This window comes from Euphorbia lathyris, chromosome 8 (genome assembly GCF_963576675.1).
Source record: "Euphorbia lathyris chromosome 8, ddEupLath1.1, whole genome shotgun sequence".
NCBI lineage: Eukaryota > Viridiplantae > Streptophyta > Magnoliopsida > Malpighiales > Euphorbiaceae > Euphorbia > Euphorbia lathyris.
Genome location: NC_088917.1, coordinates 20,887,027 through 20,959,115, shown reverse-complemented (window position 1 = coordinate 20,959,115; position 72,089 = coordinate 20,887,027). Strand labels below are relative to the sequence as shown.

At 36.1% G+C, this 72,089-nt stretch overlaps 13 non-coding genes across 13 annotated transcripts; all 13 read left to right on the top strand.

The window, feature by feature from the left end:
* The first annotated feature begins 28,855 nt into the window (after positions 1-28,855).
* Positions 28,856-28,956, top strand: LOC136204470 (small nucleolar RNA Z43). Its single transcript, XR_010675313.1, has one exon. It is a non-coding gene; the product is annotated as a small nucleolar RNA Z43 (small nucleolar RNA).
* Positions 28,957-29,135: 179 nt separating this feature from the next.
* LOC136204471 (small nucleolar RNA U83) lies at positions 29,136-29,222 on the top strand. Its single transcript, XR_010675314.1, has one exon. It is a non-coding gene; the product is annotated as a small nucleolar RNA U83 (small nucleolar RNA).
* Positions 29,223-29,289: 67 nt separating this feature from the next.
* Positions 29,290-29,380, top strand: LOC136204464 (small nucleolar RNA snR60/Z15/Z230/Z193/J17). Its single transcript, XR_010675307.1, has one exon. It is a non-coding gene; the product is annotated as a small nucleolar RNA snR60/Z15/Z230/Z193/J17 (small nucleolar RNA).
* A 117-nt stretch (positions 29,381-29,497) lies between these two features.
* Positions 29,498-29,594, top strand: LOC136204466 (small nucleolar RNA Z43). The gene has a single exon (XR_010675309.1). It is a non-coding gene; the product is annotated as a small nucleolar RNA Z43 (small nucleolar RNA).
* Positions 29,595-29,674: 80 nt separating this feature from the next.
* On the top strand, positions 29,675-29,766 carry LOC136204462 (small nucleolar RNA Z103). Its single transcript, XR_010675305.1, has one exon. It is a non-coding gene; the product is annotated as a small nucleolar RNA Z103 (small nucleolar RNA).
* Positions 29,767-29,850: 84 nt separating this feature from the next.
* Positions 29,851-29,947, top strand: LOC136204469 (small nucleolar RNA Z43). The gene has a single exon (XR_010675312.1). It is a non-coding gene; the product is annotated as a small nucleolar RNA Z43 (small nucleolar RNA).
* Positions 29,948-30,016: 69 nt separating this feature from the next.
* On the top strand, positions 30,017-30,108 carry LOC136204461 (small nucleolar RNA Z103). Its single transcript, XR_010675304.1, has one exon. It is a non-coding gene; the product is annotated as a small nucleolar RNA Z103 (small nucleolar RNA).
* An 85-nt stretch (positions 30,109-30,193) lies between these two features.
* LOC136204459 (small nucleolar RNA Z103) lies at positions 30,194-30,287 on the top strand. The gene has a single exon (XR_010675303.1). It is a non-coding gene; the product is annotated as a small nucleolar RNA Z103 (small nucleolar RNA).
* A 19,638-nt stretch (positions 30,288-49,925) lies between these two features.
* On the top strand, positions 49,926-50,012 carry LOC136204472 (small nucleolar RNA U83). The gene has a single exon (XR_010675315.1). It is a non-coding gene; the product is annotated as a small nucleolar RNA U83 (small nucleolar RNA).
* Positions 50,013-50,079: 67 nt separating this feature from the next.
* Positions 50,080-50,169, top strand: LOC136204463 (small nucleolar RNA snR60/Z15/Z230/Z193/J17). Its single transcript, XR_010675306.1, has one exon. It is a non-coding gene; the product is annotated as a small nucleolar RNA snR60/Z15/Z230/Z193/J17 (small nucleolar RNA).
* A 130-nt stretch (positions 50,170-50,299) lies between these two features.
* On the top strand, positions 50,300-50,396 carry LOC136204468 (small nucleolar RNA Z43). Its single transcript, XR_010675311.1, has one exon. It is a non-coding gene; the product is annotated as a small nucleolar RNA Z43 (small nucleolar RNA).
* Positions 50,397-50,487: 91 nt separating this feature from the next.
* On the top strand, positions 50,488-50,579 carry LOC136204457 (small nucleolar RNA Z103). The gene has a single exon (XR_010675301.1). It is a non-coding gene; the product is annotated as a small nucleolar RNA Z103 (small nucleolar RNA).
* An 83-nt stretch (positions 50,580-50,662) lies between these two features.
* On the top strand, positions 50,663-50,756 carry LOC136204458 (small nucleolar RNA Z103). The gene has a single exon (XR_010675302.1). It is a non-coding gene; the product is annotated as a small nucleolar RNA Z103 (small nucleolar RNA).
* Positions 50,757-72,089: the final 21,333 nt, after the last annotated feature.

Sequence of the window (72,089 nt, the reverse complement as noted above, 5' to 3'; positions counted from 1 at the left end):
TCATTACTTAACATAATTGTAAATAATTTTTCAAACCTGAATTTTTGTATAAATTTCCCTTTAATTTTTCCCTCGTAACATTTTAAGCCTACTAGTACGTTTTAGTTTAGCCATTGTTGATAACACTCACATACTTATTGTGATCTACGTTTCAGTAATTTTTACTTTAAATGATTGTTATTTAATGTTAAATCTATGAATGAAATTACTTGAGATCCAGGCTTATTAGAATCCTATAAATTCAACCAAAGATATAAATTTAATAAGTCTAGATCTAACAATGAATGACCAAATTCATTTGGTCATTAAAAGTTCAGATAAACACTAGTGTTATATTTAGTCGTGTGATATAAACTTTGTTTGCACCATAATTTAATTTTTTTGGCACTTATATATTTTTAATATATTAATTGGCCTAACTTATTTCTAAATAGATTTTTTAAGAATGAACCTTACGGGAAACCAATTTCCTAAGGTGAACCTTAAAGGAAACATAAGATAAAATAAAAGGGAAATCAGAAGGCCATTTAATATTCTAACGTGTATTTTGTGAACCAATTAGAATGCAGGAAAGTTAGAAAGCGTCATAATTAATTTCATTATGGAAGTCAAAGTGGAGCGATTACTCAATGTGGTGGAGAACGTGGATTAATGGAAAGAAGCAGGAAGTTACCTCCAACGTTTATAAAAGGAAGAAATCACTATGACAACAGCCCAGCTCAACAACTCAACACACCCAAGCAAAACTCTGGCAAATTATCTCTAGACTTCATCATTTAATTTTCTCAGTCATTCCCTTAGTTTCAATTTTCAGATCCAAAGTTCATTTATCTTTTCCAGCACAATTTTATTTTAATTGTTGTTTCATCATTTTTTGTAAGGTCGGTATTGTTTTGATAATCGAATTTTTTAGGAATTTTTGGTCTCTTTAATTCTTACAATCGTTTGTTACGTAGAAGATTAGTTAGGCGCAGTTTCATTTGTTACGTAGAAGTCAGAAACCGCATTCAGTTTCACTCCATAGTTCGAGAATACTATAATTCTTTGGCAAGCCCGCAATTTCCCATGAAAGAGTCAAACAAAAATTGGCATGCCTAGTGGGACCCAATCACAATGCCACCGAATAAAAGTGATAAAAGCAACAAAGATCTTGTAGTTGCAAGTTCTTAAGAAGAGGAAGGTCATGGCAACAGGCAATGTTCCACATATGGTGGAACGAATTGAAATTGAGAAGGTTGTTAGCCTTAGAGGACAATCATGGATCTCTACAAAGGTCCAAAATTCACCATTCTTGGAAAGGCGTTTCAGTTCCATCGAGAAGAATATGGAAGCTCTGAGGAGTGACATGGATTCGAAGATGGATAAAATACTCCAGAAGCTGTCAGAACTAGGAGTAATCAAGAATGGGGAAAACCATGTTCCTTAAGGCTCCCCCGAGTCCAATGAGGGACGTGGGTTGTCCGGCGCTAAGAAGTATCAGATTCCGCCTTTGAGGGATGAAGTCATCTTGCAGAAGGCCGCTAGTTAAACAGGCCGAGAAAATACTGGTAAGTCACCCATTTCTCAATATTTTGGAAACACTATCCTACCTCCCACACAGCTTCTTATCATGAGGAGGCAATATGCCAACATATCACTAGGGATATGGGGGAAACTATAGAGGCAATGGAAGGAACACTGGATTTCCTCATATGCCTTATAGTCACCATCAGAATGGCATGCCTCAACAGGTTCCAACATTTAATATGGAGGTTGTGAGAGAAATTGTCCAAGAGTTGTATGGGCCTGGCCTTCGTCAAGCTGGTCGCCATGAGTTCCACAAGCCTTACCCTCATGCGATTGACATGGAGAATCCTTACCCAAGGGGATACAGAGTACCTAACTTCTCCCTATTTTCTAAGGAAGATGGCTTGTCAACTTTGGAGCATGTAGCAAGGTTCACGATCTAGTGTGGAGAACTTGCCAACTACCCTAACTTCAACCATCTCAAGTTGAGGCTTTTCCCAAATTCTCTGACGGGACCAGCCTTCACTTGGTATGCTACTCTCCCTAGGAACTCCATCCATGGTTGGAAAGATATGGAGAGGCAATTTCACACTTAATTCTTCCGGGTAGAGACAGAAGTATGTGTTGTAAAACTTTCTAGGCTTACTCATAAGGGAGGTGAAAGAGCAGACTAGTTCATTTCTCGTTTCAAGAAGATGAGGAACAAATGCAATGTCTATCTCTGAGAGGTGGAGTACGTGAAGATGGCCCATAGGGGACTTGACATCGAACTGAGGAAGAAGTTCTAAAGAATGGAGTTCAGAGACTTTTATGAGTTAGCTGCCAAGGTGATAGAGTTCGAAGATCTGTTGAGGGAAGGGAGTCACAGAAAGAAGAGTGCCATGGGAACTTATTGCCAAGAAATATACCATGAGGTTGCAGTGGAAGATCTTAAAAGTATAGGGGCTCATGTTTTCCCCTTACTCTAGTCCACCGGAGGACATGATGCAGCAAAGAAATCTTTCAATGATAAACCTCCGCAATTTAGCTTTGATGTGTCCAAAGTGATGCTCTCTTTGACTTTCTCTTAAATAAGAAGTTTATTGCTTTGCCTGTAGGTCATAAATTGCCAACAAAAGAGGAAACTAAAGGGAAGACATATTGCAAGTATCACGATTCCTAGAATCATGCAACCAACAATTGTTTGGGGCTTCAAGAATGCAGTTCAGGAAAGGATCAATAAGGGAATTCTTAAGTTCCCAGAGAAGAAAGAAGCAATGTTGGTTGATGAAGATCCTTTTCCACCGGTGGTGACTATGAATATGGTGGCAGTATATATGCGAGATGTCCTCAATAGGAATAAGGGAGACCTTCATTTGAAACTTAGAGAGTCCAAAAAGTAGAAAGGCAGAAGCTACCATACTTGGATCCCTAAGGAGTATCTCAGAGGTTCTGATGAAATTCAGGCTAACATTAGCGAGCAAGGGGGGCAGAAGTCAAAAATTTGAGTAGAAGTGAAGAGCATCGGAGGGAATCATTATGAAAGAAGAGTTCAGACTGAGAGGGGTCAAAAACCTCTAAGAACTGAATTTCACCGAGAGAAGTATTTCCCAACTGCTAATCAGAGGAGACCTCGTTTTGTGGTGCCTCAAGCAGAAACTTCTGATAAGTGGCGCGTGGTATGCCATAAAAAGTTCCCCCAACCTCTTACTAGAACACAAAAGAGAAGGATGCAGCATAAAAGAGTAGCTTCTGAAAGACACCATGATGAGAAAGATGAAGCGGGGGAACTGGTGGAAAAAGAAGAAGTGAAAGCTGGTGAGCCAAAGGAAATAGTTTAACAAGAGGAGCCAGAGGAAATCATTCAGAATGTGCGAATAGGTGGCATGGTGATACCAATCAGGTGTACAAAAACATCAGTGACATTGCCAACAGATTTCCTAGGAAATTTAAGGGATCATCATGTTGAGGAGGAGAAGAGTTCACCTATTCTTGAGAAGAGAGATTCATTCACCAGTGGGGTCATAATTCAATCGAGTGGCCTAGGAGAACCAAAAAGAGTGGTTTTTGAGAAACTTGCAGATAGCATGACCAAACACATCAGGCCTCTTTACATGAAGGCACACTTAAATGGCAAGCCAATATCAAAAGTGTTGATCGATAATGGCTCTACAGTGAATATCATGCCATTTAGGATGATGAAGATTTTGGGGAATTCAATAGAAGATCTAATTGCCACAGAGGTTATGGTGTCAGCTTTCACATGAGAAACCACCAAAATATTAGGAGTTCTGCCAATAGATATTACAGTGGGAAGCAACACATCTCTGGCAGCATTTTTCGTTGTTGATTCAACAGTAAGCTATCAAATCTTGCTAGGGAGAGATTGGATTCATGCCAATTGGTGTGTGCCGTCCTTACTCCACCAATTCTTGCTTTTTTGGTAAGGAAATGAAGTAGAAGTGGTCTGGGCAGATGGAAACCATTTACAACTCAAGCTGATTCCATGGAGGCAAAGTACTATAATGGAGTTATGGGTCCAATAGAGTTCAAAGGTGAAAGCAAGAGAGGAGGACCCAAAAGTATCACATGGAAGAAGCAATGTCAGAACAAAAGGAAAGCTATCCTCCAACCATCAGCCATCGTTCCATCCAAATCTTGGGGAGCGTTAGGAGAACCAATCATTGAAGAAATCGATGATTAGTAAGCATAATGAGAAAGAAATGGCAGCAGCTGCCACTGCCATACAAAAAGCCCAAGTGCAACAGGTGTTGGAGGAATTGCAGAAGGAAGAAGATCTGGAGGCTTTGTGTGCTGAAGTAATCTATGAAGAAGAGCCTCTAGAGGAAGAAGAAAGTGAAAATGTCATCCAGATAGATGAATTGAAACCAGGCCCTTCACTATTAGAGGATGACAGATCATTAGCTAGAGATCCATTGGAGGAAGTGGACTTGGGAACTTCTGAGAACCCAAGATTTACATACATCAGTAGTCTTTTGGATCCACACATCAAAGAGAGACTCATTGCATTGTTGAAAGAGTACAAAGATTGTTTTGCATGAGAGTATCATGAGATGCATGGACTCAGTAGAAAGTTGGTGGAGCACCATCTGCCAATGAAGCCAGAATTCAAACCTTATAAACAACCTCCCAGAAGAATGTCTAAAGAGGTAGAATTGGAGGTGAAGGAAGAAATTGAAAAGTTACTGAAAGTTGGATTCATAAGACCCATCCGATATACTCAATGGTTATCTAACGTCGTACAGAGGGTAAAGAAAAATGGCAAGCTACGAGTTTGTGTGGACTTCAGAGACTTTAATACAGTAACTCCAAAGGATGTGTATGTAATGCCCATGGCAGACATATTGGTGGATGCAGTAGCTAACAATGAGCTTTTATCTTTTCTACATTATGTGGCAGGATATAATCAAATCGCCATTCCTGAAGAAGATACTTCAAAGACCGCCTTCCGATGTCCATGTGCTATTGGGACATTTGAGTGGCTGGTCATGCCTTTTGGCTTGAAGAATGCAAGTGCTACCTACCAAATCGCCATGAATACCATTTTCCATGATATGATTGGAAAAAATCTTGAGGTTTACATTGATGACATCGTCATAAAGTCCAAAAAATAAATGGAGCATATAGATCACATGAGATGTGGTTTTCAAAGGATGAGGGAGCATCAACTAAAACTCAATCCCTTAAAGTGTGCTTTTGGGGCGAAAGCTGGAAACTTCCTTGGGTTCCTGGTGCACCAAAGAGGCGTGGGGATAGATCAGAATAAAGCCAAGGCGATCATGGAGTCCAAATCCTCTAAAAAAAAGGAGCTTCAGCGATTCTTGGGGCAAGTGAATTATCTCAAGAGGTTCATCTCCAACTTGGCTGGAAAATCTAAGACATTTTCTGATTTGCTGTGATTAAAGAAGGAAGATGAATTCAAATGGGAGGAACACCACCAGAAAGCCTTCCAGAGTATCAAAGAGTATCTATGCAAACCTCATGTACTTATGCCGCCAATGCCATATGTACCTCTAAAACTTTATCTATCTACCGCTCATGATTCCATTGGATGCTTGTTAGCACAAAACAATTCCAAAGGATATGAGCAGGCAATATATTATTTGAGTAGATTCTTGAATGCAACTGAGGTAAAATATTTACCAATTGAGAAACTTTGCTTTACATTATATTTTGCTTGTACCAAATTGTGGCATTATATGATTGGGGCAAGGGTGTTGGTGGTGTCTCGAACTGGCTTGATTAAGTACATGTTGAATAAGCCGCTTATAACTAGGAGGATTGGAAAGTGGTCGCTGGCTTTGGCAGAGTTTACTCTGGTTTACTATCCTCAAAAATTTGTGAAGGGGCAAGCACTTGCAGATTTCTTTACAGATCACCCTTGTCTTGACGTGAATGATGAAATTGATCAAGATCTACCAATCTTCAGCATTGAAAAATCCCGCTGGATTTTGAAATTTGATGGATCTAGCACCGAGACGTCTGCAGGAGCAGGAGTAGTCATCATATCCCCCATGGGAACCAAAACAACAATGTCTTTCAACTTGGATTTCAAATGTACGAACAATCAGGCTGAATATGAAGTTGCGGTCATTGGCCTGGAGATCTTAAAGGAGTTAGGAGCAGATGAGGTCTTGATTCAAAGGGATTCCCAACTCGTGCTGAGGCAACTATCAGGAGAATACAAATGCACTAGTCTCAGGTTGGCTCCATATTATACAGCCGCTGTTCAACTATTGCAGGAATTTAATGACTTCTCCTTTCTTCATGTTCCTAGGGAGATGAACTGAGAGGCTAATGAACTAGCTCAAATAGCCTCTGGTTTAAAAATGTCAGAAGAATTCACCCATAAGTTTATAATGATAAAAAAGCTCAGACATCCTTCCATAATGGAGAGAGGAATTCAAGTGGAGACATTCAATACAGATGTCAATCTAGCTAGGGACTGGAGGAGTCCCATCAAGGATTATCTGTCGAGCCTAGGAAGACGAGTACCTTATTCCCTCAAGATTAGAGCATTGAACTTCTTATTGATGGAAGGTGACTTGTATTGCAAAAATGTAGATGGACTTTTGCTGAAATGCTTAGGATTTCCAGACAGCATGGAAGTTATGAAACAAGTCCACGAAGGAGTATGTGGAGCTCATCAGGCATGCATCAAGATGAAGTGGCTCATAAGAAGACATGGATACTTCTGGCATTTATGCTGAAGTATTGTATGTCTTATGCAAAATGATACCACCAATGCCAAATATATGGGCAGATTCAAAGAGTTCTTGCAGATAAGATGTACACAGTCGTCAAGTCGTGGCCCTTCAGAGGATGGGCAATTGATTTGATAGGTAAAATTTATCATGCATCATCAAAAGGGCACAACTTTATGATCGTGGCAACAGACTACTTCATAAAATGGGTGGAGGCCTTACCAATGAAGAAAGTGGACCAGAGAGATGTTGTGAAGTTCATCAAGGAGAACATCATTCACAGGTATGGGATCCCTCAGTCAATTACTGCAGACCAAGGAACCATGTTCACCGGAGAAGAGATGAAAGACTTTATAAAAGATTATGGAATCAAGTTGTTGCACTTTACCCCTCATTATCCATAAGCTAATGGTCAAACTGAGACCTCCAACAAAGTTCTCATCAACATCCTTGAAAAGATGATCGAAGATAATCCCAGGGAATGGCATGTCTTACTTTCAGAAACTTTATGGGCATATAGAACATCAAAAAGGAGTGCCACAGGCGTCAGTCCTTTCTTGTTAACATATGGACATGATGTCGTGCTTCCTATGGAGGTAGTAGTGTCGTCCGTCAGAGTAGCCAGACAAAATGAACTTACTCCAACAGAATACATAGAAGCTATGATGATGGAACTTGAAGAATATGATGAAGCTAGAATGCAAGCACTTGATCGAATGATTGTCCAGAAAAAAGAAAGTAACCAAAGCATACAATAAGAGAGTGAAGAAAAATACCTTTCAAGAAGGAGACATGGTTTGAAAACTCATCTTAACAGTTGGGAGTAAAGATAGAGCATATGGAAAATGGTCTCCAAATTGGGAAGGACCATTCAAAGTCTTCCAAGTTCTAAAAGGAAACTCTTATTGGTTAGCCAGCTTGTAAGGGGAGCCACATAAGAGGTTCATCAATGGAAAGTACCTCAAGAAATTCTATCCCACCCTGTGGGAACTAAGGGAGCATCATCCATAGGATATATGAAATATGTATTTGATGTAACACAAAGAAATTTTAATTTGAAAATTGTAAAGCTGGCTTATAGCCGCTATTTTGTTTGCAATAAAATAATAGCAGGCTGCAAGGCCGCAATTTATTCATCATTCAATCAAACATGTTTAACAAAGAAATATATCTAGAAGGAAATCAAATCAAACATCCTCTAAGTCTATTGTTTTCAGATCTTCCCAACAAGTTCGAGAAGTAGATCGAAGTTGTTTGAGTTTTTGACGTTCAGTAGCCCATGCTTTAGCTTGATCATAGTTTGATCTTAAAGAGTCTGCCGTGAGTCTCTTTTTCTCCCACCTATCTTTCTGGAGTTGGCGCAACCTTTCACCTTGGACTATCGAGCTCATCAGTTCATCTTTAATTGTCTTTAACAGTTTCCTGACTTCTTCCATCTTTTTATACCTTTGGTCGATCAATTCAATGGAAGACTCAACCTCTTGGCCAATAATAGAATTACTTTCACACAACTTCTAGTAAAGGAGGTGATCGGAGGCACACGAATCTAACTTGTCACCTAAAAGGGTCAACTGAGGTTCCACAACAGAGTAATCAGAATGACATGAGTGAACTTGAGTCTTGAATCTATTCAGGCGTTTCTTAAACTTAGCAGAAGAGGAGCGGTGAATAAGATCATCAATAGTCGAAAAGAGCATCATCAAATGTTGAGTAGAAATTGAGGATATATCAAGATCACGCATCGATCGTATCATACTCTAAGAGGTAGAAGTAGGGTCTTTATCGGGCGCATCACTATAAGGGTCATCCTCAAGAAAGGAGAAGTCGATGTTAGAAGAAGGATCCTCAAGGGGAGAAGCTTTCGCTCCGGCAATTCTATCTAGGAGTGCCTGATCAAAAGTAAAGAAATATGTTTAAAAAAATCCTAAAGGTGGAAGTTAGTTTCATTTACCTCAGATTTAGAAGCAATGGGAGTGTCATTCATTGACAGGAGTTTCCCTACATGGTCTACGATGGCTAGATCAGAAGAAGATGGAGATTGAGGGATATTGACCATGGCTGAAGCAATGATCTCACCTACTGATGGTGAAGTATAATCAACTTGTGCTACAAAGAGTACGCCATCATGCTCTACATGGGTGCCTTCATCACCTAGGTCAATGGTGTCAGTCGGAATATCAAGGGTCTTGCCAATTTTTTTCCTTTTTAAAGGAGGAGAATCATCTTCCAAGAGTCTCTCATCTAAATCTAAATCTAAATCTTCAAAGTTAACTTGGGCAAGGAAAGCAAAATCCGCTTCAGGGAAGTCGTCGAGGTCGGCAGATTCATCGGGAGGAACATCGGCTTCAACAACATCGTTATCTCCATCTCCATTGTCTTCTTCCTCATCAACCACTGTTATCTTGCATTTTCATATAGTTTTTAATATATTTTAATTATATTAATCATACATTTTAAGATAGTTTTTAATATTTTATAATTGTTTTATGTTTAGTTTTGTGTTTTAAGAACTAATGCTTGTTCCATCTGTTTTTAGGAAGTTTGGATCAGTCTGAGTTTGGTGACATTATTGAGCAATGTCGCACATTTTTATCATCTCAAAACGGTTACACTATCCGTTTTATTAGAAGACAAGCAAACGGTTTAGCTCATGCTTTTGCTAGAGCGACCTCTCAATTTGCTAGTCAGTGTTACTTTGATATTATCCCTAGTGGGTTTCCTTTTTCTGTGTTAAACTTTTGCCGGCTTTTGGCTCATTAATGATATTTTACTTCAAAAAAAAAAAAACTAATGCTTGTTCCATATGTTTTTAGGTATTATTTGGGGGCAAAAATGTAATTATGGAATCATTACTCAAGTAAATAAAGTTGCACAGTCAGAACTACCTCTAGTTAGTGACCTCATAGCAGTTGAAGAATGAACTCTTTAAATAAGTCTTTATTGTCATAAATTCCTCAATAACCATCCAATGAATGTTATGACTATTTTAATAATATATTGAAGAGTCTTTTGAATGCTCAAGGGGGAGTTATGCTACTTAATGCTATATTTAATATTAAAGTTAAGAAGTTGTAAAAAAGAATTCAATCATCCATTAATCTTCTCTTTAATGACATTAAAGTTGGAAGTTACAACGAATGTATGAAGGCATGTACAACTATAAATACCTACATTGGGAAGAATTAAAGTAGACCTAGAACACATGTGGAACAGGCCTCACCACACTCTCTTTATCACTCTCTTTTAGACTTTTTATAGTTTTCTTTTTATTCATTCTCTTTCTACATTTGTAACTAATTCTAGTTTCTATTTCAAAGTTTATTCTCTATTCATCTTTTCTTCTCTTTACTTTAATTATGTTTTCTAGTTTGTTTTCTATTAAATTTCTTGTTTTCTTTCCATCTACCATGAACTAACTCCTCCATAGCTAGAGCTATGGTGGATCCTAATCGAATTATATGAATTACTTGCAATCCTATTTCAGGTTCATAATTTATTAATTAGAGAATTAAACTGTGGAGCTTAATTTCCTAGTTAGATATTTGTCCAATATTTAGCTAAACTACAATTAATGATTTTAGTTGACTGACAGTAAGATAATTAATGGAACTACATAGTTTAGACATGTGTCTATGCGGTGCGGTTTTCAGGGTTTAGTTTCACGACATAACTTTGAGGTTATTTCAGAGAACTTAATACTTTCATTATACTTTTATTCTTGACTGGACCCGGGGGCGTATCTAGGATTTTTATATAGTGGGGGCAAACTATATAGGTTCGTTAATAGTGCAAATTTACAAATTCAAAATCCTTAGATTAACTAAGGGATAAAGATCAAATTTGACCTTAACGTTTTTTGTGAAATACATATTTAGCCCTAATATTCGAAATTGTCCAAATTTAATCCTAATGTTTGCAATCAAAATCAATTTTAGTCATACGTTACCGAAAACTTAAGATTCTAAACAAATTTGTCAATAAATCTATGGCTAAAATTGGTCTTCTTTGAAAACGTTAGTGTTCAATTTGGACCATTTCATAAGTTCGGTCTAAATTTGCACTTTACTAAACACATTAGAATCAAATTTGGCAGTTGTCCCATTAACTAATTTAACTCAACTCAAATTTGCACTTTTCATGGACGGAGGATTAGCAGAGTGGTGAGTGATTGTTGACTAGTTTTATATTTTAAATCTGAGGATTTTGGTTGGATGTCACTTTGGAGAATTGGGACTGGGAACTTGGATCAGGATTTGGGAGCAGCTAATTAGAACTAGGATTTTTTTATCTTTTTTATTTCATTAAATAAAACGACTACGTTCTACTAAAGTGAACGACATCGTTTTAAAAGGCAGAAAATAAATAAAAGAAAAACCTAAACCTAAATCTAATCCATTTCTTTCTTCAATTCTACAAGTACCAGCATCAGCATCCGCCATTGTCACTGGGGGCAAAGCTTCAAACCTTCAAACTATAGTAGGAAAGATCAAAAATATTCTAGAACACAGTGGGGGCAAGTGCCCCCATTGCCCCCATGGTGAATCCGTCCCTGACTGGACCAAAGCTAGGGTAATTGTATGTGAAATAGGATTAATCTTGACTGGACCAAAGCTAGGTTAATTACTTTAGGAAATAATTACCGTCTCTAGATTAAAACTTAAGAACTTGGATAGGATTGTTGTGTGGATTATATACATGAGGTTAGGTGAAGCCTTGCTCTAGTGACTTACATCATATTTAAATTCATTTTGTTTCCTCCTTTGTTTACTTTATTTAGTTGTTTTAAATTCATTAATTTCGTATCACAACCAATTCAAGCTTTGATTGCTTAGATAATATAAATTCACAAAAATCAATAGCTATAAACACAATCCTCGTGGGAATGGTACTCTACTTATTCTTTATTACTTGATCACGATGGGGTGCACTTGCCCTTAGTTTTGCACGATACACATTTCGACCATCAACCACCTTCCATGTGTGAAGTATGTGTGAATGGTCTGGTTCAATTAGAGATAAGAGGAAGTAGAAAGAAGTAGATCAAAGAATTTACTTGATGCTTCCATTTGTTGTTGAATGTAAGGAAGGCGCAAAGACCACCACTTGTCAAACTCAGTAGTAACAATCGAAGACATCTTGCCCACTTTTGTCAATTTGAAATGAAAACCATCTTTAAGAACCTGACGTACACGAGGTTCGAAAGCTTTGTAATGTTCGTCCAAAGGGAACAAATGAGAAGTTGGAATGACCTGAATAAGGCCTAATTGACGAGCACATAATGTTGACCAATACAACTCGAAACAGGCACCCATCCCTGTGTTATTTGGCTTAAAGGTAGCACCGTCATGGAGGAAACGAGTTGATAAGAATGACCTCCACATTGCATATGTCTCATCCAAGTTGATTGTAGAAGCTTTCATTATTCTTCTAGATTCTGGCAGTCTAGAGAAATAATTAGTGAACCTCAACGGAGGCTTATCTTTCAAAGAAGAGAAAAACTTGAAGAACTTATTGGTCTGGGTCATTTTGGTTCTATAGCTCATCAGAGACAGACCAATGGGTATAGATGTGTCTAAAGGAGAACTTTTAAGCTGAGGAACGTAAGCAAGAAGCCACAATTGAACGATCCAGAGGTTTCCACCAAGGCGAGCGAAAGGTTCAGTAGAGACCACGTGGGCAATGTGATGACAAGTGGCACCCAACAACATGGATCCTAAAGCCAATATTTTCCCATTTGCAAGCTCATATGCAATCTCCTTGTATTCCGCAGTTACCTTCCCAGATGCAGTGCAAAAAATACATTGGCAAAGAGTCCACAGAAAGAGAATATGATCAGCACCATCGAATCCATAGATCTGTGAGTTTTGAAATATTCTGGAAGCTCATATCGAACTAAGGAAGGTATCTTAGGACCAACCACTGGCAGACCTGTCAGCGCAAGCACATCTCTCAAGGTAATAGTCATCGGTACAACTGGAAATAGAAAAGCATTGCAATTACGTGACCAGAAACCCAAAGCTGCATACAACATATTCTTGTTTGCTGGAAGCTCTATTTGGGACAGTTTAATCAACTCATTGATTCCAAGATTGCACCATTTTCTCTCATACATTGGCTTCAATCGATTCATCCAGGTTGACCATGCATTTGTGGCTTTTTCACTAGCAAGACGGGGCCAACTTTTGCTTTTAACATGTTTGCCAATGCAAAGATCAGGTTTCATCAAAAGAAGTTCTCCCTAGTGAGTTAATGGAAAAGGCACTTCAGGAGGCTTGTCTTGACCAGCCGGAAAAAGAGCATACAGTTCATCATCATTAAAATTTATCTTGATGACGTCAGGTTGATGTGCTTTTTAGAGTTTAACAACACTTTGTCTAGGAGGTTTTGTTTGTGACTTTCTGACAGTTGGAGCAGTTGATTTTTTTACAAAAGGGGTTTCTGCCAAATTAAAGGTAAAAATTAATGTTTTTAATAAAATTTCTATAGTATTTCCCCTTAAATTCTAAATTCCCAAAAATCATGTCAATGCAAAGTTGTTTTTCAAGGTTGTTTTTTATGCACCAAATATCAACCATCAAACACATTTCAAGTCCAATTTTTTACAAGTTTGGTGGTAGGCTTACCTTTGGAAGACATCGTGTAGCTGATTTTGGGGTAAAAGGGTCGCACTTCAGTTGATTGATTTGGTCTCTACTCCTTGGCAACGGTAGGGACTAGTTATGGACTTATGATTAGGAGCTCTAATCCCACGTACAAGTAAGCCGAATGATAAAAACTTTGTCAACAAGAGTTGGTGATGCACGTACAATTTGGTAGCACCGTGATTAAAGGAACCCGATCAATGATTGATATGTCCTCTAATTTTGGTTGTCTTGCTTAATAGACAAATAGCTCCCACAATCTTATTTTTATAACTTCATTCCACACCCATTATCATTTGAGCATTGAGAATAATCAGTTCAGGAGATTCTTAGTTGCACATAAGAATCTCAACGGATTGAAGTGTATCTTGCAGGAGAGACGTGGTTAATTAATACTCGGTGTAGACGGACCGTTTTCTCTCAAAGGATAGTGCAAATCGGCGTGCTTCAATCCACAAATCCACAAGCTACTTTAAACTCTTCTCTGTGTTAATTGTTATCATTTTATTGCTGAATTGTTATTGTGTACTTGGTTTTTGTTGTGATTAATATTTATTTCTGGTCTGTTAGACTATATTATTTCAACATTCTTTGAGAGAAAAATTGTTAATTTTTGGTTTATTGTTGTTAAAATTGCCATTGCCACCCGAATTTTTGCTAAGGGAATTCTTCTTAAAATTATAGGGTCTATGCTTATGGACATTTTCAACAATATGAGCTTTTGCATGAAAACCAGAATTTTGTTTAAAAGTAATACAATGTTTCTCTTCAATTCTCAAAGAAACAATCAAATCATCAAAGGAAAAACTTTCTGGTTTTTGTTTCAAGCCTCTAGCAAAATCGGACCAAGAATTGGTAATTTTTTAATAAGGGAAGACACAAGTACAATATCAGGAAAATCAATACCTTTAATTTTCAAATTAAAAATGATGTTTTCAAAATCATGAATTTGATCAGAAACGCTTTTACCATCAACCATACAAAAATCGAGGAACTTTTCAATAGAGTATCTTTTTAAACCTTTTTCTTCATTGTCGTATTTCTTTTCTAAAGAATTCCACAACTCAATGGCAGTTTTGGTATGACAAAAAAATACGATAAATATTATCAGGCAGAGCACTTAAAATACGACCATGACAAAGAATATCCTTATCATTAAAATCATCTTTATCCCTAGATCCCGACGCGCTACTAGACTCAACAATTTCTATCATATTCCTAGGAGTTGAATTTTTCTCTTTATCACTGCTTAAGATCACCGAAAAGAGACCTAATTCAGTAAGCCAAAATTTCACCTGTTGTTGCCAACAAAGAAAATTCTGACCCGTAAACTTTTCAAGCTTGCTATACAACGACTTAATAAGATCCATAATAAAGGTTTTCTCTCAAAGAATGTTGAAAATAATATACTGTCTAACAAACCAGAAATAAAATTAAGCACACCAAAAACTCAAATACACAATAACAATTCAACAATAAACTGATAACAATTAACACAGAGAAGAGTTTAGAGTAGCCCGTGGATTTGTGGATTGAAGCACGCTGATTTGCGCTATCCTTTGAGAGAAAACGGCCCGTCTGCACCGAGTATTAATTAACCACGTCTCTCCCACAAGATACACTTCAATCCGCTGAGATTCTTATGTGCAACTAAGAATCTCCCGAACTAATTATAATCGATGCTCAAATAACAATTGTGATTAAGGGCACCAAAATTGAATTATGATAAAGTAAATTCAATTTTTCGAAATAAAAGTCAGGCTGCGTATTAATACAACAGCTAAGAGAATTTCCTTTGTTTTGAACAGCAGGAAAAAGGAAAGCAGAAGATTGGAATTAATCTGATATAGGACGAAATCTCAAGGAAAGAGGGTCTGAGAATAATTGAAAGAGGAATTTTGATTTTTGCTGATTATCAAAAAGTGTAATTAAACAATTGTATACAGCTCCTTTTATAGGCATTATAGGCTAACGCCAGTGCTAAGAATTAGGGGATTTAAGTGCTGAAATCATGCACTAAAAATCAGTGAATTGACCAATTATATTGGCTGATTTTTAGGAACAGATTTTTACCAAGTAAATATGATAATTTTGAATTAACTTTTAATTAAAATCTAACATTCCCCCACATAATTAAAATTTTAATTATTATTTTTGCTTTTTGATTTTAAATGATGCTCAAATCTTTTGTTACAAAAGATTCAATTTTGAATTTGAAATGTTTATTTTGTTTTGATGCTTGTTTGTTTGCTTTAGTTAATGGAATTCAGTCTGGATTTTATTTTAGGATGTGCTGGAAAATGTCTTTGATCGTGGTTTCACTACTCCACCGGTTTTTTAGGTTTTCTGCACTGTATTTTTCTTGTCAATTTTGTTTAAAAGGGATCTACTCATCGAATTTAAAGTTGTGAGAAACATGGCTTATGAATGGATTTTTAAAAGGTTTATGTTGAGCCGCATAATCTCAGTTTTCTGTTACATAGAATGTGCAGAGATTTTTTTTTGTGGTGGTTTCATTACTTGACATCTAGGATTAATTAATTGTTTCAGCAGATGAAACTATATGTGAATTTATAATACTCAAGAGCAAAGGTTTGAAAATAATGTAGCGGATCCACTCAACAAAGAATTGGCGAAGCCTACACATGCTAAAAGATTGATGCATCAATGAACGTTTATTTTTTAAATTGAGGGGGATGGAACTGTGACCTATTATTTAGTTATCAAAGTGGATACCTAACTTTATATATATGGCGATCCTAGAAAATAAAGTTCAATAGGTAATAACGAAACTTTTGGTAACTTGGGAGAGCAAGTTTTGTATTATTATATGGGATTATGCTCTCTACTGTGATGTATAGGAAGAATATAATTCTAAATGAGTCCAAAGGCATTGATTTGCGGGGTGATGATCACAGATCACTCTTGGAGGATTCACCTATTGAGTGTGGTGGTGGGGTCGCCACTGTGAAAATTTGGGTCAGTTTCTAAAGACACTCATGAATAGATACGTGTGGATGACCGAAAAGCGCAAAACTGATAGAACCTTGATGATTTCTCATACTGTGGTGTGTGGTGAATTTTATTCTGGTCTAAAGAGTCTAGTTCAAAACATTTATATATTTCTATGATTTCTTCAGGATAAATTCATTAACACTAAGTGTAGGTTCAAACCCGGAAGGTACCTATCACCTATTACACGGTATTATATGCTCAAAAAATAATAATTTAAAAATTTTAATCATGAGGGGAATTTTGGAATTTTGTGATTATAATTATAATTATAATTTTAATTATTATTATTATTATTTTATTTATTACTATTTTGACTTGGTCAAACTAATTCCTAAATATTAGTTCAACAACTTTTCAAATAGCTATTTTTCTTCCTAATCTTTTTCCTACTTTAATGCCATTTTAAACAAACCTTTCAACCGAAAATCCCATTATAAATAGTGTTATTAGCTTGTTCAAATAGATAGATTAACATAGCAAACAATTGCAAAGATGAAATTGAAAAAGTATTTGTCCATCCTTATTGTTTTGTGTTATAAACAAAAATAGCCCCTCTGATATTATTCTAAACTTTCTTTCACACTCATTATTGTTTGAGCATTGAGAATAATCGGTTCGAGAGATTCTTAGTCGCACATAAGAATTTCGGCAGATTGAAGTGTATCTTGCGAGAGAGACGTGGTTGATAATTACTCGGCGCAGACAAACCGTTTTCTCTCAAAGGACAGTGCAATTCAGCGTGCTTCAATCTACATATCTTCAGGCTATTCTAAACCTCAGTATTAATTAATTGTTATTTTATTGATGTTATTCACATTATAATTGTAATCAATTTCTTTGATATGTTCGATTACTATGTTTTGAATTAATTGAATATAAATAATTTATTGTGATTTGATTGATCATGAAATATTTCCAACAGGTAGCATCGTGATTAAAGGAACCCGATCAATGATTGATATGTCCTCTAATTTTGGATACTAGAAAGCTTTCCCGTCACAATAGGGACTGTATATGTAATAATATACACAACATCCCCAGGGATGACTTTACCAAAAATCAGGAGTCTGCTGCTACTGAGAGGGGAGAATCTGTAAATTGACAAGATAGAAACAATATTAGTTATTATGGGCATTAAGAAAAAAAGAACAGTGAGGTTGTAAATCGAAATTATCACTAGTTGATGAAGTTTTAGGATGCGTTTCTCCATGGCAATTATACTTTGGAAAGGATCAAATTTTCGTTGAAGCTCTCAAGGAGAAGCTACGGATACATATTTCGCCATTTTAGCCGGTTTCCCCACCGTTTTTGGCTTCTCTGCAGTCTGACCTTTCGATTTAGCAGCTGGATTCTTTTTAGCTGCAGTTTTAGCTTTATGTTTGGCCACAATTTTTGCTACAAGTTTTCTTCTCTTACCTGCGATTTTGGGCTTTGAATCAGTTGGCTTCTTCGCTATTGAAGCTCTCAAGGCTTCCAAATTAGTGTGAACTTAAAGTATGGTGGACCTCCAACTAGCTTGCACTCTCTATTATCAGGTAGGAAGAAAAAGTCTGGACGTCTGCTTATCAGTAGCTGTTGCGCTACTCCCTTTAACCAAAACGTCTGACATATGTTATTTTCTTTTTAAATAGGAATCCATGAATCTGATTTCAACTAGGATTCTATTAGTGCGGCCAAAATATTTTACTAGTTTTAATAAAACGATGTTTTAACTAGGTTGTTAGGATTTCATTAACTAGGTTATCTATTTAATTATTTATTTTATTTTGTTGTGGTTGCGATTTAATGATAATTGTTTAGATTACAAATAGTTTAGCTTTTAGGAGTGTAAGTTAAGCGAAAGATTATATCTATTAAGTCATGGTCTTTTATTTTAATTAAATCTCTTAATTTTCTAAAAAAAAATATGGTGAAGTTCCGTCTTAAGAACTTGACAGATGAAACTAGCAGGTTAGAATCTTTTACAAGTTAGTTTTTGTTTCTAACTAGGACTTATTTTATTTCTTTTGTTTTTGGTTTTTGGTTTTTGGTAAATGATTAATTTTTTTTGGTAGGAAGGGAAAGGAAAACAAACAAACAAAAACCTAACCCGGGATCAGTCTAGGAAGGCTGACCCCAACCCTATCCTCAAGAAGAGTAGACAAAAGAAAAGAAGGAGGAACAGAAAGGGTAGAAACACCTAACATCCCCCCATGTCCAGCAGCTGCCAAGCGATCCGCCACGCGGTTTTGCTCCCTGTAAATATGGGAGAAACTAAGAACTTCAAAGGCAGGACGAAGCCTCAAAATAGCTTTGATAAGATTCTGGCTACTCAGGCAAAAAGCCTGGCAATCAGAGATCCTGTTGATAGCCACCAAATTATCAGATTCCACCAAAAGCCTCTTAATACCCATGCGAATGGCCAGTTTAATTCCTGACAGAATACCCCAGAGCTCCGCAAAAAAGGACGAGCCCATCCCCAAGTTGTGGGTAAACCCAGCCAGCCAAGCGCCACTAGCATCCCGAAGAACTCCTCCAGCAGCAATTCTGCCATCGCTAAGGCAGGAGCCATCCGAATTCAGCTTCACAACCCCTTCTCTAGGCTTACTACAACCAACTAAATGGACCACTTTTTCCGGGGAAGGTCTAACAAGGGGCTCCCCTTCAAAGCTATCTAAAATAACAGAGAGCTTTTTCGAGAAGTAACCAAGTAAGTCAGGGATAAGGATAATATTCTCAGCAAATAACTCTTCATTCCTCCATTTCCAAATTTGGTGATAGATAATCGCGAAGAAAATGTCACCATGATCCATATCGGCTCATGACTTCCCACTTGCTCCCTCCGAGAACCAGTCAACATCAGAATGAGCCATAAAGGAAGGGAGAAAGTGGATAGGAAGAACCTTACTCCAAACCACTCTGCTCTTGGGGCAGTCCCTAAGAGCATGGCACAAGGTTTCAACATGGCCACTGCACCTACTGCAGGCGCCCGACTCCGCCAAGTGCCTTCTATGTCTTTTCGCGTTAGTGAGCAACCTGTTCTTTACTCCCAGCCACAGGAAACTACTAATACAGTAAGGGATTTTAAGGGCCCAGATAGACTTCCAGATATCTAAGGGAGGCTCGTCCCTGATAGGGAGAAAGGCTTCATAGGCCGATTTACAAGAATAAGTGTCATTGTTGGTCAGGGCCCAGCAATGCTTGTCCTTATCTTCCTCTTGATTGCTAACTTTGATTCCTCTTATTTTCAGGAGGGTATCCAGGTTAAAGAAGGTATCAAACTTTGATCAGATCCAGTCACCTTCAGAGTTCACCACATCGGCAATTTTCCAGCAACGGGTGTAATCCGGAGGGGGGGAATTACACACTTCTATAAGCGGTTTGTCACCAATCCACGTATCATACCAGAAACTGATCGATTGACCATTTCCCACCTTCAGGCCAACTCCAGTACATAACTCTGCAAACACAGTGTTAAGCCCTTTCCAGAGGAAGGAGCAATTAACAACTCTCTCCTTAGGGCCACCAAAAACTTTATCTTTCCGATACTTACCATAGAGTAGACGAACCCAAAGAGAGGAAGGGCATTGCCACATCCTCCAGAGAAGCTTCATCAAGAGGACCTTGTTGTTATCTTTTGCTTGTCTGATGCCAAGGCCCCCCTTGCTCTTTGGTTGGCAGACCTCCTTCCAAGGAACCAGGTGAACCTTCCTCCCACTCCCAGATTCTCCCCAAAGGAATCGCCGGTTGATTTTATCAAGATCTTTGAGAACCGGATCAGGGAGCCTACAGGCTTGCATAATATGGTTAGGAGCCGCACAATTGACAGACTGGATTAAGGTAAGATGACCAGCAAGCGAAAGGGAATTGGCTTTCCAACTAGCACACAAACCGTTGGCTTTATCCAGAGTATCTTTAAAAGAAGCTTTAGAGACTCTGTCACTATGAAGAGGAACCCCAAGATACTTACCCAAGGACTGAGTAAGGGGAATACCGGACAGATTGCTAAGTCTTCTGCTCAGGCTAATATTCATGTTCTTAGAGCAAAGCATCCGAGACTTCTGGATATTAATCTTCTGGCCAGACGCCGTACAGAAGCAATTAAGAATATCCATCACCACACTAATTTGATCCTCAGACCCCTCAACGAAAAGCATCACATCATTAGCAAAGAATAAGTGGGTGATAGGAGGGCAATGTTTATTAATGGAGACAGGGTGGAGAAGACCCTTGCTAACCGCCTCCTGGATCAGGTGAGACAATCTTTCCATAGCAATAACAAACAAGAAGGGGCTCATTGGATCACCTTGGCGGATTCCCCTAGAGGGTAAAAACTCCTCTGACATATCTCCATTAATCATAACCTGGAAAGTAGGAGAAGAAATGCATTTCTCAATTAACTTCCTCCAGGATTCAGGGATACCAGCTTTAAGCAGACTATCCATCAGAAAGCTCCAGTTCAAGCGATCATAGGCTTTCTCTAAGTTCAGTTTGAGAGCCACAATCCCTTTCCTACCTTTCTTTATCTTCATGGAATGGACCATCTCCTGGGCAATAACGACATTGTCCATCATTTGCCTGCCCAGAACAAAACTCCCTTGATTTTGGCTAATAATATCCGGGAGGATACGCCGGATTCTATTAGCCACAATCTTAGTGATAGCTTTGTAAAGCACATTGCAAAGACTGATAGGCCTCATCTGAAGAAAGGAGGAAGGCTTATCAACTTTCGGGATCAGAACTAGGAGGGTTTTATTAACCAGCCTAATATCATTGGAACCACCAAAAACACCTAACACAAAGTTGTAAATACCCTCTTTCACAATGTCCCAGTGTTTATGGTAGAAACTAGCAGGAATACCATCGATCCCTGGAGCCTTAGTGGAGCCGATACTGGAGAAAGCCCGATCGATTTCTTTCAGGCCAATAGGCTGGAAAGCTTCCTTAATAACTTCCTCCCCTACTCTGGGAAAGGAGATCCCAGAGTGGGCACACATTAAGTCCACTACATCCTCTTTAAAGAGGTCTTTGTAGAACTCGATGGCAGCCCACCGGATATCTTCTTCCTTAAAAATCCAAATACCATTGGAATCTTTAATGGCATCGATCCTGTTTCTCTGTCTCCTGATAATCGTAGAAAGGTGGAAAAACCTGGTATTTCGGCCCCCATCCCTAATCCAAGCCTTGGTAAATGATTAATTAGTTGTTGGTTTAGTTTTAAATTTATCTTATTTACATTTATTTAGTTTTATCAACTCCAATTCATAATTGGAACTTTGATTTACTAATTAATTTTTGGTTCTTGGTATTTTTATTATTTATCTTATTTTTTCTAATAGAGTCTAAGTGGTTTTGTTCGGGGATCAAGCATAAATTTTCTTCCCTTAAATTTATGTTTGTGGGGGGTAATTGTTTGCACCATAATTTAATTTTTTGGCACTTATATATTTTTAATATGTAAATTGGCCTAACTTATTTCTAAATAGATTTTTTAAGAGTGAACCTTAGGGGAAACCAATTTCCTAAGGTTAACCTTAAAGGAAACATAAGATAAACTAAAAGGGAAATCAAAAGGCCATTTAATATTTTAACGTGTATTTTGTGAGCCAATTAGAATGCAGGAAAGTTAGAAAGCGTCATAATCAATTTCATCGTGGAAGTCAAAGCGGAGCGGTTACTCAATGTGGTGGAGAACGTGAATTAGTGGAAAGAAGTAGGAAGTTACCTCCAACATTTATAAAATGAAGAACAACAGCCCAACTCAACAACTCAACACATCCAAGCAAAACTCTAGCAAATTATCTCTAAACTTCAGCATTTAATTTTCTCAGTCATTCTCTTAGTTTCAATTTTTAGATCCAAAGTTCATTTATCTTTTCCAGCACAATTTTATTTTAATTGTTGTTTCATCATTTTCTATAAGGTCGGTATCGTTTTGATAATCGAATCTTTTAGGAATTTTCGGTCTCTTTAATTCTTACAATCATTTGTTACATAGAAGATTAGTTAAGCGCAATTTCATTTGTTACGTAGAAGTCAGAAACCGCATTCCGTTTCACTCCATAGTTCGAGAATACTATAATTCTCTAGCACACCCGCAATTTTCCACGAAAGAACTAGACAAACTCTTTGTACTAATATGTTATTGGATGATAATATTTTAATCGAAAAGCTTACTATAAATGCATGTTTAGGTTTTTTTTAAGCTTACAATAAATAAAACTTTTTTATTTTAAGGATGTTAATATTTTTTTACGATATGTTAATATGTTAATTAAGTTATCGAAATTTAGATTTTTTTTTTTCATTTTATTAACTTTTATTTAATATCTTCTAGATTTTCCCACATTTATCTATTACTATTATTAAAAGATGAACGACAAGTACTCAAAAAAATTAAAGCACCACTTATCTGATGTGGCTCAATATGAATACAGTTGTTGAGGTGTAATTTTCTCCTTTAAACCATTATGCATTTTTATTTTTATTTTCTCAAGTGTAGATTACACGCAACTGAACTACATTCGAGCAAACACCCTCTCTACCCATATCCATCTTCCACAAGTGTTAAGCTACTTTTCCAACAAAATGACTCTATCAATCTTTATCTTCCTCAACTGCAACAATCTCTCTAAAATATACTTTCACTCTCTCCATTAAAGAATGTCAATGTGAATGACATTTCAAGATTTCAATATGCTTTTCTATGGATATTGTTTCCGTTTAACTACTCCATTCTCTCCCTTAACAGTGTCATCATGTTTTCGTCTTTGTATTCTCATTATCATGTTGAAAATAACTAGAGACACATCTATTGTATCTATTGATATCATAAGTGAATATTTAGATTCGTTCTTGGGCAGACCCAAATCTCCTCTTTCAGGTTGAGCTAGATGTCTTATTCGGGCTTCTAAAAGCATCTTTTCTTATCCTATCACAATGAGGAATTCTCTCACATTTAGGAGTCCTCTAGAGTTTAAGAGTCTAGCACAACACGTATAGAAAGCACCATACAGTAAGGAACGTTGACCTTTTCCGTATACTTTCCTTATTGGACATGTAGTCAATTTTCTCCTTTTTAAATTAGAAGTATCAACTTCTATATAAATAAGTTCAACTCCTTTCATAATGTACAATATACAAACACTTGGTAATTTAGAATCTCCTTATTTACTATCTTTTAGATTAGAATTTGACTTGAGCGTAGGAGTATCCCTCATCGGGATTTAGACAAGCTTGGTTGGTTTTGCATGGATACATCACATTTACTTTTCATTTAGCAATGAATTATAGTAATGTTTTTGTCGGTTTTTAAGGACAAACTATTGATTCCTCCTCACTAATAATCATATGAAACACACCATCAGTAGGAGACAAACAACAAGTCTTCCCATAAATTAATAAACCCACCATAAATTAATAAACTAACTTCCCATGTCAAGCCTCAATCAATAACATGATCTTAGTTGGGATAAAAGGTCCCTATTTGGAATTAATAAGGCAACTTTTTCCTTCAGTTTCATCAATCGGTACTCCAAGAAGTAATTTTTATCTTTCTTTCTATGTCTGAACATTTTTATATAGTGATTAATAATGTGTCACACCATAACTTACTATGTCAGTTGCAACCAACATGCCAACATATGCCTCGCCCTACATGAATACTATCTGTAGACCTTGAGGTTTGGAATTCGGGTCAACATTCTTTCGCTCATACATGTAGCCACCATTCTTAGGGGAATGCAACATGTTCAACGCCGCCACCTCCTCCTCCACCTCTGCTTTCTCCTCATCCTCGTGGTAATAACATAATGCAACTAGCGATGGAAAAGTTTGAGGATACCTTTGTGAAGAAGCTTAAACTTGCCCTTGATCAGTTTGTTGCTCCTAAACATCATCCTAAATTTCGTAGGACAGACTCGCCTTTCTCTAAATATATCTCGTCGTATTTGGTAGATAGAAAATTCTGGCAACCCCACTTGCCTAAATATAAAGGAGATGATGATCCAACCACACATGTGGGAATCTATCATGACAATATGGATATGGCATAGGTATAAAAGACAAAGTAGTTCCCTAACTAAATGAATAAACTCTCATTTTTAATATGAAAAGACAAACATGAGGTAAAAATATAGTAAACAAGAAAACCCAGATGTGTCCAATCTATAGTCTATAGTCTACACAATGCATGCACATCTCCCTCTCTGATGTTAGTCTATAGTCGAGTTCATGTTTGAAGTATGTACTCTTGTTGAATTGTTTTCTAATTGAGTTTTAATGCTGCATTTTCAAGTTTAAGATTTTGCCTTTAATTTATTAAATCAAAATTGGATAACTACAGAGAACGATTCTTGATAATAACCTCGCAACATGTCTTTTTTTGTGTCAACTGAATCCTTTTTGCTGAGGTTTTTTAGTATCTGTCAAATAAAAAAAAAGAACACAATGCAACAATTGCATTTGTATGTTCCAGTTGTGGATCAATTGTGTCTTTACGTGTTTCAAGCTAAATCGAATTGCTACTCACTGTGATTTAGATTTCAATTTTAACTCAGAGTTTGCTCTATCTCATGTTTGATAGACTTTTTGATACTTGAGTGGAATCAGTCGGGATCAATGAGAGACATTTCATTGAAATTTTAAACGAATATGATGATGAAATTGATCTATCTATATATATAAATAGTGACCTGTTTATCCACGTATAGCTAGGTTGTTTTATTTGTGTGCGAGTTGTTAGTATTTTTGGATGATGGACTAGAAAATTTGTTGAATTTATGGTAATTTAGGTGTATTCTGAACTTTAATTACACTTGTTCGTCTTTTTCATTCTTAGGTCGAATGTTGTTTATGATTTTAAATTTTGCTAAAACTGAATGTGTTTTTATATTTGATTCAATCAAATCTATTTATGTAGGTAAGTCTGAAATTTTCTGAATCAAAATAAATGAATCTTTTGGGCATTGGATCAATTTTTTTTCTATGATTCTAAATGATGCACTACTAAATATTTGGTTTAGAATCTTACATATTTTTATTTATTTGATAGTAGATCACAACATTCAATTAGAGTTGTTATTAGATTGAGTATGACATAATTATTAAATTCAATATTAGGTCATCGCTACTTGAATATTTAATTTTTATAAGGTTTATTCGTATTCTCTGATTTGTTATATTTGACATTGATATGGGAAGCCACTTGAGTGTTGGACATGAAATAATATATTATTTATTACCTTATGATGTTTCGTTTAAATTCTTCCTAAATTATAGTTATATTTACTTAGAGTCATGTTGGATAAATATCATGTTTTTTGAGCTAATGAGAAGCAGGTTGAGCAGTAGTTGATCCTCTTAGTAGGAAGAAGGGCTAAGTTGTAACGAGGAAAAGAAAAAGAAAAACCGAAATTCTTATGAACTATATGGAGAGTGTTATGCCCACACGAACATGCTAATGTCTGTTATATCTAAAGTGTAGAGCTAAGTGGCTATTTTGAGTTGTTGATTTTCCTTCTTGTGTATTCTATTATTGCAGTTATCTTAGTCACTGACATTAAACTATTAGTCATTATTTTTATTTTTATTTTTTACCTACAAAACAAGTACAGATGCTAAAGAAAGGAGTACATGATCAGAGAAGAATTATGTTTTATTTCTCTAATCAATTTTGGGTAAAATTTCATCATTACCTTTTCTGTATGATTAAGTTTATTCTAATTATGTCTACTTATTTCTTGCTATACTATATGTAGCAAAATATGTTCTCTCGCAAGCAATAGAAAGGCTATGAGAAATATTAGAAGACTATTGACAATTGGACATAAATTGATACATTATTTAATGGTGTTATTTTGGGATTTTGTCAGGTTTGGAAATAATGTAGTGGATCCGCTCACCAAAGAATTGGCAATGTCCATACGTGCTAAAGGATTGATGCATCAATGAAACTTTATTTTTTAAATTGAAGGGGATGGAACTGTAATCTACTATTTAGTTATCAAAGTGGATACCTAACTTTATATATATGACGATCCTATAAAATAAAGATCAATAGGTAATAGCGAAACTTTTGGTAACTTAGTAGAGCAAGTTTTGTATTATTATATGAGAGAATTCCAAATTCCATTCTCATGGTGTTATGCTCTCTAGTGTGATGTATAGGAAGAATATAATTCTAAATGAGTCCAAAGGCATTTGATTTGCGGGGTGATGATCACAGATCACTCTTGGAGGATTCATCTATTGAGTGTCGTGGTGGGGTCGCCACTATGAAAAATTGGGTCAATTTCTAAAAGCACTCATGAATAGATACATGCGTATGACCGAAAAGCGCAAAACCGATAGAACCTTGATGATTTCTCATATTGTGGTGTGTGGTGAATTTCATTCTGGTCTAAAGAGCATAGTTCAAAACATTTATATGTTACTATGACTTCTTTAATATAAATTCACTAACACTAAGTGTAGGTTCAAACCCGGAAGGTACCTATCATTTATTACACAATATTATATGCTCAACGAATAATGATTTTAAAATTTTAATCATGGGGAGAATGTTATAATTTTGTGATTAAAATTTATTATTATTATTATTATTATTATTTTATTTAGTTTGAATTGGTAAAATCAGTTTCAATTATTTTAGGTTAGTGGCTTATTTTTCTCCTATTCCTATTTTTACTCCCATTAATTCTAATAATTTAACTACCAAAAATCTATTATAAATAACGGCTTTGAGTTTATTTGGAAATACTACTGCAACTTATATGAGAGCAAGACAGATTCCAAGTCTTTTATTATAATTTTTTAGTTTGTTGTGTTGCACAAACAGGATACTTAAAATTCCCTATGATCTATTATTTATTTATTTACTCTTTTTAATTATTATTACTTGAACATTGAGAATAATCGGTTCGGGAGATTCTTAGTCGCACATAAGAATTTCGGCAGATTGAAGTGTATCTTGCGAGAGAGACGTGGTTGATAATTACTCGGTGCAGACAGACCGTTTTCTCTCAAAGGACAACACAATTCATTGTGTTTCAATCTACATATACACATGCTATTCTAAACCTATTATTGAAATTATTATCGTAATCAAATTCTTTGATATGTTCGGTTATATATTTTGAATTAATCGAATATAACAATTTATTGTGATTTGATTGACCATGAAATATTTCCAACAAAACACAGATATCAAAATTGAATTGCATTGGCACAAAATGAACTTAGATATTAATTTAGTTCGAAAACCGTCAAATTAGTAAGAAATATAAAATGTCTACCATATGATTTATAATTTCAATTTAGGGAGTTGTGCTTCGTCGATGTGTAATAATAATTATTTTTAAGATAAAAATGTTATTAGTTGTAATTAGAACTTAATAGTGTAATTTGAAATAATTTTATTTTATAATAAAACATATCACATATCTCTACTTGCAAACTTTTAAACCATATGCCTCTACTTGTAAATTAGGCAAACTATAAGTATTGTTTTTGTACTTTTTCCTATATTTTATACAGGTCCAAAACTATAGAAATTTTACTAAAAAAATAGTTTTCTTATATTATTCTCAAAGGTTTGTTATTTATTATGAACGATTTATTTAAAAAATATTATATTTAGTAAATTAAATTTACTAAAATATTACTTTATATTAAATAATAAAATAGTTCGATAAATTTAGATAGGGTAAATTACATTCATGGTCACTGAATTTTACCTATTTTCATATTATGGTCATTGAATTTCAATTTTTTCAGTATAGCCATTAAACTTTCACTTTTTAATACCGGTGTCCACTCAATTTTAACTAACTTCTCAAAATGACAGTTAACGATCTCAAAATGAAAATATTCAAGAATTAAAGTTGTTCAGAACGACATTTACCATGAAATCATATTTTTTATTTTAAAAAATCATATTTTTTAGAGTTTTTTCTTTCTAAAAATTCACTTTCTCTTCCTAACCAAACAAAACCTAAATGACCTCAAAACGAAAATTTTCAAGAATTAAAGTTCCTTAGAATATTATTAATGTTTTGGATTTTTTATTTTTAGCCGTCAACGGTCATTTTGAGACATTAAGTGGCCACCGGTATAAAAAAGTGTAAAATTCAGTAGCCATATCAGAAAAAAATGAAGTTCAGTGGTCATAATATAAAAATAGATAAAGTTCAATGGCCATGGATGTAATTTACCGTGGATGATAAATAGGACAATATTCGCTAATAAACCTACCGAATCCTAATTTTGGAGTTAGCGGCATTTGCCATAAATATGATAAGCCCATAACGTTGTAGCCCACAAATATGGTAAGCCCATAGCTTTGCATCCCGCAGAAACCCTAGCTAGTGGCATCGCTCTTCCTTATATAAACAGCCTCTAAGCCTAATCTTCTGGTATGCTCCGAAGCTCTTATTCTCCTTATTCTCTTTTTCGTTTTTCTGTTTGTGATTTTGATCGAGAATCGGTGGTTTATCAGATACATTGTTTGAGGAACGGTGATGATTTCATAGTGAAAAGTTCTCGTCGCCGTTATCGGGCTGTAAAAAGCCTAGACGACCACTCTGATATATCACCTCCCATATTTCCAGCCCCCTTGGATTTTTAGGGTTTTATTTCCTTCCTTTTCTCATTCTTTAATGGCCGATGATTAAATATTTTTAATGACAAGCATATGTCTGAATCTATATGTGTAGATCAACCTAATCTTCTCTATGAGGCCTTTAGCTTTTTCTCGATTTTCAATTTTTGTTTGTTTATTCTTCAAAGAATCTGCCGGTGATGAAAGCAATGGTAAAAATGTCACTCATGAGAGATCTATGATTACTTACATACCTGCTACTGCCTTCCTTCTGAGGCATGGTAAAACAATTTCTCATACTAGTTTTTGTTTAAATCTGTGTTTGTTTGTTAGATTCAGTTTGTGTTTGGGCCATATGATGATTATTTGCATGGTTCAACTGATAATCTGTGATTATAAAACTCTTTATAGTCTTTCGCTCCTATCTGATGACCCGTTCATTAACATATCTAGTTCTTTCCATTAGGTTTAAGTTTTTACCTTTGATTTGATTCATCAAGCTTATAGTGTTGATATTACTTAAGGATTTTATGTGGCAGGTTTTTCAATTGATTGGACAGTGACGATTTGTATCATTGGTCTCGTTCGTCATATTGGCAATTTTTTGCCCTGCTGACCATACTGATATATCACCACCCATATTCTGAGTCCTATTTTTTTACGAAGCAATCTATTAATTCACGGTTTAGTTTTTCATAATTTAGTTTGTTGTTTTCTGAAGAAAAGAGAAATTGGAGGTGATGCTGTTTTCCCCAAATGATCGAAGTTGAATATACTGAGCGATTTTTCTCACCAGAGATATCAAGCCTATGTTCTGATCCATTTTCTCTTGCCTGTGATTTGATTTATCTGGCTTATTGTGTTGTGATTTCATAAGGAATTTATATGTCAAAATTTTCAATTGTTTGGGCAGTGACGATTTGTATCATTGGTCTCGTTCGTCATATTGGCAATCTTTTGCCCTGCTGACCATACTGATATATCACCACCCATATTCTGAGTCCTATTTTTTTATGAATTAATCTATTAATTTACGGTTTTGTTTTTCATAAATTACTTTGTCGTTAGAGAAAATTGAGGTGATGATTTTTTCCCCAAATGATCGAAGTTGAATATACTGAGCGATTTTTCTCACCAGAGATATCAAGCCTATGTTCTGATCCATTTTCTCTTGTTTATACTATTTTTTTCCATAAATTAAATGCTTAAATCATCAAATAATGTTTTATAGAACTGCAATTAATTATATGATGGATGTGATGAATTTTTCCCCAAATGATCGAAGTTGAATAAACTGAGCGGTTTGTATCTCATATTGAGAACTAAGCCAGGTTTCTGATCCATCATTTTGGCCATAATTTATATATCATTTTGAAAAACAGCTATAATTTATAAAAGTTTATTTTAAAAATTAGTACTTGACAGACACTTCAAAGTTTTAGAAGAACTATATATTCTTGATTGGCTCTTTAGTTTGTTCATTTTGAGCTTTTGTTTTTGGACTATTAAATTATTAAAATTATTGGACCGGTTTTGCTTGGGATTTATGTTTGTAGTTCTGGTCGGTCCTGAACTTTGAATGAAGTCAGGTGGTTTATATTACTTTTCTGTTTGGTTGAGCTCTGCTAAGCCTAGTCCAGCCTGAATGAAGTCAGGTTAGACCTTGGTTTTCTTTGTTTTGCTTATGTACCCTTTAAAAAAACAGAAACAGAAAGAGGTTGGTATTTTGTTAACTGAACTTATTTTGTTACCTCTAACTTCTGTGGAGAGTAACCTTGTGTAGTAGTTCTAGTATTTTGTCTCGTTTCTATGGATCCCAAATCGCATAGCTTCACATTGTCATTTTTATCTATCAACATGTTTGGCTAAATTCATAATAGATTGGACTTTTGTTACTGAACTTGTAGATGTGTTTTAAGTATTGAAGTTAACTGTTTTAGTATTTTAACCAATATTTTTCAATCGAGTCCTATTAAAGTTGGTTATAACCTATCAATTTTAGTAAGATTCGATCGAGAAGAATTGGTTATAGCATTAAAATAGTATCTTTAATATATTTACATGTCTATGATTGTAGATGTCTAATTTATTATGACATTAATTCAAATAACATTGTTGGATGATGATGACAATGCGGAATTGTGAGATTTGGGAACGATAGATACGAGATAGTGTAGCTACCATTTAAGTTTACTCTCTTTCAGAGATTTTAAACTTAATAAAAGAAGTTTAAGTTAAGATAACAGAATGATGAACCACTAACGTTTTTTTTTTTTTGGTGAAAAAATAGAAAAAGTGGATGTTTAAATTTACAGAATTAGCTGTTCATAGATGTTACTGATAGTAGATCAAAATGAAATCGGTAATATATTGAATCTAGCCTGATAGAGAATAATCTGCGAAAATGAAATTGTTATGAAGGAAGATATGTACACAAACATTGTGCTGATTACGGAAGAATTTGAAGGTGCTGAGGAAGACTAAAGAACATAATAATATTGATGGATTTTGAGGCAGATGCTAATGCTAGTTGCATCTCTGCATCCTCCGGACCTTGTTTTATGCATTGTGTCCTTAATTTGTGTTTAGATTCTACTGTTGGATTTTGAGATAACCATTGCTAGTGTAGTTATGTTTAATATTTTCTCGTACATTTTGGTTATAATATATGTTGATGTATTTGGTTTTTTAGTAAATAAAAAATGGAAATTAATTAAGCTAATTTTATGTAATTTAAAGGTTGGAAAATTATAAAATTGGGTAAAATGGGAGATTTATTTACATTTTTAACTTATTTTATTACATATCTAGATTATGTTTATGATTCCTAGATTTTTTCAAAATATGTTTGAGTTATTAGATCATTTCAGTTTGAAGATATCTAGATTATGTTTATGATTCTTAGATTTTTTCAAAATATGTTTGAGTTATTAGATCATTTCAGTTTGAAGATCTCTCTCAATTTGAGAAGTCTCAATGAGTTTTTGTAAAGTGGTATACAATAATAAAAAAAAAGGCTAAACAACTAGGGATCCCAATATTAAAATCATAATATTATTAAAATTTGCAATAAGATAGTCACAATAATTCAACAAATCATTTCAAAATAAACGTGACGAATCTTGATAGAAATTTCTCTTTTTACAGGAGGAAAAGTACATCTGTATCTTTTTAAGTGGAGGTGTCATATGGTAGACAACAAAATTTGGCACAATATGTTCTAATGAATAATTTTAAAGTTAATGTGACCAATCTTGAAGTGGAAGTCTTGGAACTTTAGGATGAACGTCTCATAGCATCCTTGTCTTCAAAAATTGAAATTATCAACCAATTGATTTGTATTAATTGGTTGATAGTTCTGCCAAATGGCAGTAAAAGTTGAGCACTATTTTTATTTTTATTTTTTAATTTTGTTATAATATAATACTGTTACCATGGGAGAAGACTGTTCAAAGGACAAGATCAAAAAATGCTTGTGAGTGCTTGGCTAACTATTTCAAGTTATAGCGTTATTGGAAACAGTCAACACTCAAAGCCATTTTGGAAACGAATCACTTATTACTTCAATGAAAATCGCTCATCCGGTTCACAAGAAATATTATTTCCGTCAAGCAACAATGATATTGGATGCTTCTAACTATTAATGAATTCAATCAAATTTATAATAAAATGTTGGGAGAACATCATAGTGGTTGGAGTGACGATCAAGTGAAAGAAAATGCTAGATTAGTTTACAAACAAAACAAAAAGGACTTCAGTCTTGAGCATGTTTGGCTTATAGTGAAAGATGACCCGAAATGGAAGGCAACCAATGGTATTGATCGAGCTTCTAAAAAGACTAGACTTGATGAAAGTGGTGCGTACACTTCCTCGTCAAATGTAGAGACAGATTTTCAAGTTGATGACCGTGAAATACGTCATATCAAACAAAAGGCTGCAAAGACAAAGGCGAAGAGAAAGGAGAAAATGGATAATGAAACAAAATATGCTATGTTTATGACTAAAGTGGTTGAATTAAAGGAAGAAATGATGCACAAATTGGACGATTTTAAAGCACAATACGATAATAAAAGAAATTATGATGTACTTAAGGATCAACAAGTATTGAATGCGGATACTAGCCATATGAACGAATAGCAACTCGAGAATCATCAATTTTTATGTGCCGCAATCAAAAACCAATATAAGGAATAGTAATTTTTATTTTTAATCCATTTTCTATTTTTGTGTAATTTTATATTCAATGTAATGTCTATTTTAATGTAATTTCTTTAAAAACACCAAACTTTTAATTAGTCCACTATCAAGTATCAACTATTTTCAAAAAAATCCTTAAAAATATGTTTTGAATATTTTAATTGAATACGAACAATTTAAAAAAAATTAGCCGTTAAAATAAAAAAAAAATTAATTGGGTAGTTAAATTAATGGTCAAAAATAATAATAAAAAAATTGATTTAACAGTGGATCCATGTGATTGAGTGGTTCAAGTGTTTAACCATTGGAGAAAGATAGTATGATGGAATAAAGTGTATTGGGTATGGTCCCACATTGATGATGTGTCATAAGCATTGAGTGGTTAGTAGTATGATCCATTGTAGATGCTCTTAAAAAAAATTAATAGTTGTAGACAGAAAAAATGACGATTTGGCTTCCCGAAATGATGATTCGCGAATTATGCGAATTTAAATGGAAGGGCAAAAGGTAATTTTTTTCGCGGATCGATGATTTCGTGATGTCTGCGAGGCCTGAAACGTGAAGATCTACTTCACGGATCGATTATTTGGCGAAATTTGCGAGTGAAAAATCATGAACTGTTCTACTCGTAGACTTCGCGAAATCATCGATTCGCGAAGTAGATCTTCACGCTTCAGGATCTTTCTCATTATAGCGCTTCGCGAAATCATCGACTACACGAAGTGATTTTCTGGAAAAATGTAGAGAAAACAGTAGATACTTACATTTTTCGCACTTTTCACCCTTAAAACCGAGAATAACAATATGATAAACTGGGAAAAATGATGAAAATAATGTAGAATAATTATTTCTTCGATGGTTACAAGAAGAAATAAACCAAAGAATGAGCAGGAACAGGAAGATGAACTATGACTTCGTTTTCTAGGATTAGGAAGATGAAGAATCAAGAGAGGGAGAAGCGAAATACATGGTGATGTGGAAAATGATGCAGATTTCGCAAAATTTAAAGGAAAAGAGGAAGATCAAAGGTCTGGAAGAGCAACCGTTTTCGCGTAACCAGACATGCGAATGAGGAAGGGGTGAGGGTATTTTGGAAAAGTCACAAAAACATAGTCTAGATATGTAGTATGTTGAGTAAGTGGGTTAAAAATGTAAATGGATCTCCTATTTGATCCAATTTTGTAATTTTCCCTCTAAAGTTGAATGGATCTAATAATCAATGGGAGAGATGGTCCAATTTTTTTAGCTGTGCCTTTATAATCTTCACCTTATATTTCTATTATTTTTTAATAATTTTTCTATGTTCTTTTCAATAAAATTATCATTTTTTTCTATTGAATTAACTGGTGTTTTAACCATTTTTTATAATTGGGCATTTACAAAATATTTTTTTTATATTTTTTTATATTTATTTTAAAGTAAATCCATCTTTTGTCTAAAATGACATTTTTTTAGAGGTCATTTCAATAATTTTAATTTGTTTCAATAAGATTTCATTATCTGTTTAACTTATCATTCATATTTACCTTTTATATCTAATTCTTGTCTAAAATTCCAATCTTCGAACTCAAAAATTGATGTTGTGCACTATCGCAACTCTTATCCTGTATAATTATCTATTTTTTTTGGGCCTTCGTTCGAGGTTTGAACATCTAAAATATTATTATTTTTAGTTTATTTAACTTTTTAATATAAAAACACTTAATTGACAATTTGAGAGAAACAAAATGAGAAGAGTTGATTTATTCAACCTAAAAAACAAAGTATAGAGACGTCACTGTTATATAGTCAGTTACAGGGGTATAAAAGACTTTTCACACTAACAGACTCTAATTAACTCTAACAGACTCTAACTGTCTATTAATTGGATCCAAGTGCTTTTGTGTATTAGTTTAACACCCCCCTCCCTCACGAAGGCATTTATTTCACCTCTTCAAGAGTTACCATGCCCATCTTTTCAATAACTGGCAGCATTTGTTTGTATGAAAGTGGCTTTGTCAACACATCTGCTAGTTGCTCCTCTAAACACACAAAAGGTGTACATAATAGGCCAGGTTGTATGTATTCCCTCACGATGTGACAATTAATATCCAAGTGTTTAGTTCTTTTATGAAACACTGGATTTTCTTCTATGTGTATTGCAGCAGTATTGTCACAAAACAATGGTATAGGCTTGTCCACATTCAACTGCAACTCTTCTAAAATGTAAGTGATCCATTTTACCTCACAAGAGGCTGTAGCCATGGGTATATACTCTGCCTCTGCAGAAGATTTAGTCACTGTTGGATGCTTCTTTGCCTTCCAAGATATTAGTGAATTTCCTAGGAAAACACAGTATCCGCCTACAGATCTCATTGTTTCTTTGCATCTGGCCCAGTCAGCATCACTGAATGCTTGTAATCTTACTTTATCTCTTCTGCCTTGATCTTCATAGTCATTTTTGCAAAAAGCTCTTAATGACAAGTTATTCTATTTAGCATATAGAAGTCCCACACTTGCAGTACCCTTCAAATATTTGAGAACATGAATGGCAGCATTGAAGTGCACTTTTGTAGGTTTCTGTAAAAATTGGCTCAACTGCTGAGTACTATAACTTATGTCAGGTCTTGTGAACCCCAAATACAGTAATTTCCCTATGATTCTTCTATACTGATCACTATGAGCAACGACAGGACTCTCAGCTAAGAAATCAACTCTAGCTGGTAAAGGACTTGCAACTGCTTCTGCATTTTGAAGACCAGCTGCATTGATCATGTCCATGATATATTTTCGTTGCGACAACACAAATCCCTTTTCTGATCTAGATAATTCAACCCCAAGAAAATACTTTGCCACTCTTAGATCTTTGATAGTAAATGCTTTGTGCAAAGCATCCTTTACTTCAGTAATTAGTTGCAATGAAGTTCCTGTTAACAAAACATCATCCACATACACAACTAGCACTATCAATTCCTTTCCAGCTCTTTTAGTAACATACAATAATCATGGATTGATTTTGTAAATCCCATATTCACCAAAGTAGCAGTAAAAAGCTTGTTCCACTGTCTTCCAACCTGTTTCAGTCCATATATGGATTTCCTGAGTTTGCAAACTTCTCCAGGTTTAGCATTGTACCCCTTAGGAGGTTGCATATATAATTCCTCCTCATTATACCCATGCAAATACGCGTTGTTCACATCAATTTGATAAATTTCCCAATGGAAATGAGCAGCTAACGCAATCATCAATCTCACTGTGACAATCTTGGCCACTGGGGCAAAACTATCATGATAATCTATCCCCCATTTCTGGTTATAGCCCTTGGCTACTAACCTGGCTTTGTACTTATCTAAACTACCATTTGCTTTGTATTTAACTTTCAACACCCACATAGAAGATATAGCTTTTTTACCTTTTGGCAATTTGCACATTGTCCAAGTCTCATTTCTTTCTAAATCGTCTATCTCCTGCTTCATAGCATTGACCCAATTTGGATCTTTGCTTGCCTCTTTGTAGGAACTTGGTTCTGGTATTTTTGTTAGACTGATCAAGTAAGCTGCATGGTTTGCTGTAAATTGTGGCATTTTCATTCTTTCAATGACATTTTCATGTGCATTGACATTAGTAACAAAGTCTGAAGTCCATGCACGTGGTTTGCTTTGTCTATTTGATCTTCTTAGAATCTGTGGTTCAGCAACACTATCATCATCATAGTTAGTTGCTTCTGCTGTATCTTCTGTTGGCAACATTTCATCTGCTTCAGTTTCAACATTGTCAACACTGTCAGTCGCATTTGGAGCTCTTGCATCAGTAGTTACATCATCAACTGTTTCATTAGTCATGTCAATATAACATGTAGGTACTAATGAATCTTCACTAATTTTTTATGAATCTGTTAAAACAAAATTGTCGTTAGTGAAAACAAAATCCGTCTCAATAAAATGTACATCTCTTGGCACACACATCTTATGTGTTTTCAAGTTATACAATTTCCATCCTTTTTGCCCTGGTGATTCCCCCAGGTAAATGCACTTGAAAGACCTATCATCAAATTTGCCTCTCTTGGCGTCTGTATCCACTGCATATGCAGTACACCCAAAAACTCTTAATTTGCTGTAATTAGGTGGTTTTTGATAAAGTACTTCATAAGGAGTCTGCTAATCTAATACCTTAGTTGGATATAGATTGATCAATGTTGCAGCATGTAACATTGCCTCCCCCCAAAACTTCTGAGATAAGTTCCCTGGCTTCATTAATGCTCTAGCTACAGTAGTTAGGCTTCTATGTCTTCTTTCCACCTTACCATTTTGTTGTGGTGTATGGACACAAGACCTTTGATGCATTATTCCCAATCTACTGAATAATCCCTGAGTACTATGGCCAGTAAATTTTGTCCCATTGTTTGTGTTCTTATCATTTTAATTGTAGTTTCAAATTGATTTTCCACCAAATTTGCAAAACTTTCAATTAAAGTTGGGACCTGATCCTTTGATTTGAACAAAACAACCCATAATGCTCGAGAAAAGTCATCAACAATTGTGAGAAATAAATCTATCACCAGTTAATGAAGCTTGTTTATAAGGACCCCAGACATCCATATGGACCAATTCAAACACTTTTATTGATTTTGTACAACTATTACAAAATGGTTGCCTTACTGCTTTACTTCTCAGGCACACATCACAGTGTTCAAATTCTAACACCTGATCTATTTTTCTGTCCTTTATGATTTTTACATGTTTCATGCTGCTACTAGATAAGTGCCCTAGTCTAAGATGCCATACATTCACATCAAATGCATCTTTTACAACTAAACTGCACTTTATTGTATTCTTATTCTTACTGAAATCTTCTATAACTTCTTTATTGAAAGATCTCCTTGTGAGAAAGTAGAGTCCTTCCTCCAAAAAACCAACTGCAACTACTTTTTCATTTGCTTGGTCCTGTAAAATACAAAATTTAGCAAAAAACTTGATGCTAATATTCTGATCCTTTAGTAACTTCCCCACATAAAGCAAATTGTAATTGAAATCAGGTACATATAGTACATTCCTCAAAACCAGATTGTTATCAATCCTTATATCTCCTTTTTTGATATTGCTTGGAAATCTCCTGTAGGTAAAAACACTTTCCTGTGTTCTCTAGGCAGCTTAACCACATTATGCATGAATTTATCATCATAAGACATATGTGTGGTAGCTCCATAATCAATAATCCAAGAAAAATCATAACTCTTTAAATCTGTATAGAGTTTAGATTTATTACCTGCAGAACTCATTCCAGCAAAAGCAAAAAAATCATGATGCTTGTCGCTATCTGACTTCTCTTTGTTTCTTAATGCCTTTTGAACCTTTTGAACCAGAACTTGCAACGATTCTTCCTTATCACTTTCTAAATTAGTGTCAGCGACTGGTGTAACTTCTTCCTTTGACAGATGAGCTTGCTGCTTGTAATTGCCAGGTTTTTTTTCCTTTGTACCACTCTGGATACCCTACAAGTTTGAAGCAATCTGACTTCTCATGCCCAGACTTCTTGCAATGTTTACAAAACTTTTAATCTTTGCTGTTATCATTTGACTGACTTTTATATTTCTTCCCATCATTCTTAGACCCTTACTTGTAATTCTGAGATTTAGCCATTGAAGCATTAACAAATTCCTCCTTCTCTTCATTGTTTACGTTCCTCTGCCTTTCAATTCTCATAAGCATGGAATAAGCCTTATTTACTGAAGGTAATGGTTCCATTATGAGGATTTGCTCTCTAATATTGTCAAAATCAATATGCAACCCAAAAAGAAACTGCATAAGTTGTTTCTCTTCTAATTGATCTTGAGCTTGCTTCCTAGCCTCTCCACAAGTACAACTAAGTAATGGTTTGATTTCAGCAAGTTCATCTTATTTTCTCTTAATTTTGTTAAAAAACTCCACAAGACTCATGCTACCTTGACTGAGACTACTAATTTCCTTTCTCAACTGATAGATCAAGCGTCATTGCTTTCACCATATCTTTGTTCAATTTCTTTCCACAAACCAAAATATGATTTAGCAAACAAGAAAACATCAGCCAATTCCTTGGTTAATGAACATCGAATCCAAGAAAATACTAAATCATCATCCCATTTCCACTTCGCATACTCATCTGACCTTTCATTAGCAGGTTTAATATCTTCCTGGATGAATTTCAGTTTGCGTTTCACGCTCAATGCTAAAGTCATGGATCTCTTCCATGCTATGTAATTACTGTCATTTAACACTGAACTAACCAAAATCATGCTAGGATTATCATTACTGGTTACCTGAGAATTTGTAGCCATTGTATCTGAAAAAACTGCTTCAGAAGTGATGAATTGAGCTTCACGATCTGTAACTTCACGATCTGCTGTAATTTCACGATCTGTAACTTCACAATCTGCTGTAACTTCACGATATATAACTTCTGTCGTATGTTGAACGCAATTCTCACCGGAATTGTTATCGAAATCGTCTGATTCTGATTCCGATTGAACAATAGAATCTCTCACAGTTTCTGCGTATGATCTGGATTTAGATTTCTTAAGACGCATTCCTTTGAGAAATCAATCTCAGATTCATTCCAGACCATCATCAACCTGCTTTGATACCATGACAATTTGAGAGAAACGAAATGAGAAGAATTGATTTATTCAACTTAAAAAACAAAGTACAGAGACGTCACTATTATATAGTCAGTTACAAGGGTATAAAAGACTTTTCACAGTAACAGACTCTAATTAACTCTAACGGACTCTAACTGTCTATTAATTGGAGCCAAGTGCTTTTGTGTATTATTTTAACAGAAATTAAAATTTTCCTATTAAATCATTAATTGATTGGCAAAATTTATAGAGACTTGACATGAAAATTAAAACCAGAAGAGAATAATTTATAAATAAAAAGTAGAAAAAGTAGAAAAATAAACCTTATGATTTAGTCTATTTTCAAACATAGACTATGTGGTTTAAAAGTTGACAAAAAGAACCTTGAAGTTCATTCCGTTAGCAAACACATGACAAATTGACAAATGATATTAAAAAAGGTCCCGATATGTTTATGTTTTAGATTCTGGGAAAAAGAAAACCGCTTCTTCTATTCCTTAGATGAAAAGTCAAAGACAAAAGAGTTAATTTTATCTTTACATTTATTTATTTTATAAATTAACTTCCCTTATCATCCAATTATCATAAATAAAATCCAAAATAAAAAATAAAAATCAAATAAGTCATCTTCTTCGTTTCTCTCAATTTTTTTTATTGTTGTTCTTTCTCTCCCACTTTACAAGGTTTGAATGTTGATTATCCTGTTGAGGCGATGTTCCTTTGGTTCTTCCATACATTTCCCTTGCATTCAAGAAGTCGATGTTCTGGGAAGAGAGTTTTTGATGCAAATCATCTTGCAGAAAAAGCGAAGGGTCAAAATTTAAGTCATATAATAAGGGAAATTCTTGATGTTACATGGCAAATTGTATCTGGTGATGTTATTCCATTTATATCTTGGTTGGATGTTAAAAGAGTTGTCAAAACTATGAAGAACGTTTGCGACGAAATTGGTACACTTGTTGATAAATGGATTGAAGAACATAAGATGAATATCAATAAAAATGAAGATGAAAAGGACTTCATTGATGTTATGTTATCTAAAGTTAATAATTATGAAGAGTTGGGTCTTGACCAATCTGCCATTATCAAAGGAACATCAACTGTAATCATCATTTTCATTACATTAACATTAATTCATTATTATAGCGAATTAACTTTTAACTTTTTTTAACACTGTTAGTCAATTTGGTTTGTTTTTGCTAACAGAATTAATCTCAAATTATCTTTTTGCCAACTTTTAAACTACGTAATCTATTTTTGAAAATAGCCTAAACTAGAATGTTTATTTTTGTACTTTTCTTAAAAGGTACACAACTAATTTCAAAATACACAAGTAAGTTTTTCTAATGTATAAATTTTTAATTTTTTAAAAAAAAATTATCTAGTGATTAATTTATTAATGAATTATTAAAAAGTAATAGAAAAATCAAAATTAAATTTAGATTTTCTTAAAAAAATTAGGCTAAAATTTTGACCCATTAACTTGGTTGGAATTTTACAACCTTACAATTCTGCTTAGTTTTATATATAACATAAAATTATAACAAGTATTAGTATAACATTGATAAAAAAGAATTAATTGACATTCATTACATAAAAATTAATTGTTGTATATATATATTTTTTTTATTTCTAAATTCTTAGGTATTTTTTTAATAAGTTGTCTTTAATTTTATACGTTCATTTTATTCTCACTTAGTTTATATACTTACTTTTAATATATTTTTTTCAAATTGATAATATGTTTACTTTCAATATAAATACTTTTTCTCTTATATACCTAAACTAGTTCTACACCCATGCAATGCACGGTGTGTATTATATATTTAAATAAAGCATGATTAAATTTATACAAAAATATATATTAATATTTGATTTAAAATATATTTAATTTAATAATAATAATTCAATATACGTTATTAAATATCTTTTGAATATTACATATTATAATTATATGTTTTGTCTTTATTACTAAAATGAGAATCTTTTGAATTGCGAACTTAAATTATAAGATAAAAAGCTCATAACCAATTGAACCTATTCAGTTTCCATGGATTCCATGGATTACTTTAAATTATGATGGAAAATGGGAAGATGATAAATTATAACAATAATCTAAATTATCATCTTGAGAGGAACACTAAGAATATGCAATTAGAAGAAAAACAACAAAAGCAAATTAGAGAATCTAATTGCAGCCCCTCGGGAAAAGAAGTGATTAAAACTTGAGCTCGTACACATTAAAAATACAGAAAATGTAAATCAAAATCTGGAAGAACCAAAAACCAAAAACGTAAAAACAAAAACTGCTCATTAAAAAAAGGTTGAAAGAGAAACGTGAAATCTCTCGTACAAAAGTAAGGTGTGCAAAAAGAATATTAACAAAAACCCTAAATAAAAATGAAATCCATCTAAAAAAGAAAAGATAATGAAAATCTGAATATTACCTTGCAGGAAAAAAATTGGATGTTGTGAAAAAATATTCATTAGCCAAATTCTGAGATGTAAATATAATGAAAAACCAAATAGTTAATGAACGAAATTAGATAACAAAAGAAGAAATTGAGATGAAAGATGTCAAATACGAGTTCAGAACAATAGTTGTAGAAGAAAACCCCATGTCAAAGTAAAAAAGTTTCTAGCTAATTGCATAGATGATTCATCAATATGATAAAGAGGGAAGGTAAGGAAAAACCAAAACTTTAGAAGCAAATAAATAAGAAAGTTAAGAGAGAGAGTAAAAATGAACACTCAAAATATATAATGCAAAAAAAATAATAGAATTTTAAAGCTAAAGAATAATGAAAAAATATCCTCAAACACGAAAAAATAATGAGAAATATGGAGTGTAATGGGTGAGAGAAGAAGAGGTTTTACAATGAAAAGATAGAGATGAAACGAAAAGAAGAGGTTTTACCATAAAGAGATAGAGATGAATTCGTTCTCTTGAAATAGAGTACAAGTAAGAGACTCTAGTTAGATATATAAGACTGTGGGAGAGATCAAAGGAGAAAAAAATACAAATAGTTTTAAATATAAAAAAAACGTGAGAAATAATGTAGATATAGATAAATAATGAAAATTAATATATATATTATATTATATTTTTAATCAACAAAAATCGAGGAGTCGACACCTCAGCTCAATCGTTACTGTTTTATAGTATATATAAATATAGATGCAACTTCTTTTTTTCCCACTTACTCTATCTATGGAATACTCTTCTGGCCAGTGCGTTGATCACGACCTCTACATTCATCAACTTGACCTGCGGTGACATATGGTGGAACTGTACGAGATATCCTCTTAGAGGTTCCGTCGACCTTTGTTTGATGTTGTTGAGGTCAGAGCTGATTCTTTTGGTCTTGACGCTCTTACGAAACGGAAGATAAAAAGGTCATTAAGGAGATTGAAAGAGTCGACCGATTCATGCGCCAAGCCCCGCTACCATTCTTATGCCACGCCTACCAGCATGGTGGGAAAGACCTTGCACATTACTTGGTCCTCCTTTAAGTAAAGGTTGATCATGCTCATGAATGTGGCATACTGCTTGTTGGGGTCCTCGATTCTTATGTAAGAGGGGAGATGGGGGGGTTTTCCAGTTCCTGGGGAAACTGGCCTCTATGATTCGCTGGACTAGGGGAGTTTTGCTCAAAGTGATGCTTCCTCCCAAGGCTTTTTTGTTTAGGAAGCATTGAAATTTAGTTTCCCAGTCGCCAGGTTCACCTTAGCGTGAGGGCAGGAGTGCCACTACTGGCGGGGTCGGTTCTTATTCAGTGTGCGGGGAGCTAGCCTCTTTCGGACAGGAAGCGAGCACCTCAGGTGCCGACGGATGTTTAAGTTGTAGAAATTTCCATATTCGTTTGTTATCCTTCAACACAGTCGTTTGTGTGGCCAACATCTAACGTTGAGCATCGATGTGGGTGCTCTGGGCCGATTGGAACTGTTGTATCATCTTCAAGAGTTGAGCTACCGAGTCTTGTTCTAACTTTGTGGAGGATCTAGCCATTACGCTGTCCGTGAAGTTAAGATGGTTAGTTGTTGCTCCAGCTCTTGCTGGCGAGCGGGCTGGCTAGTTCCCACGATTTCGTTGGTGGGTATGGGTTCCATCGGCTGGGGGGTTTCTGTCATGTTGTTCTAAGAGAAAGAAAATGTGAAGGGTTTTAAAAATATTCGGTCTATGCTCACCGCACCAAACGTTGAGGAGTCAGACCTGCTACAATTGTGGTCGACCTGCTCTGGGAACGGTCCATGCGTACACTCTGATGCCAAATTTAGTAAAGGAAATATGTAGAGAGAGAAAGTCCCAATGGTTACAGAGAAAAAAGTTACCCTGTGTGGGTGTAGCTGGAGGATATTTATAGGTTCTTACTAGGATCGGGGCAAGTGTGCCTTGTAGCTCCTTCAAGCTAAGGATCCAACTAGAGGCGGTGAGTCATGTCCAGGCCTGAAGGGATCTGACGCCAGGGACCGAGGTCGATGTTTAAAAGAGAGAGCTTTCTCATATACTTCGTCAAGTAGTAATTAGGGGTAAAAATGTGCTTAAAAAGAGATGGTGCAATAAGTTGATTGAAAAATCTCCTAAAATAAGTTTTTTCAAAATTAGCTTTTTGGACCAATAACCTCTTTCAACCATCTCTTTACCAAACATCACTATCAGAAATTTGACTAGTTAAAACCACTAGTGCAAATCTCAAATTTCATTCCAAAAAAGTTTTTACCAAACAGAAGCATCGTCTGCTCTTTACCAAATAGTTTCTTCCCTGTAGCATCATTACATGAAGTTATCATATTAACATGAAAGCGAGTCTTTCATTAACTTGGATTTTTTCATTAAAATAATGATAACAAAAATTACAACTTCAACATAATAGTTTAAACTACCAATTGTATAATTAATAGACTTGTATTATATAGTCCGCGTATTACGCGGGTCTTCGACTAGATCATATTAATATTCAAAATCGCCTTTTCTATGGTTCTGTTTTCTTTTGCTAATATTTATATCAAAATGCATTAATATCCAAGTACATTTATACTTATATTAATTAAGTAAATTAATACGTACAGTACACATCACGTAATCTATAAAGAGAGAGAAAAAAGAGATAAGAGTATCTCCAATGAAAGGTGCTTGGAAGAGTGTTTAATAAGGTGGATTGTGCTTGAAAGAGTGCATTGCATTGTAGTAACAAATGTTGTTTGGGTTAATATACATATTTGCCCATGTATTATTATGGAAAAACAGATATGCCCTTATATCAAATAAATTCACAAAATTATACCTAAATTTTCCACAAACCTACAATTATACTCTAATCTAACAAACATGTGATGTGGTATAAACGATATAATTCTAAATGAGTAATTTAATTTTTATTTATTTTCTTATCCAATCAATGTATTACACATCACTCTTTCACCATCCTCTCTCCCGACCTCTCTCATCACATTCTTCTTCACAAAATCACTCTTCTTTTCCTGGTATGATCTTTCAAGATTTCAAGGTTTCCCTCTGTGTTTGTCTATTGATTCTTGTTGTCTTGGGTTTCTCAGAGCACATGACGATGTCGTCGTTTCGAGCTACGGATGCTGCGCGCTGAAAGAAACAAAGATCCAATTAAGAAGCTTTAATGGGTTGAGGTGTTCTAATTCGCTTGCTTTAACCAGGCATGCGAATGTGTTTGCTTCTCCTTCCTCTTAGTCTGCTTCCATTGATATTGGATTTGATGTTGTCTATCTGTTTGACTGGAAATGGTGTTATTTAATCAATGAGAAATCTCAATTTCATTAGCAATCAAATGAACTACACTGCAACTGTTAATTCCTTGATCGATTCGATTGATTCATATTTAATCACTGATTTTAAATATTTTGGATTGATTCATTATAGAGTAATTGTTTTTGCTTTTGGGATCCATATAATGGATTACATTGTTGGGTAGGAAGAATGTTGTCCCACATTTGTGATTTTTTTTTATGTGGTGATGGAAATCTTTTGGCTCCATTTCATTACACAATTTGTGTAAATTTTGTTAGCAGCCAGTGAAGCTTGACACGTGAGGAGTTGCTGACAGAGGCCCCAAACATTAAGAGGTTTAGAGAGAGCGAAAGAGATAGAACGTGAAAGAGGTTTAGAGAGAGAGTGAAAGAGAAAGAGGTTTAGAGAGAGAAGTGCAAACACTGTTTGTGCCAAATAAGCAAGTCTGTTAGATTAGGGTATAATTGTAGGTTTGTAGAAAATTCAGGGATAGTTTTGTCAGTTTATTTGATATAAGAGCATATCTGTTTTTCTGTAATAATACATGGGCAAATATGTGTATTAACCCAATGTTGCTTAAATGATTATGATAATGTTGCCAATTTCTTACATCCCTTTGGCACCATTGCTTTTTTTAATATAAAAAATGATAAATAATTTATTAGTTCCTTACTTTTTACCTAACACACTTTTTAGTCCCCTTATTTTGAAAAACACATTATAAGGTTCCTAGCTTTTGTCAATATTAACTCTTTGGTCATTTTGTCTAGTTTTTTTAGACTTGTAATCATTATATTTTAGCATATATATATATAAAATAACAGAGTAACATGATCAACTTGTATTATACTGTGGTTATCCTAAAAGCTAAGATATGTTCTGTTAAAAATCTAAAAAAATAGATAATAGGACTACAAGGTTAATATTAGCAAAAGATGGGGACCGTAAAATGTGTTTTTTAAAATAGAGAGACTCAACAGTGTGTTAGGTAAAAGCTAGAGGACTAATAAATTATTTACCCTAGAAAAATAATTTTTTGGTAGAACCTATAAAAATGATTTAGTTATTTATTATTGATGGAATTTTATGGTAATATTTATTATTAAAAGGCTTAATACATCATTTACCCCTTGCACTTATCCAAACAACTTGATTGGCCTTATGAACTTTCGAATTATCCTGATAGCCCCCTAAACTTACATAAAATGTTCAGTTAGTATCCTGAATTTGCGTAAAAGGTAATCAATTAATCACTCGGTTATAAAAAAAGTAAGTTAAGTTTAGAAGAACTATTGCACACATCTTAAAAAAAGTAAAATGACCAAGATCGGGGACTGGTATAAATTTGTTTGGAATGCTCCCACCCCCCTTCTCGCTCCTTCACTTTCTGGAGAGTTTTGCATAGACGGGTTCCGACTCATGACCTCTTGCAGCGTTTTGGATTCTCCATTGCCTCTCGTTGTGCTCTATGTGGTAGGGATGTTGAGTCCATTAACCATTTATTCATTAGCTGTTCCTTTGCAAATTCTCTTTAGATGGCCCTTGAGATTCATTTTGAATGCTCTTTGCCTCGTCATTCCCAATACATCCACTTCTTCAGCAATCTTCGTAGCATTCATTTTGGCTCACAGGTGTCGATGATCTGGCGTGTTGCTGTTGTCACTTGCATCTGGTTAATCTGGCATTGCAAGAATGAAGCAATCTTTAAAGAAGTTTTCCCTTCTATTCAGCGCTCAAAGATCACCCTCTTTCGATTGATTCGAGAGTCATTGGCCTCTTCTAAAGGTTTTTGTTCTTCTCGGAGAGATGCTGCTATCTTATCCCGTCTTCTGGCTTCTCCTAAGCCGCCTCCTGCTCTTAACATTATTCCGGTCCATTGGCTTAAACCTCCTTCGGGATGGGTTAAAGTCAATGTGGACGGCTCTGCTTTTGGCACTCCTGGCGTGGCTGGAGCGGGAGGCATTTTTCGCAGCCATCGAGGCTTTCCCAAAGGTTGTTTTGCTTTTTCTACCCCTCATTCTTTTGCTTATATGGCTAAATTAAGAGCCACTATTTTCGCAATCGAACTTGCTTGGGAGAAAAATTGGCATCAGCTTTGGGTTGAGTCAGACTCAATGTACGTAGTTAATCTGCTTAGACACCGATCCATGGATGTTCCTTGGAGTATTCGACAAGAGTGGCTGCATTGTCTCAGCATTTGCTCTAGAATGAACATTATCTTTTCACACATCTTTAGGGAAGGAAATAGAGTTGCTGATGCATTGACAAAGTTTGGAGTCTCTTCTTCCGTGACATTTGTAGTATTTTACAATTGAGTTTTTCTTGAATTTTCCTATCTTTTCTCCTCCCCCTTCTTTTATTTGTCATCATTCCTATTCTCTTGTTCAAACACTCATTTTTTTTCTTTTATTTATATATTGAGGGTTTGACAGTTCTTGGGCCATTGGTGCTCATCCCGCCCAAGTTCTGTCTCGTCCCAATTTCTATAAAAAAAAAGTAATAACTTGTTTTTTAATCTATTTTTGAATTATGTAATCTTCTATACATAATATAAAACAGTAACGATGGAGCTGAGATGTCACTTCTTCATTTTTTAATGATAAAATATATAATATATTAATTTTAATTATATTTATCTATAAAAATATTATTTTTATCCGTACTATCTCTAAGAGTTATACAGAATTTAAATTAATCCTTAAAATCTCTCTAATTCTCTTCACACACACACACACACACACACACACACATATATATATATATATATATATATATATATAATATAAAACAGTAACGATGGAGATTGGGTGTCACTTCCTCATTTTTTAGTGATAGAAAAATATAATATAATATATAATATATTAATTTTAATATATAAAAAAATTATTTTATCCGTACTATATCTAAGAGTACTACAAAATTTAAATTACTCTCTAAAATCTCTTTAAGTCTCTACATATCTATATCTATATATAATATAAAACAGTAACGATGGAGCTGAGGTGTCACATCCTCATTTTTTAGTGATAAAAAATATAATATAATGTATAGTGTATTAATTTTATTTATATTATTATATTTATGTACAAAAAGATTATTTAAAGTAAATGTGAAAATAAAATAATAATATTTAATTTATATAGCACCTTTATATCATTAATTGTAATTATTAGATTATCTTTTTGTTAATATTTATATGTTAAGATGAATCCGTGCATCGCACATGTCAAAAACTAGTAACATTCAACATGTGTGGAATACATTTTTCGCATTCAACTTATTTTTCTGCAATCGAGTAATCAAGTAATTATATTTTACGCAAGTTTAAAGGCAAATGATGTATTAAACCTTATTAAAATAAATTATATAAAAAATAATCATATTTGGGACTTTAGTGGCAACGTTTAAAGTTGTTTAGCATTGAGATTTTTTTTTTAAAAAAAAGTTACAAAAGTGACGTGGATGAGAGAAAAAATAAAATAATATATTTTAAGATAATATGATTAAATTTTGAAAATTTAAAGGTACTTTCGATAGAGGTTGTAAATAGAAAAATGGATAGTAACATAATTTTGAGGTTTATGATAATATAATTAAATGGAAATATTTAATGATAATATAAAAAAATTACCCACATTAATAGTAAAATATGATGTTTGATGTGTGTTTTTTTTGGAGGTCTTTACATGAATATAATAATTAATTATAAAATTACAACTAACTCATATTGTCAAACTTAATTCTTATTATGTCATCTTTTTTCTATATATAACAAATAGAATATGCTTTTACACCTAATTTAAAACTTTTAAACCTCAATTTATAAATTTCAAACATTAGACAATATATCATAGACCCTAATTTATAAACTTTAATCTTTAAAAATAATGATTTTATTAGTTTGAAATAATTCAAAATTATAACTTGATATAATTGTAGATACTTTTTCAAAAGTGAATTTCGGTGTAAATTTCTTTTTTTTTTTTTTTTTTTTTTAATACATTTGGAGAAATCATGGTTTTTAGAAAGCCCATAATATTGTGGCCCATTAGCAAATCATTAGTATCACAGCAGAAACTCGAAACCCTAGCTCCCTCCTCTTTATATGAACCCCCAAAGCCTAACTTTATTCTGTGCGTCAATGCTCTTCTTCTCTTCCGCCCTTCTTCGTTTTTCTGGTTTTGATTTCCATTCAGACTTTGGGGATTTCATAGTGAAAAGATCTTATTCGTCTTAATCGGCTGTAAAAGGCCTTTGATTTTTAGGGATTTCTTTTCGTTTTTTTTTTCTGATTCTTTATAGGCCGATGATTTAACATTTTAATTGACAAGCATATGTCTGAATCTATATATGTAGATCAACCTAATCTTCTCTATGAGGCCTAATCTATTTTTCAATTTTTGATTTCTATTCGTTTTTCCTTCAGAGAATCAGCCGGTGATGAAAGCATTGGTAAAAATGTCACTCATGAGAGATCTGTGATTACTTACATACCTGCTACTGCCTTCCTTCTGAGGCATGGTAAAACTGTTTCTCATACTTGTTTTTGCTTAAATCTGTGTTTGTTTGTTAGATCCAGTTTGTGTTTGGGCCATATGATGATTATTTGCATAGTTCAACTGATAATCTGTGATTATAAAACTTTTTTAGTCTTTCGCTCCTATCTGATGACCCTTTCATTAACAGATCTAGTTCTTTCCATCAGGATTTATGTTTTTTTTCCTGTTATTTGATTGATTCATCAGGCTTATATTGTGTTGAGATTTCATAAAGGTTTTGTGGGAGATTTAGATTTTTCAATTCATTGGACAGTGATGATTTGTATCATTGGTCTCGTTCGTCATATTGGCATTTTTTTGCCCTGCTGACCATACTGATATATCACCACCCATATTCTGAGTCCTCTTTTTTTTAATCTTAATAAGCAGTGTATGAATTTACAAATTCTGTTTCTATAATAAACTGTACTTGTGGTTTTTTAATGGTAAGAGAAGATGGAAGTGATGATTTTTTCCCCAAATGATCGAAGCTGAATATACTGAGCGATTTTTCTCACTAGAGATATCAAGCCTATGTTCTGATCCATCTTCTCTTAATTATTCTCTATTTGCCCAAAAAGGATGTTTTTAATCAGTCAATTGTTTTAGAAAACAAAAATTGGATTGAGTTGTGGATGTGATGAATTTTTCCCCAAATGATCGAAGTTGAATAAACTGAGCGATTTTTATCTCATATTGAGAACTAAGCCAGGTTTCTGATCCATCTCTGTTTTTAAACTTTTGGTTTTGGACTATAGAATTATTAAAATTATTGGACCGGGTTGTGCTTGAGGTTTATGTTTGTTGTAGGACTGGTCGAGCCTGAACTTTGAATGAAGCCGGGTGGGTTTATTCAATTATATTACTATTCAGTCACCCAGATCTATGTAGACCTTAGTTCTTTGTTTTGCTTATGTACTCAGATCTTAAGCTTGGGACTTTTGATTTTGACTTTTTCTGAGAAAGATTGTGTTTTTAAAAAAGAACATAATCTCGATTTTATACTTTCTCTAGGTCAACTAATAACATTTAGTTGTGCTGGAATAGCAAGATTGCAATCTGAGAGTATGTCGATATGAATGAGCCATGATCCAATTTGTAGGAATAAGAGTTTCATTAGGTTTTAAAACATAATCTTTTTTCTGTGATTCTTTGCTAATACGCGATTTAATGTGTTACCTGTTTTGTTTTTGATCTTTTGTTAATATTGTTTGTAAATAGTTCTAATTGTGTAGCTGGAAACATTCTATTTTGCTTATTTTGTCATTTTGGTATCTTAAATTAACTTCTGTTGTTGTTGGAGAGTAATATTGTGCGGTAGTTATAGTATTGTCTCGTACCTATCGATTCCAAATTGAACAATTTATATTGTCGTTTTTGTCTATCAATATGTTGTTTGAGTTAAGGTCGTAGTAGATTAGCCCTTTGCCACCGTATTTATAGCTTTTAAGTATTAAAGCTATCTGTTTTAGTATTTCAATCAATTTTTTCCAATCAAGTCTTGTTAAAATTGGTTAAAAGCTATTGATTTTAATGAGATTTGATGGGGAAGAATTGGTTAATCTATTAAAATAAATATTTTTAGTGTTTAACACATTTATGAGTATGATAGCTGAGGCCTAATCTTCTATGATTTGAAACCAAATAATATGTTGGTAGTTGAGGATGATAATGTGGATCGTGTGATTTGAGATTGATATCTAGGAGATAAAATGCTGCTGCAACTACACAAGTTTATTTTCTGTTGAAGGTAATAAAAGAAGTTAAATTATTATAATGTAATGGCGAAATACCAACGTTTTTTTATAGGAAAATAAGCAAAATTAGTAAAAGTGGAAGTTTACACTTTGAAAAATTAGGAAAAGTGGAAGTTTACACTTTCAGACTACTCACAGCAAAGGCCAAGTTGCTTCTATCTAGTTGAGGAAGAAGGAAGCTTGTCTTCCTTCTTCCTCCTCCCTGTTTTTTTCTGCTTTTGTTTGTTTCTAGTATTCTAGTTGTGTTTTCTGTTGGTTTGTATCAGATTATTTTGTGCGGATCTGATATATTTTATGTGATCTCTGAATTCGTTTGAAGTGCATCTGTTGGTTAAGATCTTTGTTGGTGTAGCCATTTCTGTTGTAGCAAGTGCAGAAAAGGTAGATCTTATCCGTAGATCACTGGATCTACGGGATTGCAAAAGAAGGGACATAGATCCGAAGTTTCAGAATGGTTTCAAGGATGAAGATTGGACTACAGTTGTTCCACTGCGAATCTGGAGTTAAGATAAATATACGATTCAATGGTTTTCTATGTTAGTTCTACCTTTAATGGTTTGTTTTGCTATTTTTAGTCATTTTCTTACCCGTGTGGTTCATGTATTAGGCTTAGTCTATATGTATATGAGTTTTTACTCCTTACTCTCTTCTCATTGTACTAGCAACCTTATTATCTAATGAAATTTAGCTTTTCCATCAAAAAGAAAAAAGCAAACATAAGTATTGCAATAGTAATTACATTTCATCATTTTTTTTATCAAACATGATAATGGAATCACCGTTCCATTACATTATAAGTTTGATTACATTACAAGTTTAATTATATTGCATTGCATTATGTCATACCAAACGCATAATAAGTGTTTGGTTAGTGACCTCCTGTTTGCCTTTTACAACTGAAAAGCATCCTTTTACAAAAATAGAGAATTTCTGCTTTTTGGAAAAGCAGAATTTTCCCAAATAGTTAACATCAACAGTAAACAGTAGGTAAAATAAACGAGTCCTTAGTTTCTTTAGCGATTTTTTATAATTGGGCTTTAACCGACGTATTTTTTACATTAGTTATATAAGTATTCTTTTGTTTAAAAGCTGTATTCTTTAAGGTCATTTTTTAATTTTTTAAATTTTTTTATAAGGTTTCATTCCCTATTCACTTACGATTCACATTTGCCTTTTAACTTTCTAAATTTTTTTCAACTTTCATCGCACTTCTCACAGATTTGCTTTCTTTTAAAGAGTATATCATCGGAATAAGTATCTTCACAATAGATAATTTTTAACGATTTTAGTTTTATTTTTTTTCAATAGATCTTATGTTTAATAGATCTCATGGTTATGAAAACTAGATCGGGCAAAGAACTGGTAAAACTGGGGTTGAATCGGAAAAATTATAAATTTTAGTTTTTTTTTTTTTGAAATCAAATGAAATTTTATTATTCAATATCAGCACTTAAGTCATTACAAATGAACTCAAGGGGTTTATGTTTCTATATCCTATAATCAGACACAGAACTAGACGCTCTTGCAAGTATATGAGCAATTTTATTCGCTGATCTCCTAATGAAAGAAACAAATAAAATATTTAACTCGCTAATCAGGACTTTACAATCATCAACAATAATGCCAAAAGGGGAAACTAGTTCTGTAGTTCTAGAATCGCAAGAACCAAGAGTTGAGAATCTATTTCCAGATGAACATTGGGAAACCCTTCTTCAACTAGCTAAGAGCTTCACGATAACTCATTCTTTCAGTCAATAGCGGGTCCTGACAGTTATTGATTACACCACTGCCAGCAGCTATGAAGCACCCCTCATGATTCCTTAACACAAAACCAAAACCAGCATGACCTCTATCCTAGAATAGAGCAACATTAACATTGAGCTTCAAACTATCTCGTGCCGGGCACAACCACTTCAAACTAACTGTTTCTCCACCAGGTGCTGTAATCACTGTCTGGGCATGCTGCTAACTGTTCAGAAACACCGTTGCATTGTTATAAGAAACAATAGGAGCCTGTCGAATCTCTTCCCACACCAGCCTATTTCTATCATTCCTAATTGCCCAGCATAACGTCGCAGCGATCTCAATAGATATATTATCATGGTGATTTATAATAAAAGCCCAGAAATCACAGAAGCTACTAACCCGAGAGCTCAGATCTCCAACCTTAGACAACATCCAAACCTGTCTTGCTTCTGGACAGGTGACTAGCGCATGTAGGATAGTTTCATCATGAATATTGCATCGAGGACAAAGTGTTGGGATATTGATTCGTTTCTCTACTAGCTCAGATCTTGTTGGCAGACACAGAGTGCTTGCTCTCCACATCAGATGTCGAAGTTTAGGAGGGATTTTAATACTCCAACTATTGTTCAGAACCCTACCCATCTCAACCTCTTGGCCATTAACATTATTATTTTGCAGGAAGCTATAGCCACTTTTAACCGAATAGGCCGCATTTCGTTCTAACCTCCGCCACCAACGATCCCGTGTCTCTCTCTGACTCAGAGTGATCTTAGAAATAAGTATTCTATCCCTTACCGAGAATAAACTCTGCAAAATCGAATGATCCCACTCACCATTCCTATCAGATCGCAACATAGCCACTGTAATCGATTCATCACCAGGTGGCGCAATACTATCAACATATGGATTGATTTCATCAGGTAGCCAAGGATCAGTCCATACATTCACCTCCTCATCTGAACCGATAAGAATACGAATTTGTGATTTCAGCAGTGGAAGACCAGCAAGGATAGTACGCCAAATATAACTTGGATTAGCTCTTACTTCAGCTTCAAGAATTGAAGAATGTGGGAATTAACGAGCCTTAAAAATTTTAGCTACCAGTAGGGCTGTAATCGAACCGAGTCGGGCCGAGCTTTGGCCTGTTCAAGCTCGGCTCGCTATAAAATTAACGAGCTCGAGCCTGAGCCGAGCTTGCTATAAAATTAACGAGCCGAGCTTTGGCTTGCTCAACGAGCTTGAGCCGAGCTTCGAGCTTGTTTCGAGCCCAAAATCCTCTTTTGGACTTGGTTCATTAAAAAAATTATCTAACCATTAATTGTTTGTGAGTAAATTGTTAATTATATTTGTGAAGTTTCCTCGCAAATAACTCTTTAATTGTGTACATAAACAAGCTTACGAGCAAAGTTCGTGAATAAATAAACAAGATGCTTACAAATAGTTCGTCTATTACTCATTTATTATGTTTGTGAATGAACTCATCTAATAGCAAATTAATAATCTTAAGTTTAGATATTTGTGAACTAACACAAAACTATATAGTTTTATATAAAACTATATAGTTTTATACAAAACTAAAGTTTGTTCATAAATGTTCTACTCGAGCCTGCTCGCGAGCTTTCGAGCCGAGCTTTGGCCTGCTCAAGCTTGGCTCGTTTACGAACCGAGCCAGTAAATCGTGTTCACGAGTGGCTCATTTACAAATCGAGCTGAGTCGAGCCGAGCTTTTATCGAGCCGATCACCGAGCTGCTCATGAGCGACTCTGTTCATTTACAGCCCTAGCTACCAGGGAGGATATTATAAATTCGAAAGTAAAAGAGTTGCAATATTTATGTATCAATATGGAAACTGAAAGTATGATTAAGGATTAAAATAATAAAATTGTAATTCAGAAATTCTTTTCCAAATAACTTATATAGCGATTGATTCACTAATGAGTTTTTAAAAAATAATAGTAAAATCATCCATTTAGGTTTTCAAACTACAACTTCAAATTTAATTAGGATCCTAAACTATTAAAATCATCAATCAAGATACTAAATTAAGTATAAATCATCAATTGAATTTTCGTCCTATCCTAAAATTAGGAATTATGAGTATTTGATATAAATTATAATAATCTCTACGTTGGTTCAAAATGAGTTTAAGGAAGAGAGACCGAAACTGTTCAACCGAATTATTTTCAATGATACTTCAATTGATAATTATTGTTTAGAATGAAACTCAATTGATGATTTTTTATTGGATTAATACACATATTTGCCCTTGTATTTATCCGTTTTAGCGCATATGCCCCTACATCAAATAAACACACAAATATACCCTTATATTTTTCAAATAATACAAAAAATGATCTAATCTAACAGACTATACTTATTTAACATAACACTGTTAGTCTAATCATCATACTACTAACCTAACACCAATTAACATATGACACATCATTAATTTTATATGTAAAAAGTCAAAAGATTTGTCTAAATATTTATTATTATTATTTTGTATAGAAAATAATGAAAAATGTATCTAAATATTAGTCAAACAACAAGCACAACGAACAAGAACACCCAGACCAAAATCAATATCAAAATACCCACCCACCCATCAATCATCTCCTCCTTCCACTATAAATTCATATTTACTCTTTTGTACTCCAATATCTGTCTCTCTCAACTCTCTATTTCTCTAGATCATCTCTTCAGCTTCATCTCTATCGTTCAAATCGATCGCCTATTTGTCAAAATTCAAAGTTTCTGTTTCGCCATACTTAAATCGAAGCACTTATCAGCTCAACAAGGGAGTCTTCAAAGATTTTTAGCTCAACGCCTTGCTCTTTATTTCTCTTCTCTATCATCACCTCTCTTCTGGATTCCGTCTTCAATGCCTCAACCTTAATTCAATGAGATTGTTTCGCTTCGATGCTTCGTCGTAGAAACCCTTTTGATCTACCGTGGTGAACCTGAAACGAATGAGGATCGGAGTGATTTGGAAGAGGTAGCAGAGCAACATTATCATCATGTGAAGAGGAGTAAATCAGAGTAGCAGGTGACGGCGGAGAGAAAGGGGGTGGTGGTGGTGGTGAAAGAAAAGGTCTGAAACTATGAGACGTGAATGTAGAAGGTCCGAAAACACAGAAGGTGGTGGAGGTGAACACAGAAGACCTGAAAGCGACATCGTTTGGTGATGATGAAGAAGGTGTTGACACACCGTTATGCCAAATAGTTTACTCCATTAACTTAGGACATTTTTGGTGTTATTAGAAAAATATAAGGATATATTTATGTGTTTATTTGATGTAGGGGTATATGTGCTAAAACGGACAAATATAAGGGCAAATATGTATATTAACCCTTTTTTATTAGTTCATAGACTTGATTGATGATTTTGATAGTTTATAGTTCTAATTGATTTTGAAGCCTTAGGTTAGGGAATCAAATGGATATTATGCCGGTCAACAACAAGCGGCGGGGGATTGGGACTTAGAATATGATTTCGATGAGTTAGGCGATATGCCAGTCGGCCCATCTTTTTCCACCAACCCCGACTTCTAATCAATTCATGCTCAGTTGGATATCTTAGAGGGTAACCAACGTCAAGACTGAGCCACCTTGATTGCTCGATTTGACACTCTCGAGGCTCATCACCTCATGGACCAAGCCGCCCTTGCCACCCGCTTTGACCACATCGAGGCCCACCGCCAAGTGGACTGAGACAACTTCGACTCCTTTACTAACGCGTTTTGCAATCACTTCCACAGTAATTGGCCTCCTCATCCGCCTCCACAATAGTTTTTTTTTATTTTATGCTTTTATTTTTCTATTTTTGTTCTTGTTTTTAATTTTAGACGTTTTTGAAATTAGCATCTATTTTGTCACGCGGAGGGCTATGCAACCCCGCACTTAGTTTGTTTTGCACGTTATCTTTGTTTTTATTTATGATTATATATTAATATATTTGCATTCCCAAGTTTACGTTTCTGTGTTTTTATGTTTAGTTCATTTTTGTACCATTTAAGACGTTTAATTTTCGTGTACCAAATTAATAAAACATGGTTCACGCGGAGCATGCTTTTGGGCAAGTCCCGCGTAAACCAGTCTCTGATTCGATAATTCGCCAGAATAATGGTTCACGTGGAGCGTACCGTAGGCAAGCCCCGCGTAAACCAGTCTCTGGAAGTTTTATCCATTTTTAAGATATACCACGTGGAGCGTAGCTCAAACCAAGCCCCGCGTGGCGTCCCTTAAAAATGGATATGTAAAAAATTAGAGAAAAATAAAAATAAAAACAAAAATAAAAAGCAATAAAGCAAAAATAATTAAACTAAATTATTGGTTTAACAATTCATCCGACACGTCACCTCCCTCGGAAATAAATTAAAAGTTCCGTTATTTATCCTCAACAGTAAAAAACGTTTAAATACAAAGGATCAGTCTAATTAAGAAGTTTAAGTCTTGGTTCCGAAACTAGAAAATTTATGCATAGTCAAGATTAGCACTTAACAAAAGCAACGAGTCTTATAGTGAAATTTAAAAAGGCAATAAAGACAGGATTTTTGAAAATTTGACGAGGACTTAAAAGTACACAATTAAACCCGAAATCAATGTGAGGTATTTTGAGCCTAAAAGAGTTCGCACGAGAACTCTATTTTTCTTCACAACATTTTGAGGGCTTTTGCTTCACTCAATCCATAGAGTTTGCATTAAATACCGGGTTAAGTACACTTTGAAATCGTTTTTGTGCCACTCTCGGACAAAAAGAAAGGAAAAATAAAGCAAAAATAGAGAGCAAAATAGGCATTCTCAAGCTCCACTCGAGCAATTTCAAAATCTATCTTTCGTGCTTGCTAGGGCAAAATGATAAAAAGATGATGCAATCACCAAAATCGGTATTCAGACTCGAGTTCCTAATATTAACCACTCACCACTAAAAAGCTCACCTACATTACAACTCCCCTCTGGGTTCGTTTTTAATATTGCCTGACCATAATATATGTGGAATACTCGAATGAACATACAAACTCAGGATGACTTTGAGTAAGTACAAAGAAGAGCGTACAAACACCAACCCACCAAAAATTGAGTGATAAGAGTGAAATACCTTGGTGAGGTATAATTAAGTTCTCAAAAGATAATCAATCCCCGTTAATATTGCCTATTAAGTTTGATCATGGAGGTTGCGAATAAGTTTGGCCACTCATCCGCTTACGTAAGTGCTAATTGAAAACTTTTCATAAAACCTTGGTTTTGAAATCACGCACTTGGTTAAACCAACCAGAGGTTTGTTTCTTAATTGTCTCAATCTCTTGTCTTTCGACTTTCTTTACTTGAGGACAAGTAAAACTTTAAAGCCCGAGGAGGTTGATAGGGACGTTTTGTCCCTATATTTTAGCGTGATTTACGGTTTAATTTTGAACTAATAATTAAGTTTAATTACAAAAATAAGTGTGTTTTCAAATAAATAATAAAATAAAAATAAAACCTATACTTTTAAGAATTTCCTTGACTTTTGATTAATTTTTAGAAAAATAAAACATCAAGCTAATTCGGTGCTCGTAAGTCGTATTTCTCAGGTACGGGATAGAACGAACAAATAAGGAATTGGTAATTCAGGAGTACGCGGGGCATAGAACGCCTCACGTGTGGCGTGCCTTTCAACCGTACCATTCCCTCTAATTCACGGCAGTCAACCTGCATGTTCCCACAAGGTCAACAGGAGCCACGCGGGGCGTAAAGGAGCAATTCTTCAATATCAAGTTCTAGGAGCTCAACCACGCGGGGCGTATCCTGGTCTACGCGGAGCGTGGTTGAGTCAACTCTTCTGAATTCGGTCCACGCGTAAGAGAAATCTTCTACGGGATGGGTAATTACCAGACACGCGGGGCGTGCCATGTGAAACCTGCATTTACAATGTGAATTCTTACTTGTAACTTGTGTATTTACGATTTTACTCCCGAACTTGATGTGTATAAATAAGAGTGATTATCACTCATTTGATTCTTTCAGATTTTATGTAACAAAACTCTACCACATTGAGAGCTTGTACACTTATTCCGCCGAAGTTCCGTCCATCCTCTTCCACCAAGCTCGAGAGTTCCACCTCTAAGACCTACGAGACAGCCCTGAGTCCGGTTAGCTAGTTCCAAGGGCCGATTCTTCTTTCCTTCTTACTTGCCAATTAGTTTGCACTCTTCCTATGTACTAGGCTTAGTTGGATTCTGCACTTACGCGTTTGTAGACACCGAGTCGGAGGACCTGTGACGAAAACCTGTAACAAGACGGTTGAAGCGGTTGGTTTCGGGAGTTTTAAAGCAAAAAAATATAATAAAAAAAACGAGAGGTCAGTAGGAGTTGCGGTCGTCGAGTGGACGGCTCGCGAGTACTCAGCGACGTGGTGCGAGCGCCTATTGGCAGTCGGCGCGCGCCCGACAGCGCGGGGCACGCCCTATGGCCACTGGGCGCGCGCGCCCGACAGCCGTTGGGCGAGCGCCCAACGTAGGTGGGGCGAGCGCCCAACGTCCATTGGGCGGACGCCCAACCTGCGTTGGGCGAACGCCCAACGCCTGTTGGGCGAGTGCCCAACATCTGTTGGGCGCGCGCCCAATGTTAGAGAGAGAAAGGGGGGAGGATTTTTGAAGAGCTTTCTCACTCTAAGGAAATTTTTAGAGAGAGAAAGTGATTTTTTGGGAAAAACATTTTTTTCCTAAAAAATCCAAATTTTCCAAAGTTAAATATTTTACCGAAAACACAAAAAACACACCGGAAAATCACGATTCGTGGAATCAACCGACTTCAGCTGTCAATACCGATCTTGAGGTATTATCCGAGGACTAGACTCGTTTTATTTTATTTAATTTATTATTCTTTATTTATTTATTTATTTTTATGTGATAATTTTATTTATTTAGTTAATTATTTATTTATCACGTTTTATTTAATCTTCCGTATTTATTTAATTTTTGTCTCGTATTAAATAAACGTTCGGTTTTGTTTTGAAATAAAAAACCTCGTTTTAACATCCCAATATGAACCGTGATCCGATTCAAAGGTAGTTCAGGGTTAAGAAACGTTGTAATTATAAGTTTTGGAAAATATTTCTAAAGAACGTTTTAAAAGAAAACATCGTTTTAGGAGTCTCCGTTATAGACTATGATCCAATTCGGGTAGTTCGGAGGTCCAAAACGATAGAATAGATCTAATCTAAAGTGTTTGAACAAATCTGAAAAGTATAGGGACTGCTGTTGATATTCTGCCTTTTCTGTCACTAACAGCAGATTAGCGACGGGTTTTCTGTCGGTAATCTGCTGGAATCCGAAAATCCCTCTTTTAATCCTCTTTTCTCAACTTTTTGATATTTCTACTTGTATATATATGTATATAACTATGTAATATATTTATAAAAACTATTTTTGGGCCCTATAACTATTAATTATGTATTATATAGCTATTTATTTCATATTTGAGATTTAATTCGTTTTGACTTAGTTTTGTAAAGTATTATATATATATATATATATATATATATATATATATATATAGTTTTGGCATATTTAAGTTATAATAGCTATTATTTAGGGTGAAAGTTATGTTCTATATATTTAATACTTAAAACTATTTAGAACTAAATGTTATTCTTTACATTTATGAATTTTCTTCATTGTTTTCACATGTTTTGAATTAGAATAAAAAGGCATTATACTTAGTATTCTTTTCATTTTCTTTATTATATCATATAATATTTCATACTTGTTTTTATCTATAGATATATCCTTATTTTTAAACCTATGTATATAAATGTATTTTTATTCTATTTTTGGCATATAGGTATATATTTCAAACACATTTGGTTGGGTAAATTTGGTCTTAATTTGTTAATTATTGTAATTATGTTCAAGTAAGGGCTAATTGAGTGAAAAAGGGAAAACAAAAGATAAAAAAGAGATTTCAAATTGTTTGTTTAAATTAAAAGTTTTTCTAGATATTCTTCAAGTACAAATAAAAGATTTTTGTCATTTTAAATCGTTTCTAAAATATCACGTGTTGAAACCTTAATTCGTTCCAACGGCGGATTAAGCGAACCTTGTAATTAAAATCGTTTTCTATTTGTAAATAATAGAGTTTTGAATCGTTTCCTAATTAAATGATTTTGTACAAAATAAATTGACTTGTATGCTTAACCACGTTTTTAGATTAAAATGGTTTGCTCAATGTTATCAAACGCTCGAGTCGTTCCAACGGTGATTCGAGGGAACATCATTAACGGGGTTTTGAAACGTACCTAAATCGTTTCAACGACGATTAAGGTACGAACCATGTAAATAAACTCGTTTTTGGGGCATGAGATTAGCTTAGAATTAGTATATAAGACTAAGGCATAAAATCACACTGTGAATAAATCAATTCTCTCTTCTCCCCCTCTCTCTCCTATGTATTTTAAATTTATGCAAAATGGGTGATTCTTTACTAAAATGGCTTTTAATGACATTCTCAAAACGGTTTTCAAAGCGAGAAAGAAAATGTTTCAAATGAATTTTAAACTTAAAGAAATATGCGATTAGTCCGTTATCACCTAACATGCTGAGTAGGAGGCCGGTGGTTCATAACCGGGCGATGTCGGGATGCCTAGTAGCCTTTCTCCGGAAAGGAGCTAGCCTTCTCGGCTCGTACCTAAGTTTCCCGAACCCTCACCGGTCTCCCGCAAGGGATCGGTGTTCATTTTCCCATTCGTGGGTGGCGACTCTTCCATACTTCAAGCTCCCGTCCTGCCGAGCAGCTTGATTCCACGATTGGTTGCTTTCGGCGCCAATCACCGCTTACGTCGCCATGAGGTGTCCACCCCTCGGTCCGCCCGGGCGAGGCCGTTCGGCACCTTGTCTAACAAGTGGCGACTCTGCTGGGGAAGCGAGAAATTTGATTTCGAAAGGCGTGTATTAAGCCCTTAACGGGGACGGATCGTATTATTTCTTTTCGTATGCATTCATACGCATTATTGCAAACCTTTTTGGTAATTTCCGCGAAACCTCTAGCGAGAGTCCATTCGTCGCTCGAAAGAGGCTAGTGTAAGTTCCCCCTTACAGTAAGGCGCCAAAGGGTCCCCATCCATTCGTTAGGGGCGAATTTGTGCGGTCCTGTGAGGTCCCGCGATCAGCCATGTCAGCATATAGTAGCCTTAGAAGTTGCCATAGGATTACTCGTTACTATTTTTGATGTGATAAATGGATCAGTTCGTGTTTTCAAATTGCCATGATATGTGTCTAATCCTAAAATGTGTAAAGAAAATGAAACGATACGTTAATATATACTCTTAAACTGATATACAAACTACCCCAAAACATCGAAACGTTTCGAACTAAAGACGACTTAGTTATCTCGTGTTAATGAACTTGTGCGACCCGCCTGGTCCCTTTCCGTGTCCCGAAGAAGGCACATGTTCAGGAACTACGTTATGACGTAAGCACGTATTAGTACAAATCGTTTTGATATTAAGGATAGTTATATCTCGATTCAAAAGATTATATTAACGATAACCGTTATTCACATTCTTTAAATACGTTGGGATAAAGCGAAATCATGACAAAACGAAAACAAAGAACATTTCTGTTTCGAACGACCCCGTTGTAACGTAAAGAGATTCATAAACGTGGCCCGTCCCTTCCGAATGAAAAACGAGCTCTTACGTTACGCCTTGTGTTGTTCTTAAGAGAAATGGATGTATCCGCAAAAGTGACTAAAGAAAATAAAAGAAAATGAAACGACCAAAATCTTTCTGTATCTACGATATATATCCATCCCGAGAGTAGTTAAAGAAAAGGAACCAATGCCGTTGAATACGTGCCTTGAACGGGTATATACACCGCTTAAAATCACGAAGCCGAATTAAGCTAAACCGCGTAATCGCACCATATGGACGAAACTGTGGCTTTGACTAATGGCTCGATCATTTCGACCGTTACCAAAATTACAAGAAATATGGCCCGATCTGTGTGTTTGCTTGACTCGTGCCTAAATGAAAGAGAACGGTAATATCCCTGCTTCGAATAAGCATGCGATTAAACGAAACGTTGATTTTCTATAACCACGTTAGGATGGTATATCCCGTAAATTGGAAGAAATAAAAATTTGTTGCTAGCCAAAAGATTATCGTGCGCTCAAATAAGAATCGCCGTCTTTTCACGTAGCTAAAACGAGCAAGCGGATTCTTGACGCTAAAAACAAACACGTTACGCGATGAGTCCGTTCCCTAAAATAAAATCCAAAAAGTGATTTCATCACTAAATAAAAACGTGGTTACGTCTCTCGATAGATCCAAAAGTTCCCGTCGTAATCCAAAAATCAAGACACGAACCCACGCGAATAAAAGGGAACGAGTCATTGCCAATAACGAACGATTGAACCAGAAGAATAACTTGTACCGTGTCTAAATCTGAGATACGCTCAGAAAGGAATCAAAACCCGAACTAATGCATCTCGTGAAATGACAAAAGACGAGTTATTCGAAAGGACAATCCATTTGGTCGATATCTTAGTCACTGAACATTGATACGTCAAAACGAACTGTATTGTCTGATGGATGATTTACCTTTTTTCGCAATAATCGTCGGCATCACGCGTCCCCTGGACCGCAATGTGAGCCCCAAACCAAAATCCTAGGAAAGAGACTTGGACCGTCAAGTGTGTGGAGGAATAAGGGTGGAAGAGAGATGTTGTGATACGTGTAATTAGACTAACGTTTGTTCTTCTTATCTTATATATCCGTAAATAAATAAACGCACACACCACGAATCATGCATATAAAATCACGCATACATACTAATGGATACCGTTCACGCAGACTTCATCATTAAGCGGTTGTGGTTTCGCGAGAGTAACCGGCTAGTCAGGCAGTTTGATCAGCTACAGATTGACAGTTCCGAATCGGCAGTTGTGGCTTCTAAATCACCTTCGTCCGAGTATACTCAGTCTTCTGCCAGTATGTCTGCGACCGACGAAAAAGTGGCCGAATTAAAAAATTCTGTGAACAACATTAATGATCAGTTGGCCGTAATTTTGGCCCAGTTAGCTGAGCTGGCGTTGAAGGATAACAAGAGTGGTAGTAAGCGCGCTGAGAATGAAGTGAACACTGGTCCCCGCTTCGGGAACGAGGATGACTATCAGGATTACATCCAGAAACAGCTTGAGAAGGAGAAAGCTAAGGAAGAGGAATGGAAACATCACATTACTCAGGAGGTGCAGGATCTGCGTGGAGGAAGCTCCGGAAGTCAGGACTTATATAATTTGAAGAACTGCTTGTCGGCAACGGCTTTGCCTTTGAAATTTCGGCTCCCGGACATGAAGAAGTTCGATGGAACTGGGGATCCTACTGCCCACATGAATCAGTATGTTGCAGTAATAAAGCACACGATCCTGACTGAGGATCAAGTCCTGGGACTGTTCAATACTTACCTGGAGGGGGCTGCCCTCGTATGGTTTCATGCGTTGCCGTTGGTGACGAAGAGAGATTGGAAAGAGTTGGCAAAGTCATTTATCGCTCAGTATAGTTTCAACACTATGCTTGAGGTTACTCTAAAGGAGCTGGAAAGCACTAAGCAACAAACTGGTGAGTCTTTCTCCGATTTTGTGAGGAGGTGGAGAGCTAAGGCGGCAGTTATGAAGTAGAAGCCGCTTGAGCAGGATCAGATCCGAATGGTAATTGGCAACACCTTGCCGTATATTAAGAATGAGCTGCGGTACATGCCCTTTATCGATTTCAACCAGATGTATAGTTGCACCTTAACAGTTGAGGGGGATGGTGAGCCGAAGAAAGCTTATACCAAGTGGACGAAGTCGGGATATAGTGCCAGAGGGCCAAGCACGAGTACAGAATCTGCTGCGGTGAAAGTGCTTGAACTGAATGCTACCGAGAAGAGGCAGTTCGCCAAATTTGATCAAACCTACGCAAAAGTTTTCGAACGGTTGCAGAAGAAGGGATTGTTGAAAGCCCTCACTCCTTATAACAAAGCACCGCCCACTCCGCAGGTACAAGCTAGGGGATACTGCGAGTTCCACAGTAATTATGGGCACAATATTGAGAACTGTGAGAGGTTGAAGCATGAGATCCAAGATTTGATTGAGGAGAAGAAAATAGCCGATCCTTCGTCAGCGAACCCTTCCACTAGGCGTAATCCATTGCCTAATCATAGGGTGAGCATGATCGGGTCTGGGCTCAGAGCAAGTTTAGTCATGGAATCCTTCGGGGAAAATGAAGAGGAGTTGTTGGACTCCGATGAGAAGAGTAATGTTGGAAATGGTTTATATGTGTCCTTCCTTGGCAAGGAGCAGGAGGGTGAACCGATGGATGAAGGGTTAGATGGCGGAGCACCGTATGATGAAGATAGTGCTGAAGAGACCGGGGAAGGGTCGTCTCGAACTATTGTGCCAGAATTGAGTCTATTCAGTGGAGGAGAGAATCCCGATGTGCACTTGCGTGAGTATATGCATGATATGTTTGTAGAATCCTTTGGGGTGGATGAGATTGCTCAGTGGTTCCACCATTCGTTAATAGGTGAGCCTTTGGGATGGTTCCACTCATTGCCTGACTCCCGCAAGCATGATTGGGAACAGTTGTCCGATTTATTCCTAGAGAAGTACAAGAAAGCTAAGGATAGGACAGCAGAGTATTTTGCGCTGCAGATTGGGCCTATTAAGCGTCCGTTGCCAACTGTCAGTAAGTATAACGGAAACAAGGATCCGATGGAACACCTTCACTTCTACTTGTCGGCCATGGGGCCTTTGGGTTTTAACGAAGAAGAGATCACCGGTCTATTTTGCAATTCACTGATGGGGGAGCCGCTGATGTGGTATATGTCTCTCCCGATGCGTATCAAGTGCGATTGGGCCGCAATGACCAAGAGGTTCATTAAAGAATATACAGTATGGATGGTTGCAGAGCAAACACCGGACTCACCCTCTTATGAAACACCTGAGGCGGTGTTGGCAATGCCCAAGTATGGCGGATACCGGGATCCCGCTGAACATGCAAAGTTATTCCGCAACCATATGTATGACGCTGGGTTCCCTCAATGTGAGTTACATGAACACTTCCTGGAAACTCTCATGGGAGAAGCCTTGTTGTGGCACCAAGGCCTATCAGAGGAAGAAATGGGTCATTGGATACCCCTTCGGGATGCGTTTGTGTCGAGGTATGAGATGTATGTTCCATGGACGGGATCCCTGGAAGATCTGGATAGGATCAGACAATTCCTAGAGGAACCATTTGTGGATTACGCTAGGAGGTGGAGGTATCGCTACGAGCAGTGTCATGAAACAATGAGTGATAAGGTGCAGCTCATGTGCATACAGAGAGGCGCTATTCCGATGGCGGCAAGAAGGATGAGCAGAGTGTCCCTCAGGGATTATGAGGAGTTGATAGGCTGGGCCATGTATGGATCGGCGGATCCCTTTTATTTGAACTCAAACGTCCCTCACGTAATGGATCTGATGGTTGTGGACATTTGGGAAAGTTCCTCGGAGGAGGAGGATGCCGTTCGGAGAATTCCTATTAATATTTGGGATGAATCTGATGATGAGCCGGAGATCGCCGTTATGATAAGATCAGGTCGGGTGGTCGAAGGGAAGGCACCCATGGTTGAGACTGAAATAGGGGAGGGATCAGCTCCCAAGCCAGATGACCAGGTCCTCGAGCAGTTGAAGAAAACACAAGCTAAGTCTACAGTATGGGAAGTCCTATGTCATTCTAAGTACCACCGTGAGAATCTGATGAAGGAGCTACAGAATTTGGTCATTTCTACCGATACTGAGCCGACAGCACTAGTAGGGGCGATTATGGCCCGGAAGAAGACTGAAATCACTTTCACCGACGAAGATCTCCTGGAAGAGGGTAAGGCTCACAACAAGCCTTTATACATCCGAGCTGAAATTAACGGGAAGAAGACTAGCTGTGTGATGGTTGATGATGGATCGGCCATTAATGTTTGCCCGCTGAAACTTTCGTCCAAGTTGGGAGTGGAAAGAGGAGACTTGACTGCCTCGGAAACCGTGATCAGAGCCTACGATGATAGCCACAGGCACATTGAAGGAGTCTTTAAGGCCAAGCTGAAAGTGGGGCCGCACGAGGAAGAAACAGAGTTCACGGTGCTGGATATACCGGTGACTTTTGCTGTGTTGTTGGGACGCCCATGGTTCCATAAGCTAGGAGGGGTGCCCTCCACGCTCCACCAAATGATCAAATTTCCCTTCGGGGAGGAGATAGTGACGATCAGAGCTGAGAAATTGAGTTCAGTGGCGGCATTGGGAATTGAGCCCCAGCTTTTCTCCGGATTCCAAGTTTCAGGGATATACGAGTCTAGCATGACCGCCGATGTGGTGAAGATGATGAAAGGGGGTTTTATCCTCGGTATGGGCTTGGGAGCACACCATCAAGGGTTGCCAGAATCTTCGGACTTCAAGAGTCAGAAAACCCGGAGGGGTTTAGGATATGAGCTAGGAGGTCCGTCCAACACAGGCAGTGAAGGAAGGGTGGGCCTAAAGAAGTATTTTGTGAATGAGGGCCACGGGAAGGTTTATTCTGGGACTCCCGAATCATGGACTAGTGCCGAAGGAAAGATTCTGCCGGGCTTCGAGATCTTCAATGATGTCACCAGCTGGGGCAAAGGAGAGGCAAGCTGCTTCGTCGAGGAGATCATGATGTTAGACCTGAAGTCGAGGAGTAGGTCATCACTATTGAGGCAACTGTGGGAGCGGTGGATGAGCCCAACACCTCCGAGCCTTATGAGAAACCCGAGAACCCTGTTGATGACAATTGTATTACTGCTTTATTTGAATCCGATGATGTACTCGCCAACACTATCAATGAAATGAATTCTGATTTTGCTTACTTGCTTGATGTTGATTCTGATCATTCCATGCATTCTCATTCATATAACATGCCTACATTTGAAATCAATACAATAGAAATGTCAACTTTCAATCTTGGCACGGATGAAAATCCTAAACTAAATTGCTCAAGAATTAACTACTGAAGAGAGGAAAGAATTTGAGAGAATAATTAAAAAATACGAAATAGTGTTTGCTTGGACATACGTAGACATGCCAGGAATCGATCAATCAATCGTAACTCACCGTATTCCAACATACCCCGATGCTAAGCCCGTGAAACAGAAACTCCGACGCATGAGGCCGGAATGGGCAGATAAGATCCGAGAGGAAGTGAAGAAACAGTTAGAAGCAGGGTTCATCGAAGTAATCGACTATCCCCCTTGGGTCGCAAATGTAGTGCCAATCACGAAGAAGGACGGTAAAGTAAGAATGTGCATCGATTATAGAGATCTCAACAAGGCTTGCCCCAAAGATGAATTCGCATTGCCTCACATCGACGTATTAATCGACAGTGCTGCATCGAGCGTCTTGCACACAAATGTTGACGGCTTCATGGGCTACATGCAGGTTCAAATGGCAGAAAAGCACAAGGCAAAGACCTCATTCACAACTGAGTGGGGAACGTACTGCTATAGGGTAATGCCGTTTGGTTTGAAAAATGCCGGGGCAACTTATCAACGGATGGCTACAGCACTGTTCCATGATATGATACACAAAGAGGTAGAAGTTTATGTGGATGATATGATGGTCAAGTCGGAGACGAGAGAGGGGCATTTCGTGGCACTTGAGAAGTTTTTAGCCCGAATTGCAGAATTCAAGCTAAGGTTAAACCCGAAGAAATGCTTCTTTGGCGTTTCATCGGGGAAAATCTTAGGCTATGTGATCAGTAACAAGGGAATTGAGGTAGATCCCGACAAAGTGAAGGCCATACAGGAAATGCCAGCACCCAAGAATGAGAAAGAAGTGAGAGGATTCCTGGGGCAGGTTCAGTATATCAGTCGGTTCATAGCACGACTCACTGCGATCTGCGAGCCGATCTTTAAGCTGCTACGGAAAGATCAACCCACGGTTTGGAATGATAAGTGCCAGCAAGCATTGGAGTGTGTCCGAAACTATTTGTCTAATCCACCGGTTTTAAGACCACCTAAACTTGGAAAACCGCTGCTCCTCTATGTAGCAATCGAGGAGCGATCTATTGGGGCAATGCTGGCCCAAGAAGGGGACACCGGTGTGGAGCACGTGGTGTATTATCTGAGTAAGAAGTTCCTGGAATACGAGCTTAAGTATAACATGATCGAAAAGACGTGCGTGGCAGTAGTATGGCTAACAAAGAAACTGCGGCACTATTTTCAATCTTACAAAGTGATCATTATTTCCCGAATGGATCTCGTAAAGTATCTGTACCGAACTCCGTCTCTAACAGGGAAGCTAGCCCGATGGTTGTTACTCTTGTCCGAATTTGACATCAAATATATAACGAAAAAGGTTATTAAGGGGAGAGCCGTAGCAGAATTTCTGGCCAATCAGCCTCTGAACGCAGAAGAGGAAGAGATAAACTATGATTTCCCCGATGAGCACTTGAACGCAATAGAAGTCATACCGTGGAAAATGTTCTTCGATGGAGCGGTTAACTCAAATGGAGCCGGGGTAGGAGTGCTACTTATCTCACCAGAAGGAGAAAGGGTCCCAATGGCAAAGAAGTTATCCTTCCCTCTCACCAATAATATGGCCGAGTATGAAGCGTGCATCTACGGGTTGGAGTCATTAGCAGCACTGGGAGCATCATATGTTGAAATCTGGGGCGACTCAAAACTGATTATCGAACAAGCACAGGGAAACTGGGAAGTAAGGGAAGAAAGGTTGCGCCCATACCTAGACCAATTGGAGGGACTGACGCAGAGATTCAACGAGTGTCGTTTTTATCACATTCCTCGAGCACAGAACCAGGCAGCAGATGCTTTGGTCACTTTGGTGTCAGTATGGGATAACCCTCGGAACCTTGCCTCGAAGCCTTTGGTGCTGAGGAGGTCCCACAAACCGTGCTATGAAGACGTAATGCTATTAGGAGAGGATGAAAAGCCTTGGTATTTCGATATCGTAAACTTCATGAAAAGTGGGGCGTACCCGGTAGAATCAGAACTTAGGGATCAGGCTGTGATTAGAAGGTTAGCTCAGCAGTTCGTCATCCACAATGACTTGCTTTACAAAAGACATGCCGATGGATTACAACTGAGGTGCTTGGATGAGGGAGAAGCTTGTGAGGCAATGGAGTCAGTACACTCAGGAATTTGTGGAGCCCATATGGGAGGAGCAGTATTAGCAAAGAAAATCGTGAGGCAAGGCTTCTATTGGCTCACCATGGAAAGAGATTGTAACGAATATGCAAAGAAATGCCATGATTGTCAAATCCACGGAGATTATAGTCACTTACCAGCTATGGAACTACACGTGTTAACACCCATTTGGCCGTTTGCGGCTTGGGGCATTGATATCATCGGGGAGGTGAGGCCGAATGCGTTGAATGGACACAAATTCATTGCAGTCGCCATCGATTACTTCACCAAGTGGATAGAGGCAGAATCGTTTAGCAAGTTGGGGTCTAAGCAGATGAGGAAGTTCATTGAAAAGCACTTGATCACCAGGTTCGGAGTGCCTCATCACATGATCACAGATAATGGGGTCCAGTTTCAGGGAGAGGTGAGAAGTCTCTTCCAAGAGTACGGTATTGAGCATCATAGGTCTTCTCCGTACAACCCACAAGCTAATGGCACAGTAGAGGCGGCTAATAAGAACCTTAAAAGGATTCTCGTAAAGACAGTAGAATCGCACCGGAATTGGCACGAGCAGCTTCCGCTCGCTTTATGGGCTTATCGCACGACGGTTAGAACGTCAACTGGGGCCACGCCGTTCTCCTTGGTATATGGGGCCGAAGCCGTCCTCCCAATCGAGATTGAAAAGCGATCGTTAAGAATCGCAGTAGAAGCAGAGATTCCCGAGACGGAATAGGTGAAGAAGCGATATGAGAAGTTGGCATTGGTGGACGAGAAAAGGATGGAGGCCCTTTACCATGTGCAGTTATATCAGAGAAGGATGGCCCGAGCCTTCAACAAAAAGGTCAAGGCCAGCCCTATCAAAGAAGGGGACCTGGTGCTGAAACAGATCCGAATGACGCACACCGACCCTAGGGGCAAGTTCAGGCCAAACTGGGAAGGACCATTCCTCGTGAAGAAAATCCTAAGCAAAGGGGCGGTGAAGCTAACTACTATGGACGGCATGGAGTTCTCCGAACCTACCAATCTGGATAGGCTTAAGAAATACTTTTCGTAAAAGAAAAAAAAGAAAGAAATGAAAATTCCCGATAGGTTGAAAACCCGCAAAGGGCGATCTATGCAATAATAAGGGACATCCCAATGGGTGAAAACCCGAAAGGGCACTCGTTTGAAAATTCCGGGATAATAAAAGGAGAGATGAAAAATCGCTGGGATCTGAAAACCGAAAAAAGGCGGGTCCTGGTAATAGTGGTTATATCTTGAGCAATTATGAAAATAATGTATAAGCGGCTAAGTATTTCTATTGTTTGTAAATAAATAAAGGCATGAATATATTTGAAGAGGATGATCGGAATCATTATAATCTACTGAATGCATTGTATTATGAATCATGAGTTATACATTTCCTACCTCT